This window comes from Bufo bufo, chromosome 3, assembly GCF_905171765.1.
Source record: "Bufo bufo chromosome 3, aBufBuf1.1, whole genome shotgun sequence".
Lineage (NCBI taxonomy): Eukaryota > Metazoa > Chordata > Amphibia > Anura > Bufonidae > Bufo > Bufo bufo.
Window position 1 is genome coordinate 231852478 of NC_053391.1, and position 72089 is coordinate 231924566.

The window sequence follows — 72089 nt, forward strand, 5'->3', positions numbered from 1 at the left end:
CAAGGTTTCTCAAGTAGCCCGGGACCTAACACTCTCCTACCTGAGCCGTATGGGCAATACCAGGAGCCAGTGGGCAAATTACAGGAGCATAAGGCCGACTCACAAACAGCTCACCAGTTAGTTACCTCCAGCATGTAGCCATGCTTGCAATGGGAGGAGGGAGGAGTCTGCGAGTCCCACTCAAGACTGGCTGATATGTCCCAGGCCTCACAGGTGCACCTAAATGTGGCCTGTAGATGGAAAACAGGCACATTTAAATTGGAGTTTATACACCTCCAGGAATCTATATATACAAACTAAGAAGACAGGTTGGCATTAGCAGGAGATATCCATCATGCTCTTTAACATTTCCAAAAGCTGCTCAAGGGGCACAGAGTGTTGGTTCAATCGGACAACATTGTTTCCGTTTTTTTATATAAACAAGCAAGGATGAACGAAATCCCCTTAGCTGGCGAGAGAATGCAAGCTGATCACGTCTTGTGCAGAGAAGTGGATTCAGGAGATCAGAGCAGTCCACATCAAAGGGTCATCCAATCAAAAAGCAGATTGGCTCAGCAGGAATCTCCTTCATCCCTCAGAATAGAGTCTACATCAGGATCTGTTCCTGCTATGGCGAATCGCTCAGGGTTCCCAGAAATGGATGCATGGCAACCAGGCGAAACAGGAAGACATCCATGTTCTGTTCCCTATTCAGGGAGGACCATCCGTCCCATCTGGATGGTCTATCCCTGTCATGGAAACAACTGAAGGTCTATGTTTTTTCCACCTCTACCCTTGATAATGAGTTCTGTTAAAAGTAATGGAAGATCAAGCTTCAATCATTGCAATTCTTCCATTCTGGCCACGTAGGTCCTGGTTTCCTCTGACTCTGCGCCTAACGAGAGTAGTCTTCTGGGAGATTCCAGTCCATCCAGACATGCTGGAACAAGAGGGTTTCTTTCACCCGAACCCGGGAATATTCCGTCTGGCAGCCTGGAAGCTGACAGGTGTTCGCTTGAGAGATTAGGCATCTCAGATGATGTGATCCAGATTCTATCAGGTGCTAGAAGACCATCTACTATCAAGGTCTACAATAGAGTGTCCAGGTGCTTCTCCTCTTGGTGTAAAGCTGTTGTTTCTCTCCGGATGTCCCTGATTTACTTACGTTCCTTCAAGAGGGTTTTAAGAAAGGCCTTAGATTTAACACATTGAAGGTCCACTTTTCAGCACTAAATGCCATGTTTCATGGGAAGTTCTCTAATCAGCCTCTAGTAAGAAGATTTTTTAGAGCAATAAAAAAAACTCAGACCTCCAGTTAAGACCATCTTACCTTCGTGGGATTTACCTACTGTCCTGGAGGGGCTTGTCATCTCGCCCTTTGATCAAGTGGATTTAAAGTTTCTGTCTTGGAAAGCTCTATTTCTAGTGGCTATAACCTCTGCAAAAAGGGTTGGAGAGATACAGGCCCTCTGCTGTAAAGAGCCATATTTTAGTTTTTCTCAGGACGGCTTAGTTTTGAGATTAAAGCCGGATATTGTGACAAAAGTCCCATCTGAAGTGTCCTTGAATCAGGAAATATGTTGGCCATCTTTTTTTTCCTAATCCTCAGAATAAGGACCAAATGAAGCTTAATTTCTCCTCTATGTACAGAGAACACAGGGGTTTAGACTATCAGATAACCTGTTTCTTCAGTATCAAGGCTCCAATAAAGGAAGAATGGGGTCCAAAGCATATTTTTCGAGATAGATTAAGAATGCGGTTTCACAGGCTTATACGGCTGTTGGTCTCAACTCTCCCCTGAATATCCGAGCTCATTCCACCCGTGCTGCTTCTACGTCTTGGGCAGAGCTAGCCAACGTTAATTTTGACCAGATTTGCAGAGCAACTACGTGGTTATCGCCAGGAACATTTATCAAGCATTACAAGTTGGACATTTCATTCGGCAGACGGGTAACTTGAACAGGCGATGTTATAATTCCCTCCCTTTATTTTCTATTGCCTGCCAGTTCCCTTTAGTGTTCTGCTGAGGGACGATTTGGAAAGTTTAAATTTAGGCTACTTTCACACTAGCGGCACAGACCTCCGGCAGGCTGTTCCGTCGGATGAACATCCTGTCGGATCCATCCTGCCGCTAGTGACCGTGTGCCTCCGGACTGCCGCTCCGTCCCCATTGACTATAATGGGGGCGGCGGCAGAGTTCCGGCGAGAGGCTGCCGGAATAAATGTCGGACATGTCGTAGTTTTATTCCCGCAGCCTCTCCGGAACTCCGCCCCTGCCCCCATTATAGTCAATGGGGACAGAGCGGCAGTCCGGAGGCACACGGTCACTAGCGGCAGGACGGATCCGGCAGGCTGTTCACCCGATGGAACAGCCTGCCGGAGGTCTGTGCCGCTGGTGTGAAAGTAGCCTTACTCACCAAAATGTCGTCTTTTCACGAGTCCCGAATCAGCACAACTTTATCCCACCCAGTAAATATTTTCTTTATTCTGCATACTAACACATGTGCAGGTTGTCCTATTGTGGTTCTTATAGTATCCGCCTCAGACAATTCTGTTTAAATTGAATATTGTTGTCTTTTTTTTTCTTCTGTACTAGTAGGGAGAAAGGAGGATTAACCATTTAGTGTGCTGCTTCAGGACTCGGGGAAAGAAGAAATTTCGATAAATTTAAACTTTGTCTCCATACAGCATTAAAATGTATTATTATTCATTTTAACCGAAGTCGCGCAAGACTTCAGTGTAACAAATTTTGCCTCCGTGGCGGCAATACATTTTAATGCTGTACAGAGAATCTATGATCCAAAGCTCAATTCCCTCAACACTAATTATAAAGACTTTTCTATCATAGGACGAGATGGAATCAAGTAAAAGTTCTATTACATGGGCCAATAACAGGCAATTAATGGCTGTTGATCGACGATATACAAGTTGATCTGTGCTTTTTTTAACCCCTTCAAGACCTAGCCAGTTTTCACGTTAACCCCTTCAAGATGAAGCCCATTTTAGTTTTTACCTCCCACATTCCAAGAGCCATAAACTTTTTTAATTTTCCTTTCACATATGCTTATTTTTTGCGGGACAAGTTGTATTTTTTAAAGGCACCATTTAATTTATCATGTCGTCTTGGAAAACGAAAAAAAAAAAAAAAAATTCACTAAGGTTTTTTTGGGGGTTTTGATATTACGGCGTTTACTGTGCACTAAAAATGATATGACGTCCTTATTCTGGTCAGTACGATTATGGTGATACCAGATTTGTATAGTTATTTTGTTTTACTACTTCTTTTAAAAATATAAAATCCTTTTAAAAAATCTAAAGTTTCTTTGCATTGCCATTTTCTGACAGCTATAATTTTTTTTTAATTTCTATCCACAGAGCTGTATGAAGACTTGTTTTTTTGTGGAAGGAATTGTAGTTTTTATTGTACTATTTTTGTGGTACGCATGACTATTTTTTTTAAATCAAAATCATTTTTATTGATTTTAAATAAAATACACATTGTACACAATGACCAAGATCCTGCCTGATGCAATGACATTACAGAGCAATACAAAAATTTTGTTAAATAACAAATTTAACTTTCACCCAACTCCCCCCCTCCCCCCTATTGTCTTGCAGAGAGATGACTACACCACCCTATCCTCACTGTAATTAATTTAAACAGCTTACAAAGGAGGTCATAACCACATAAGTTAACAGAAAATTGAGCACACGATCCTCATTAATATGTAGCATAAACTTAAGATACATGTCCCATTAAGGACAGTTGTCCTCTCAGGCAATCCCTTGTCAGTGCTAGTGAAGACAAGCTCCCAGATTCTAACCAGCCTTGCCATATTGACCAGAATTTTTTGGACATTTTCTCTTGACATAGATCCCTCTTTCAAGACGTAAAATTGTATTCATCCTATTTATGTATTCCTGCTTGTTGGGAGGCCTATCTCTTATCCAATGCTTAGTGATTAAAACCCTCGCCTGGAACAACATTCTGTGGATACATAAGGATAATTTATCATTTAATCCTGTGGAATTCAGTATACGCAACACACAGATTCTGGGACCATTGGGCAATCGTATCTGAGTTGCTGGTAAGCATGACTTTTTGTCACTAATATTCAAAAAAAAATTTTGGGGGGGGCAAGGTGTCGAAAAAATAGCAAATTGTGTTTTTCATTTTTCAGACAGTTAGTTCAGACATTTTCGGAGGTGGTGATACCCGGTATGTTTATTTTTTTATGATTTTTATATGCAAAATTGGGAAAGTAGGTTGATTTTAAAATATTTTTTATGTTCTTTTAAACTTTTTTCCATAAAAACCTTTAACCCCCCCCCCCCCCCCCCAAGTGGGCTAGAACCTGGGATCCTTTTGATCCCTTGTCCCATTCACCCTAATAGAGATCTATGAACAGAGGTCTCGTGAACATCTCAGTAGGCAGATTACTATGACAGCCCTGGGAAGCCTCAGCAGGCTGCCATGGTAACCCGTCAGATCGCTGAAATGGCTGCCTCTCGTTGCCTAACTCTACTGATGCAGAGATTGCTTTTGAATGCGGCATCTGATGGGATAAATGACAGGATTTAGCATGATCGCAGTTCCTTGTCATTGCGGCCAGGTGCCTGCTGTATTATACAGCTGCCACCCGGTCCTCACATGCCCTCACACATTATCATGTATGTGATAATGCATTAAGTGGTTAAGGACCAGGTCGATTTTTGCAAATCTGCCATGTTTCACTTTAGGTGATAATAACTTTTAAATACTTTTATTTATCCAAGCCATTCTGAGAATGTTTTCTTGTAACATATTGTATATCATTTTAGAGATAAATATGAGTCGATATGTTTTACCTTTTATTTATTAAAAAATAAATAAAAAAATTACAAAACATTAGCAATTTCCTAAACTTGAATTTCTCTGCTTTTAAAACTGATAGTGATACGTCATAAAATAGTTATAACCGTATTTTTCACCCTATAAGAGGCACCGGCCCATAAGACGCACCTATGTTTTAGAGGACAATCAAATAAAAATAAAAAATTTCCGTTACACCTCAGGTCAGACCAATCAGACCCCCAATGTTAATCAGACCTCAGCTGACAGCCCCAATCAGACCCTCAATATTAATAAGACCCCAATAAGTCTTCAGTTCAGACCACAAATCAGACCTCAGATAAGAGCCCCATTCCTCTCATCAGCCTCCAAGATCAGTCCCTCTGCCTCTCATCAGCCCCCATAATCATCCCTTATGCCTCTCATCAGTCCCCATAATCAACCCTTATGCCTCTTATCAGCCCCATAATCAGCCCTTATGCCTCTCATCAGCACCCATTATCATCCCTTATGCCTCTCATCAGCCCCCATAATCAGCCCTCACGCATCTCATCAGCCCCAATAATCAGCCTTTACACCTCTCATGAGCCCCCATATTTAGCCCTTATGCCTCTCATCACCTCCATTACCTCAGATCAGCCCCCAGCTTTATGCCAGATAATATAAATAAACCACTTACCTCTCCTGCTCCCGGGCGCCGCCGCTCCTCACCGACCGCACTCTTTCTTCATCCTGCCTCCAGCGCGCTAGGGTGTTTCATTTTGTAAGGCAAAAAATAAAATGTCAAATTTTTGCAGACTTTGCTTACGCCCCGTGTTTCAGTGATGTAAAAGAAATATATGCCAAATTTCAAGAGGATTGGATAATATTTAGAGGTTGCACACTTTGATCAGTTTTGTAAAAGTAGGCAAAAAATATGATTTTTCAATGTTAATTACTTTTATTGGGAAAACTAGAAATCACAAACTTAAAATAATATTAAAACTAGACACTAAGATTAATAGGTAGTATGATAGGCAAAACATATGTTATATTAATCAAATTTGAACGATGCAATCCCTTCTTTTGTTAGCTTGATGACAACTTTTCTGTGATGCTTGACTACCCTCAACAAGAATTGTTGTTCAAACTTTTTTATCAGAGCAATTCCTCTTTCTGCGGTATCATTGCCCACCTTAAAGGGGTTGTCCGGGTTCAGAGCTGAGCCCGGACATACCTCCATTTTCACCCCGGCAACCCCCCTGACTTGAGCATTGGAGCAGTTCATGCTCCGATACTCTACTTTGCCCTGCGCTAAATCGAGCAAGGTAAAGGCATTTTTTGGAGATCCGGTGACGTATCGGGGCTCTCCATGGGGCTGCTAGGAAGCCCGGTGACGTCACTGGCACTGATGGGCGGGATTTAGCGCTGCCCTAGCCAGTAAAACGGCTAGGACAGCGCTAAAGCCCACCCATTAGAGCCTGTGACGTCACCCAACACACTGCCCTGGGAAGCAGGGGTTTCCGCCTGGCAGTGTGTTATTGAAAACAAAAGAGACCTTGCCCTGCGCGATTTAATGCTTCTTAGAGAATCACTGCAGTATTCTGTCACGTCGTGGATTACTTGAACGTAATTTTTTCATTGCTGGAGGTGAAAACTCAGCCTCTTCGTCACTAGGTGCTGATGATGATAGAGAGGAGTCTTCCAGTATAACTGTCTTATTGATTTCAGCGATAGTTTTGTAATGTTTATTCTTATATGAATAATTTTTTTCTTCTTTTGTACACTTAGTTCTTATTTTTGAGGCGAAAACCTTGTCTACTCCACTCCTTGACGAACTCATAAGTTCTTCTCTTTGTGACCTAAGAAATTCTTTATCTTTTTGTGATACGCTAGTCAGGTCCATCACATTTTGCCGGGAAATGTCAAATAACTCAATGAGATCACCTTTCCAAGTCTGCCGTTTCACATTTGCTTTATCCGTATTTCTCGATTTCTCTTTACCCAGATTTTGGTATTCTTTGTACAGCTTCTGTATACCAGCACGGATATTCTCCTCCGTCTTAACAGGGATATTTGCTTTCCTCCACACTTCCTGTAGTTTACTACTGGTAGATTTAGCAGCAGTCGAAAGTGTTTCTTTCATTTCCTTGTGATGGTAAATAAAAACTAACAGTACCTGTTCCTTTGAAGGGAGCCAAGCTCCTAAAAATTCACCACTAGGCACCTTTTCTAGCAGCCAAATTCCGCTTTTGGTTCCCATTTTAAAGTTCAATTACCTGCAAAATATGAAAGAAATATATATATATCTTTTACATCACTGAGATTCGGGACGTAAGCAAAGTCATATGAAAATGACATCTTTGGAAAAATGAAACACCCTACAGTGCACACAGCATGAGGTCACAGAGGGCCCTAACGCTGTGCGCAGCCACTGCTCAGCCGACAGCCGCGGACCAGGAAGCGGTGAGTATAGAGCCTTCACCGCTTCCCAGTCCTCCGGTACTAATGAACGCTTCAATAATGGAAGCGCTCATTAGTATTCACCCCATAAGACACTGGGGCATTTTCCCCCACCGTCTTATGGGGCGAAAAATACAGTATTTAACATTCACCATATGTCTACTTTATGTTTACACCATTTTATAACCAAACATTTCCAAAACCCACTTTCTAAAGGACCAATTCAGTTAAGAAGTCACTTTGCTGAGCTTACATAACAGAAAGCACCAATAAATAACCCCATTTTAGAAACTACACCCCAATTATTCAAAACTGATTTTACAAACTGTGTTAACCCTTTAGATGTTCCACAAGAATTAAAGGAAAATGGAGGTGAACAGAAACAATCTTCAATATTTACTACTCTGATTCTGCAGTTCACAGAAACACAAAAAGGTAGGAGTACCATATTGCTTTTGGAGGGCAGATTTCACTGGAATAATTGTCATGCACCATGTTGCATTTGAAGACACCCAAAGGTACCCTTAAACTGGAAACCCCAAAAAAGTGTCCCCATTTTGGAAATTACACCCCAAGGAATTTTTAAAGGGGTGTAGTGAGCACTTAGGGCAAACAGATGATTCATAGAATTTACAAACACTTGGCTGTGAAAATAAAAAAATACGTATTTTTACAAGAAAATGTTCAGGCCAAATTTTTCATTTTCAGAAGAGGTGACCCCATTTTGGAAACTACAACTCTCAAGGATTTTTTCAAGGGGTGGAGTTAGCATTTTGACTCCACAGTTGTTTTCCAGAAATTAATGTGTAGTGGATGGTGAAAGGTGAATATGTAAGCTTTGATGAGTGTATCAGCGTAATAAGGTGGTAAAATTACAGGGCACGTAAAGGATAAAATTAAGACTCCATGGATGAGTGGTATCCTTTTATGCATAGACCTGGCTTTTCAGGGGAGGTTTCACAGTGAAAAATTGTTCATTTTCATATCCCCTTTTGGAACACGTTCTACATTTTTTTTTGGGCCCTTACCTTCCTTCCTGTTTGAGGAACTTCCCCAGGGTAATGCTGCCCTGGTACAACATAGGCACCCTAACTTACAGAAGTACTGGGGCCCTCCCCTGCCTGAATTTGAAAAATTAAGGATTGATCCCCACCTCTTGAAATTGAAGGAATTTTCCCCGCCTAGCCTGCAGCTCTAAATAACACTTAAGCGTTATACAGTGCCATCTGAACAGCCAGCTTTCTGTACCACACCTTTACACACCTGGCACTCTATGGCTTCAGAACTTGATCTGAAAGGTAAACCCCTCCTACATTGGTAATGTAGTCCAGGATGCAGTCTGGTTTGTGGGTATTGGTACCTCATACAGGGGCAGAGGAGGTGGTGTTTCCATGAATGGTGGTGTCACGCTCTAGTGTGGGAGGGAAACCCCCACACCGAACATAGAAGGGAAAGGGAAAAGGAGATAAGGCCTGAAAACTAGGGAAGGGAGATGGACACCTCCTAGTGAAAACCCTAATCAAAGCCACCAGATATAGGTGAGTTCATACACAGGAATACCTAAAGTCCTATCTAACCCTAAAGGACCCTAGTACTAATGACAGGAATGAGACATCCTATTCCTCCAAAAGGAAGGATGAATGTGAGTCTCCCTAAGGCCTAATGCAAAACAACAAGGAAATGCAACACACAGAAAAGCCAAAATACAAAAGGGAAATGTAACACTTAACTTCCAAGACACTATGGCAGCACCAGGAACTAGCCACAGGTCCAACTGAAGCTATAAACCGAACAGCATTGTGGGAGAGACAACTATAAATAGGGAAAGTTAAATTACCACAATAGCAACACCTGGAGGTTAAAGGGGTTGTCCGAGTTATGAAAAAAATATATATAGCACTGAAAATCTGATGGGCAGCAATATATAAAGAAGCTTAGCAAGTTTTAGGCAAAAAATATCTATTCCCTCATTTCCCTGGTTCTTTTCTGGCCCTTGTTTACATGCAATAACAACAACCTCTGCCCCTCCCCCTGCTCTGCTAAGGGAGTGGCTACAAGTGCTGCCCTGAGTGACATGTCTGCCTGCTGGGAGACTCAGCAGCATGTTGTATGTGTAGGACTACAAGTCCCAGCTGTATAATGACACTGCTAAGTGAGTGGCTACAAGAGCTGCCCTGAGTGACATGTCTGCCTGCTGGGAGACTCAGCAGCATGTTGTATGTGTAGGACTACAGGTTCCAGCTGTATAATGACATTGCTAAGGGAGTGGATACAAGAGCTGCCCTGAGTGCTGGGAGAATCAACAGCAACTTGTAAGTGTAGAACTACAAGTCCCACCTGTATAATGACACTGCTAATACACACAGGATCTTCCCCCTACCTTCTTGTGCAATGCTCTCTCTAGTCTGTCAGCTCCTGTGCCCAGAATTGTCACTGCCTGCAGCTACCCAGTCTGTGCAGCTGAAGGCGTTAAGAATCCTAGGAGAGAGCAGACAGCCCAGCAGTGAAGGGGTCGTGGCCAGCACAGTGACCACTCGTTTACAGGCTTGTAAACGACCTTTATCAGAGCAGGGAGAGAAGCTGACATCACAGGTCATGTGACCCTCAGTCAAATCTGATAAACCAGGCTCTGCAGATAAAGTGAGTTAATTGTAAAGTTGTTATATTTGCCTAGTTAGGAACATAGAAAGAACAAAAAAAATAACTCTGACAACGCCTGCAAGGGTCCATTCACACGTCCGTTGTTTCTTTCCTGATCTGTTCCGTTTTTTGCGGAACAGATCTGGACCAGATCTGGACCCATTCATTTCCAATGGGTCCTGAAAAAAAACGGACAGCTCAATGTCTGATTTTTTTTCAGGACCCATTGAAAATGAATGGGTCCAGATCTGTTAAGCAAAAAACAGAACAGATCAGGAAAGAAACTACGGACGTGTGAATGGACCCTAAGAGTGTGGCCAGTACCAGAAACAACACAGACGCCTATTGATCCACAATGTCAAATCAAACCACGTGTTGCCAGTCTCAAAGATCTCCTGCCACTCACTGTCACAGGGACATTCGTATGTCTCGGTACATCCATGACAGGTGGTCCATACAAGGACAGTAAAGGGGAGTTTACCTATCCATAAGAGTCCTGCTGTCACCTTTTCTGAGTGGTTGCCCAAGTATCTAGCCTCTCTGATTTTTGCATACTGTGCCACAAGCTAAAGTACCTCTGGAATTTAGAGACTTGAATAGCAGTATAATGGTGTAGAAGTTATCCACATAGAGGTGGTAACCCTGATCGAGCAGTGAGTGCCACACTATTTTCCCACAAAGTCCTAGGATGGGAGGGCATTCTGGAGAACCAATCAGGGTGTCCCTCCCTTCATAATCATGGAACCTGTGGCTATTATCTTTTATCAACTGTGTTACTGACTCCCAATACTGTACTACTGTGGGGCAGGTCCAAATCCCATGAGTCAGATCCGAGTTGGCTAAGCTATATTTGGGACAACAGGTCATTTTATCAGTCCTCTTGCTAGTACGTGATTTCTTAAACCCATAGATCGCTCTATGTATTAGGAAAAAGTTTGATTCTCTCCACATCTCATTCCTTACTAAGCTCTGAATTCTGGACCACCCCTCCAAGATCTTGGCTGGTAGGTCATATTGTGGTCAAATGTGACCACGGCATCTGCGAGCAGAAAACCCAAAAGCGATCATCCGCAAAGTGATCAAGGGAGCCATTGGTTATCTCTGAAAGCCCTGTTCTCTCTAAAGAAACCAGAGCTTTTACAGCCGTAGTTCCTATAAAACCCTGCAGGTGGCAGGGCTCCATAACAAGATAGTAAATCTGCAAAGAATTGCATTAGGCTACTTTCACACCTGCGTTTTGAATTCTGTTTGTGAGATCCATTTCAGGGATCTCACAAACGGTTCAAAACGGATCAGTTCAGCCCCAATGCATTCTGAATGGATAAGGATAAGATCCATTCAGAATGCATCAGTTTGGCTGCATTTGGTCTCCGTTCTGCTTTTGAGGCGGACACCAAAACGCTGCTTGCAGCGTTTTGGTGTCCGCCTGATGATGCGGAGCCAAACGGATCCATCCGGACTCACAATTGAAGTCAATAGGGCCAGATCCGTTTGTCCTCTTTAAGTGCATGTAGTCGTGTACAAGAGTCCGAAAGGTGTGGTCCATGATCAAAGCTAAAACCGGACCAACTTTGAATTTCAACAAGATGGCCCTGGAGAAATTAGGAGCATGACAACCCAGGGGATCTGAATACATGAAGAGGGGGAAACCTTTGAGATGCTACTCATTCCAAAACGGATCCGCTAAACGGATGCAAAAACAGAAACAAACGTGACATACGGATCCGCTATACAGACGGATCCGTTTGCACGGATCCGTCTGAATGGCTTCCGCTTGTCTCCTTTTAGACATTTTATTGACGGATCCATTTCAAATGCGTTTCAAAACGGATCCATGAAACGCCAGTGTGAAAGTAGCCTTAGTAGTTCAATCCAAAGCAGAGGTCACGCTACATTTTTTCTGGAAGAGTAAAAATTCTCCTCTTACCATTTTTGAGGAGTATTTTCAGCCGATGAGGAGTAAAAGTTACAGTACTTCAAATAGTTAATACGAAGGCCTACATAACATTAAGGGGTTGCTATTTATGCAGGGAAACCATTACTAGTACTCTAGAACTGTCTTCCATGCATAAATAGCAATTAAAAAATAAATAAATTTGAAACTCGTTTTATTGAAATATAACAAGCGAAGATTGGCATGTTACATACATTATACTGATAAATTACAAGCTCAGTCACAGATTTACATACCGGACCGGTGGTGAGTCACATATAGATCACTTCAGACTACACTATCATTTCACAGTAATGACTAATAGCAATAAAGGAAATTTAACAGCAGGAGGCGCTGCGACGTTATTTTGTGTTGACAACAGGGTGCATACGTTCAGGAAAGGTTTCATTCTAAGGAATGCATATGTACCGAAGATACTGTCAATGGTGATGAACACCATGATCCCCAAACCTTCTCAAATTTCTGAGGACATTTTCTATGAGAGAACATAATTTTTTCCCAGGGAATTATTTGGTTTACTAAGGCTTTCCATTGAGCGACTGTAGGCGGTCTCTCTGCCATCCATCTGAGAGCAACTGCCTTCCTAGCCATGAAGAGAGTCTCCCTCAGAAAGATACAGTTATGGTGTGTTAGCGCCTCGTCATCAATTACTCCCAGGAGGCACTTTTTAGGACACAGCTCAAGGGCCCCTGGAATCATAGAGGATAGTACTGACACTACATCTCTCCAGTAGTTCTGAACATAGGTACATTCCCATATCAGATGCCAAAAGCCCGCACCTGGTTGTGCACCCCTGTGGCACCCGCTATGCGTCAACCTGCCCATCTTATATAGCCTGACCGGAGTGAGGTAGCTCCTGTGAAGTATAAATAACTGAATAAGTCTATTGTTAAGGGAGGGTGATACCCCTGCCAGAGCTTCTAATACCTCATTCCATTCATCTGTAGTGAGGTTTGTGATGCACTCCCTCCATCTTGTCTCCGCCAGCAGAGAGCTTGAGCTCATTTTGATATTCAAGAGGTGTGTATATAAGGCCGATATCATGCCCCTAGGGCCCTGGCTTTTCAAAATGCCTATGAGGGTATTTTGAAATGGATTTCTTCAAGGATCTCAGTTGTGACTGAAGTGTGTGTCGCAGCTGCAAGTATCTAAAAAAGTAAGGGCGCACCACACCCACCTTCGTTTGAAGCTGAGTAAATTATCCCATAGTGTCATCTCATCCGGAAGGTCAGCATACTGTTGGAGCTTTGCAGCCTTCCAGACCTGATGTGCTAACTTATGGATAGACAGTGGATGCCCAGAGATTACTGTTAGGTCTTCAAATACAGGCCACAGACTAGATAGCTGCAGATAATATTGTAGTTAGTACTCTGAGTTAGGGAGCTCTACACGTGAAACCCACGGTGCCAAGTACCTCAATTGCCCAGCTAAAAAGTACAGGAGTAAATCTGGAAGGGCTGCCCCTCCCTGTTGCCAGCTCCTTTGCAGGGTCCCCAGTGCCAGTTTCCTTCTCTCTTTCCCCCACACAAAGGATGCCATTAAAGAGCGTAGTTGACTAAAAAGGTTTTTGGGGACTGGGGTACACGCATGTTCAAGTAGATACAAGGCTTTAGGCAGTAGTATCTTTTTGATCAAATTTAGCCTCCCCATGACGGACAACGGTAAGGTTTTCCAGGACCTAAATTTGTCTACAAAATGAGCCTCTAAGGGAATTATGTTTCGGTCAAGAGAGAGGCATGGGTGCCTTGTAATGATGACCCCCAAGTATTTGAATTGATCAACTACCATGAGGTTGTGGAATACAGAAGGCCATCCTGCAGACCACAAGGGCATAAGGGCCGACTTGGTCCAGTTAATACGGAGACCTGAGTAGAAACCAAAGTGCTAAATAATGTCTATTACCCTTGGCAACGTTGATTCTACCTCATCCATATAAACAATTAGGTCATCTGCATAGAGACCAATCCTCTCTTCCCTATTACCTAAGGAGACCCCTTTAATCAGCGGGTCCCGCCGGACTCTAAGTGCCAGATGTTCTATTGCTACCGCAAATAATAGGGGAGATAATGGGCACCCGTACCTAGTTCCCCTGTTCAATGGAAATGTCGGAGATAAAGACCCATTAACTAAAATATTAGCAGTAGGTTTAGCATATATTACAGAAATCCACCGTATAAATACAGGGCCAAAGCCAAAGCTTTCTAAAGCTTGCAATAAATAGGGCCACTCAACTGAGTCAAACGCTTTGGCTGTATCTAAGGCCGCTAGAGCCCATCTTTTATTGCCTGCGTAGCCTATTTGCGTGACAACCTGCGCTCTCCGTATGTTGCTGGAAGTGGAACGGCCTGGGATGAAGCCCGACTGGTTTTCATGTATTATGGAAGTTATTACCTTATTTAACCTGTCCGCTAAAATTTTTGTTAGTATTTTATAATCCAAATTTAATAAGGATATGGGGCAATACGACCCACACTCCAAAGGGGGTTTATCCGGTTTTAACAGTATAACAATAGAGGCGTCATATAATGAATCAGGGAGGAAACCACTCTCCAGGGATTCAGAATACATACACTCTAACCAACTGAGGAGCAAGTATGTCTATGTATTTCAAATAGACCTCCAGCGGGATCCCATCCGGACCTGGGGATTTGCCTGAGGATAGCCGTTTGACAGCCTCCTCAATCTCTTCAAGTGTAATTTCCTCATCCAGGAGCTCCCTATCTGGGACTGCCAATTGGGGATGTGTCACCTCCTGCATATACTCCCTCAATTCGGCGTCAGTGTACTGAGCCACAGATTTGTACAGATCTCGATAGAACTCTTTAAATCTATCTAAAATCCCTGCTGGCTCATCTATCACATCACCAGTGACGCTAGCAATGCGCAGTACAGGGGGGCCCTATTATTTCTGTTTTCTACCTGCGCTAATACTTTCCCAGTTTTATTACCCTGTTCAAACGACTGCTGCTGCAGGAATAAAAGTTTACGATCCCCTTTCTCTTTAAGATGGTCCATATACGATCTCCCTTTTAAAATCCAATCTACCCTATTAGTGTCACGGGGTTCCGAAGGTGCACTCGGTCCCCCATTGCCCGCAGACCTGTTGCTTAGCTTTTGGAATGAGGTTCTGTGTTTGACCTCATTCCCAGGGCGGCTTTACTAGCTGCGTGGCTCCCTGCTCCTAGTCTGCCTTGAGCGCCGAGCTGATCACTCGGTGCTTGACTGGTTGGTCTGTCGGTCATGTGACGCTGGCCACGTCACATGACCCTCACTCCCCCCTATAAATACAGGCAGCCTGCTGGCTACAGGTTGCCTGTTAATTTCTAGGTTCCTGGCTATTTGTTGGACTGCTGAATACTTACCTGATCCTGTTCCCTGACCATCCTTTTGCCTGCTCCTCCTGTACTGCGCATCCGTCCTGGTATTGTGACCTCGGCTCCCACCTGACTACTCTCTTAGGACTCCTCTTGTACTTCTCTGCTCTCCTGGTATTTATGACCCCGGCTTCTCCTGACAATTCTCTGCTTGCTCCATTTGTACTTTGCAGCTTTCCTGGTATTGACTCGGTCCGTTCACGTCCTGTTGTTTGTCTGTCTGTCATCCCTGCACTTATTCCAAGTTAGGGATTGCCGTCCAGTTGTCCCCTGTCATTAGGACTCGCGAGGCAAGTAGGCAGGGCCAGGGGTAAGGGTGGAGCGCAGTGGTCACTTCCCTCCCCCCTGTGTGCGTGTGTACGCAACCGTTACAATTAGCCTCTGTTGGGTCAGAAATATATGTTCTTTCCGCATTCCTGCAGAGCTCCTCCAATTCCTCTTCTCTACGTTGCGTAGACCTTTTTATATATGAGATAGAGGACTGGAGACAGCCACGCAGAAAGGCCTTCAAGGTATCCCACAGTAGAGAAACGTTATTATCCACTCCATTCATCTTCAAAAACACCCGGAGTTGATTTGGGACACGGTCATTTATACTCATTAACGACAGCCAAAACGGGTGAATGCGCCTTAGTTGTACGCAGATTCATGTCCGACGTAACGGACGGCGCTATAATAGGCGCATGATCAGAAGGACCCTGCGCACCATAATGTATGTCTTGCAACGACATATGAGCATTCACTGTACCAAACATGTAATCAATCCTCGAGAGTGCCCCCTTGGAGGGGGTGAAGCAAGAATATACCAATTGGGCTAGTTTTTTTTCCCTCCACATATCCAGCCATCCTATCTCAGATACAAATCTGGCCAAGATGGTGCCAGACGATCTAACACTAACGTTCTGTGATGGATTATGGAATCTGTCTAAAGATTCCTCCAGCATCATGTTGAAATCGCCCATACATATGACCCTCGCTGCAGGAAACTGGGCTGCAAAACCCGCCGCTGCCTGTAACAATGAAAGGTTATCTGGTGGAGGATTATACAGGTTCAACACAACATAAGGGATACCGATGGCGTGTGCATAGGCAAAAATATATCTCCCCTCCGGGTCAGACACAACCTGGTGTGGTTTCCATCTGACTGTACGATGGATTAACAGTGACACTCCCCTAGAGTATGTAGTTCCATATGCATTCTCCACTCATTGCACCCAGTGCTTATTAACTCTCCCTCCTGTGTCTTTTGTTAAGTGTGTTTCTTGCAGTCCTAGAACCTGAGGAACATACTTTTGTATATGTGCAAATACCGCCATACGTTTCCTAGGGCCTCCTAGCCCCCTCACGTTCCAGGACATTACCTTAATGGTCGCCATTTGGCTCAATTAACAGTATGAGATAATAACTCACTACTAAGTTGTGACCCACCATACAAGTATTGCAAGCTGCAAGCCCCATGATAGTTGCATATTCATACCAATCCTCAATAATAGAACATAACTCATAGCAGTACAAAGGTACCCAGATTCTTAAACATAGAACCGTGAACAAGTAGTTAACTATAGTGGCCATATGCTCGACCTGCCCAGTGTAGATAGATGGAAAACTGAGACAGGTAGTGGAGCATACCCCCCCCCCCCCCTCCAGTAGCATATTAAGTAGTGACAAAATGCAATGCTATATCCCATAAGACAGTGCCTATAAACCATTTAAACATAAGAACAATAAATAATACCATTCAGATTGCATGCCAGTGGCGCTAGGCAGGATACTGCGCCTATAACTATAACAGTCCTGGAGGAAAAACAGGCAAGCATGACCCTTTGGAAACCGCGATGCAGTTCATCTGGGAGGTGATCTTCTTGGCCTCATAGAGAGCCAGTCTTCAGCTTCTCTGGGACTAGAGAAGAAAAGCGATTTCCCGCCGTAGACCACTCTCAGGCGAGCCGGATAGGCAATGGAGTACTGGATGTTACAGTCACGTAGACGTTTCTTAATGCTGACAAAGGTCGCTCTCTTCTTCTGTAGATCTGCCGAAAAATCAGGATATAGGGATATATTTGCAGATCCCAAGGTTATGGTTTGCTTTATCCTGGCTTGTGCAAGTATGAGATCCCTGTCTCTCCAATTAAGCAGGCGAGCCAGCAAGGGTCTAGGAGGCGCACCCGGAGGTTGTGCCCTGATCGGCACCCTGTGAGCTCTCTCCACTGCGTATGCCTTTGAAAAAGATGCCTCAGGGAAAATGGATTTAAACCAACCCTCCAGGAAGGCTGCTGGATCGGCACCCTCCGATCTCTCCGGCATCCCTAGGATTCTCACATTATTGCGCCGTGCACGATTCTCCAAATCGTTGCATTTTTGTTTCAGAGAGTCCACAGCACGTTTGACATCTGTAATCCTATCCGGCAGTATTCTCATGTTGTCCTCCAGCTCAGAGACCCTCTCCTCAGTGAGCCTGGTCCTCTCTCTTAGCTGCTGCACATCATGGTGCAGAAGTCCCAAATCAACCCTTACCTTCTCTATCTTACCAGTAAGGGATGATTGGCAGCCTGTAATCGCCGCCATCAGCCGCTCATGTGATTACTGCAGAGTGACTTCTGGCACTTCTTCAGACTGCTGCGCCGCCTGCCCTCTGGTCTGCGGTGCACGTGCAGGAGAGGAAGGAGCGGCGCCTGTCATGGTTTGACTCTCTCTGTGACAATGGCCACACCCATCTGCCTCCCAGCCAAGCTCTTGAACTAATCTCTGCTTACCTCATTTGCATAGCCAATCAGAGGGGGTTTTACAATTTACCAATTGAAAGAGGTGTTCCAACTGTCATTATAAACATATGTGATGCATTCAATAAAGATTTTGTCAGTTTGAACTCACATACAGCCTGACTGGTGTTAGTTCTGTGAGAATTAAAACGACACGAGCGGTCGTTTGAGGCCGGATCATCAACGGCGGAACCAGCAGATATTGTGGTCACATCAGGGAGTGCCATGAGAGCAGAATAGAGCGAGCAGGGGCTCGTTACATTGGTGGCAGCGGTGGGATTGGCTCTCCAGTTACTGGGACACTCCAAATCACAACTAGGAATGACCAGCTACGCAGCCTGCAGGAGAGACACGCTGAAAGATTTACTTGAGAGCCGAGGAGGGATCGCTGGGACAAAGAACAAGGCTACCTTGATCAGTGAGTTAGCTTAGATGGATCAGAGGGATGGTGATGCTGGACCTCGGTCCGTGGAAGCCTTGTTTCAGCAACGAGTTAGAGAACGGTTGGCATTATATGGTGCCAACCCATCCGAGACCGCCATACAGAATGCCATCAGAGACATCCAGCTGCAGGATGAGCGGCAAGAGAAAGAACTAGAGCGACAAGAGAGAGAATTGGAGCGACAACATAAGTGGAGAATGGCGGAAATACGGCGATCAGAGACAGCACCTAGAGATACAGCACCTGTCCGTAAGTTGCCCTTTCGCGCATTCAAATTATTTAAGGAAGGAGAGGAGGAAATAGAAGAGTTCCTCCAGGACTTTGAGAGACTGTGCCAGATACATAAAGTGCCGTCCCAAGATCGGGTCGCCTTACTGGCAAGTAACCTAACTGGCAAAGCTGCGGATGCGTATCGGGCCATGGAGGATGAGGACGCCATGGATTATGACCGGGTAAAAGAAGCCCTGCTAGCCCGATTTGCCATTACCCCTGAAGCCAGCCGGATTAAGTTTCGAGAATCCCGGAAACAAGGCAACCTAACCTACGTGGAGTGGGCACATCGTCTGCAGCGGAACCTCAAGGGCTGGTTCCAGGGAAGCCATGCTCATACCATAGAGGACATCACCCAGCTAGTTCTCTTAGAGCAGTTCTTTGACCACACCCCTCCGATAGTACGGGATTGGGTGCGAGATAAGCGGCCACAGACGGGACAGCAAGCAGCTACTTTGGCCGATGAATATCTGGACTCTCGGAGATCCATTGGAGGTCAGCGCTATCCACTACCGCGGCCCAGTGTACCGACCTCGAGCCCAACTCCAGTATCTCAGTGGGCTGCCTCTAGACCCTTAGCCCAATCAAAATCTTCTACCGGGCCTAAGTGCTATACATGTAATCAAACGGGTCATCTGCAGCGTTATTGCCCTAACCGATCCCCGAGGTACAAAGAGACTGCCCAGTTATCCAGGTCGGCAAATTATTGCCTCCAGAACGAGGCCAACCCGCTAGATGTTCAGGAAGAGTTTGGTGAGCTGTTCGAGGCGGATCCCGTCCAGGCCGCAGCTGAAGATAATCGGCAGCACCATCGTCAGGCGGTATGAGTTAATGGGCAGTCGGCCCAGGGACTTCATGATTCCGGGGCTACGATTACCCTTATTCAGCCTCACATGGTTCCTCAGTCGGCCCGAACCGGCCAGACTGTGGCAGTCAGGGTAGCAGGGGGCAAGGTGCTGCGCTTATCCACCGCCAGAGTTCACCTGGATTGGGGCTCAGGGAAGCGACAAGTGAGAGTAGGGATACTCTGTGAGTTACCCGCAGAAGTACTTTTGGGGAACGACTTGGGGCATTTGACTTCTTCATTTGCACCAGAGACCGCCATGGCCGTGACCACCCGACAACAAAGCCACCTACAAGGCAACTCCACTCCTATGGGGACCCAGGTAAGACCAAATCCTCCCACGTTACCCCGACTTGACAACCCCATGTCCTGGGATTCTCCTTCCGACGTTAGGCAAGAAACCCGGAGAGACCCTACTTTAGCGTGCTATCGGGACAGGGCGGGCAAGGATCCAGGGGGGTTAGGGGAAGACAGAATAGAGTGGGAGGGAGGGCTTCTTTATCGTTACACTGAAGGGGTGGGCAACAGGAAACGCGAGGGCCCCCACAAACAGCTAGTCGTACCCCAGAAGTACAGACAGGAGCTATTGAGGCTGGCTCACGACATCCCCTTGGCCAGACATTTAGGGATAGCTAAGACCCGGAGTCGGTTGTCTCGTGCTTTCTTCTGGCCTAGGTTACATGCAGAGGTACGAGAATACTGCCGGACCTGTGAGACTTGGCAGAGAGTAGGAAAGGCGGGGGATCATCCAAAAGCCTCTCTGCACCCCATGCCGATAATTAGGGAACCCTTTAGCCGGATAGCAGTAGACATTATTGGCCCACTGGCCCGCCCCAGTGCTACTGGGAAGTATATTCTTACAGTGGTGGATTACGCCACCCGCTACCCGGAAGCTATTCCCCTATCCAATATCCAGGCTGACACGGTAGCTGATGCCTTACTGTGAGTGTTTACTAGGGTAGTATTTCCCCAGGAGATATTGTCTGATCAAGGAAATCAGGGTTTTCACCATTTGAGCTGTTGTATGGGCGAAGGGTTAGGGGACCCTTAGACTTAGTGAGGGCCCAGTGGGAAGGGGGAGAGGATCCTGAAGGCCTCCCCATCCTTAGTTACGTCTTGGAACTCAGGGATCGACTGCGGGAACTTACCGAGCTAGTCCATGAGAATATGCCATCAGCCCAGAGTCAGCAGAAGGTTTGGTATGATCGATCTGCTCGGAATCGCACTTTTTGTGTCGGACAGAAGGTCCTAGTACAAAAACCCTTGAAGCAAAATAAATTACAGGCCTCCTGGCAGGGCTCCTATCAGGTGGTAAAACAGCTGTGCGACACCACCTACGTGGTCGCCAGCTGTGCAGACACAAGAATTAAGAGGACATTCCACATCAATATGATGAAGGCCTATCACGAGAGGGCTGAGGCAGTAGCCGCCATATGTGCTCCTGCCACCGGGGACTCTGAATACCTGCCGATGCTGGAGCTTCCTGCAATCAGTAATCATTCTGGGGGGGGTGGAAGATGTTCAGTTAGGAGATGGGTTAGGACCCCAGGAACAAGAACAGGTCAGGGAATTACTCCAGGACCGGAAAGAGATGTTCTCAACACTCCCTGGATACACTCACTTGGCAGTGCACAAGGTGGAGACCCTCGGGCAGAAGCCCCTGAGACAATCAGCCTATAGGATTCCTGGAGCTGTGCAAGAAGGGATGAGAGCAGAGATTAGGGAGATGCTTGAGTTAGGGGTGATCGAACCATCAGCAAGCCCCTGGGCTTCCCCTGTAGTATTAGTCCCAAAACGGGATGGCACGACCAGATTTTGTGTGGACTATAGGCGACTGAATGACTGTACTGTGACAGATGCCTACCCCATGCCCCGAGTGGACGAATTGTTGGACAAAATAGCTCAGGGACATTATCTGACGACTATTGACCTGTGTAAGGGTTACTGGCAGATTCCCCTGGAGGCGGCCGCCATTCCAAAGTCGGCCTTCATCACCCCGTTTGGCCTTTACCAGTTCCGGGTAATGCCATTCGGGATGAAAAATGCTCCGGCTACCTTCCAACGAATTATAGATCAACTCCTCGGTGGTCTGCAGGATTTTGCATGCGCATATCTTGATGACATCGCAATCTATAGCCAGACATGGGAGGAGCATCTCAGACACCTGGGCATAGTGCTAGACAGAATCAGAGTTGCAGGCCTGACCCTGAAGCCAGACAAATGTAATATCGGGATGTCTGAGGTACAATATTTGGGACATAGAGTGGGATGTGGGAAGCAGAGGCCGGAGCCTGCAAAAATCGAGGCCATCCTAAACTGGCCGGTTCCCAGAACCAAGGCCCAGGTACTTGCATTTTTAGAGACAACCGGGTACTACAGAAAGTTTGTACCTCACTATAGTGACATAGCCAAACCACTGACGGACCTGACCAAAAAGAATCTCCCTAGACAGGTCCTGTGGTCCCCGGAGTGCGAAACAGCATTTCAACAGTTGAAAACCACCCTAACACAAGCTCCCATACTGACGGCACCCGATCCTAACAAACGCTTTGTCGTACATACAGACGCCTCCATGTTCGGACTGGGAGCCGTACTAAGTCAAGTTGGCGACGATGGGAAGGAGCACCCGGTGGCGTATCTCAGCCGCAAGTTGTTACCCCGTGAAGTTGGATATGCTGCCGGGGAAAAAGAATGTTTGGCTTTAGTCTGGGCTTTAAAGAAATTGCAGCCCTACCTCTATGGACGCTCTTTTACCGTCATGACGGACCACAATCCCTTGATATGGCTAAACCGGGTGGCGGGAGAGAATGGCCGATTACTAAGGTGGAGCCTGGCTTTGCAACCCTACAATTTCACCATACAATATCGGCCAGGGCCTCAAAACGGGAATGCGGATGGATTGTCACGGCAAACGGACCTGGAATCTTAAGACTACTTTTCCAACATCCTCGAGTTGACCCGATGAGGGTCCCACTGTGGCTGTTGGACTGTTTCCCGGGACGGGGGGTAATGTTATGGTTTGACTCTCTCTGTGACAATGGCCACACCCATCTGCCTCCCAGCCAAGCTCTTGAACTAATCTCTGCTTACCTCATTTGCATAGCCAATCAGAGGGGGTTTTACAACTTACCAATTGAAAGAGGTGTTCCAACTGTCATTATAAACATATGTGATGCATTCAATAAAGATTTTGTCAGTTTGAACTCACATACAGCCTGACTGGTGTTAGTTCTGTGAGAATTAAAACGACACGAGCGGTCGTTTGAGGCCGGATCATCAACGGCGGAACCAGCAGATATTGTGGTCACATCAGGGGCTCATGGTGCGGTCCTGCTGCCACAGGGTATGTCGGGGCACTATCCGGGGGTGTCAGGTACTACTATAATAGCTAGGATCGCTCAGGATAATCAGCGGGAGTCGGAGCAGCGCTCAAACACGTCCGGCCATGTCGGCAGTTGGCCACACCCCCTAGCAAATTTAGACAATTTAAAATTTAGCTGAGGTCACTGTTGCTCTGAGGGGGTTGGCATCACTGAGGTCACTGTTGCTCTGAGGGGGTTGGCATCACTGAGGTCACTGTTGCTCTGAGGGGGTCGGCACCCCTGAGGTCACTGTTGCGCTGAGGGGTCGGTACCACTGAGGTCACTGTTGCTCTGAGGGCGTCGGCACCACTGAGGTCACTGTTGCGCTGTGAGATCGGTACCACTGAGGTCACTGTTGCTCTGAGGGGGTCGGCACCACTGAGGTCACTGTTGCGCTGTGGGGTCGGCACCACTGAGGTCACTGTTGCGCTGTGAGGTCGGTACCACTGAGGTCACTGTTGCTCTGAGGGGGTCGGCACCACTGAGGTCACTGTTGCGCTGTGGGGTCGGTACCACTGAGGTCACTGTTGCGCTGAGGGGTCGGTACCACTGAGGTCACTGTTGCGCTGAGGGGTCGGTACCACTGAGGTCACTGTTGCAGTGATTTTATGAGGTTTAAAGGGTTTGTCCTAAGATCCATATTTATCACCTGTTGTTAAAGAGGACCCCTCACCTATCCGGATTTGTCTGTTTCGGAAACTACTTGCACCCCCCATGTAATAACAATCCTGGAGCATCTATTCTTATAACTTTATGTTGCACCATTCCTCTTATTTCTGCTATTAGTTATGAATGACTTGCTAGCAGTTTGCAGTGAAGGTCCAGATGGGGGTGTCACTGCACAGCCTGATATTATTCAATCAGTGCTGTCAACTGGTAACCCCCTGCTGGACCTTAATTGCAGACTACTAGCAATTTGTTCATAAGTTCTAGTAGGAATAATAGAGGAATGGTACAATATAGAGTCACAAGAATTGATTCCCCAGAATTGTTATTGCATGGGAAATGCAAGTCGTTACTACAACAGACTTGTCCCCTTCAAGTACATGATCGCTGGGGGCCCCACCTTGGTTACCATGTTCTAGTGTTCTCTGGGTTAAGTATGGATAGGTAAATAGTGTTGCTCTTGGGACAATCCCTTACATTTTTGCTACTGTTTCTGTGCCGCTGGTCACTGGGGTTCGCCATCCATCACATGGGCCAGGCATGTTACCCCCAGGCAGAACAGTACCAGCCATATTAGGCCCTGAAGGCTCATCAAGTAACCATGGGGCAGCAGCCTCCTATAGTGCAGGCAGCGTGCGTCATGAGTACAGTACAGCTGTTACCCATAGCAACCGGAAACAGCCTGTTCTGAAATTAGAGGAAGCAGCCACAGTCTGTTCATAAGTCATAACCCCATCAACCACATTACCCCCAGAACAGTGGCAATCTGCCAGACAGTCTGGGGGTAATGTGGCTGATGGGGTTATGACTTATGAACAGACTGTGGCTGCTTCCTCTAATTTCAGAACAGGCTGTCTCCGGTTGCTATGGGTAACAGCTGTACTGTACTCCTGTCCTCATGACGCACGCTGTTTGCACATTAGGAGCTGTACACTACAGATAAGCGCGGGAAACTGAAACGTTGTCGGTGACACAACACTCACCATGCTGCCGGCCGTCACTTATGGGTAACCTGTGCGAACTGTGGAGTTACCGAACAGTTATTACTAGCTGACAGGGCGCACACCGCGGACGAGCACCGCTATAGCTCACATATCCATATGTGTTCATAGCCGGATTAGCCTCACACAGCATGTGAGGCTGAACAAGTTAAAACAAGGTGCTGCAGCAAGGCCACTTACCCCACCAGTGACGATCGCGTGCGCCTCCTTCCTTACTTCAGACCGGTGTGCCATAAGCTCCGGCAGCCCGCTCAAACTGACCAATCACTAAGCTCCTTACTGTAAGGAGCTTTGTCATTGGCTGTTTCAGGCAGCAGCATCGCTGCGCTGCCCTTGCCGTTCACAGCACTCACTGCGCATTGCGTCTGCGATCAGGGAAAATCGTGCGAGTGCGTACGCAATTTCAGTCAGTTTTGACTGCAATTGCGTTGCTCAGTTTTTTTTCCGCGCGAGTGCAATGCATTTTGAACGCGCGTGAGAAAAAAACTGATTGTGGTACCCAGACCCAAACCCGGTCTTCTTCACTGAAGTTTGGGTTCGGTGTTCTGTAGATTTTATTATTTTCCCTTATAACATGGTTATAAGGGAAAATAAGAGCATTCTTAATGCTTACTAAAATGTGGCATGAGGGGCTAAAAAATAAAAAAATTACCTCACCTCATCCAGTTGTTCGCGCAGCCGGCATCATCTTCTTTCAGGACCTGCCAAAGAACCTTTGATAATCTTCTATCTTCATTCAGCAGGATCTCCGCTGACGTCACCGCGCTCACCACGTGGTGAGCACGATTACGTCATCATAGGTCCTTTGGCAGGTCCTGAAAGAAGAAAGAAGAAGGAAGAAGAAGATGCCGACTACGTGAACGAGTGGATGAGGTGAGTTTATTTTGTTTTATTTTTTACCCCTCGTGCCACACTTTACTAAGCATTCTGTATTAAGAATGCTATTATTTCCCCTCTAACCATGTTATAAGGGAAAAGAATACAGTAAATTGACTTTAATCAATTTACTAACATCATCTCTTAGCAACCATGCATGAAAATCGCATTGCATCCGCACTTGCTTGCGGATGCTTGCAATTTTCATACATGCCCATTCATTTCTATGGGGCCTGCGTTGCGTGAAAACCGCAGAATATAGAGCATGCTGCGATTTTCACACAAAGCACAAGTGATGCGTGAAAATCACCGCCCATCTGCACAGCCCCATTGAACTGAATGGGTCCAGATTCAGTGCGGGTGCGTTGAGGTCACGCATTGCACCCGCGCAGAATTCTCGCCCGTGTGAAAGGGGCCTAGGTGTGGGGCGGGAGGTGGAAGTTAAGCATTCAATGAAGCTGAATGCTGCCAGCCTGCACGTCCATAGTACGCAGCTGCTGCCTGGGTCCACTCCATAGAAGAGGAGGGGAGAGCAGTTCTCCTTCTCCGATGCACTGCTGCCCGCACGTACTGCTGACTTGTGGTGTGCGCCGGCGGGAACTGCCGCCTCCACCAATAAGCTTACCCCCTCCCTTCAGTCCGGCCATGAGCGCCGTTGCCTTGAGCGGAGTTGCCACAGACCACCAATGGAACTGCTGAGAGATAAGAGAGAAGAAGGAGTTGTAGTGGCCTCGGTCACCCTGTTCTATCCCCTGTCACCTAAAGTTCCTGGCAAGTGACAGCTCAGGGGCTGACCTAAAAATGAACTGTTAAATAGGACTATAACCCCCCTCATCCATAAGAATGCACCCATGTACTGCAGTACATGGGTGCATTCTTAAAGGGGTTCTCCGAGAGTATAAAATGTCCCCTTATGTACCGGGCACCCCACATGGAATATACTTACCCCGATCTCTGCGCTGCTCCTGGTCCCCGCACCGCCGCTGCTGCTTCTCCCTGCACACGGATGAAAACATCTGGTGTCTGGGGGGAGCAGCCAATGGCAGGTGGGGACGAGCCTCCGTAGCGTCACCAGCGATGCTAGGGAGGCTCGTCTCCGCCTGCCATTGACTGCTCCCCCCGACACCAGATGTTTTCATCCGTGTGCAGGGAGAAGCAGCAGGTGGTGCGGGGACCAGGAGCGGCGCAGGGAGCGGGGACCCTGTTAAGTACATTCCATGTGGGGTGCCCGGCACATGGGGGGACATTTTATACTCTTGGTGGAGAACCCCTTTAAGTATGAGGGGGGTTATAGTCACATTTAATATAAACACATGTCAATTATATTACAGTCTCTGGACAGTATTAATATTAAATGTGACTATAACCCCCCTCATCCTTAAAGGGTTTCTACCACTTCGTTTTCACCTAATTAGCTTTCAGACACTATCGATCCGCTAGTGTCTGCTCTACCAAACCATCCTAATATAATAGCTTTTGGGGCAGCCGTTTCGCTAAAAATCGAACTTAGATTGATATGCTAATGAGCCTCTAGGTGCTATGGGGGCGTCATTAGCACCTAGATATATATTACACTGATATATACCCTGCACATGTAGAGGCACTTGAATTGGATTTACATTTAGTCATCGACTACTAATTGCCTGCTCTTGACATGTGCATTTATATTGTAATTTTTATTGGTTTAAAATTTAACTTTTATTGATTTGAAAATAATAATGAATATTGAGCAATTTTTATCTAACCTACTAATTTAAAACTATCTCCGGACTCCCAGATGATGTTTCCTGTTATATTATATTAATTTTTTTGCTGTGTTGACAGCATTAGTGAAAGGTTAGCAGTTGCTGTTTACTGGTCAGTCTTTTGATGCATGTGCCTGCTATTCAGGTACCTATCTGTACTTTTATTTATTGTGATATGGACAGTTGTAGCTGGTATGCACTGACTCAGACAGTTAGATACATAGGAACCGACCAGCTTGCTACTGTTGATCCAATGCTGGTTACTGTAGCTTTATTATTGCAACATTGTTGCTTTGGATTGCTGTATAGCTGTTCCTATGATGCTGCTGCTATTCACACTGCTGTCTGCTGATGGTGCTATCGCTATGGTCTAGCTTCTGTTTTGTCTGACTATTTGTGGTAGCCTATCTTCTGTCTGTGCTGTCTATTATCTCACTGCTGGCAGCTTGCTTTGTGAGCTATTGATGCCGGTACCGGCAGAGTACTTTGTGGGCTATCACTATATTAGTTATAGCCCACAAAGTACTCTGCCGGTACCGGCATCAATAGCTCACAAAGCAAGCTGCCAGCAGTGAGATAATAGACAGCACAGACAGAAGATAGGCTACCACAAATAGTCAGACAAAACAGAAGCTAGACCATAGCGATAGCACCATCAGCAGACAGCAGTGTGAATAGCAGCAGCATCATAGGAACAGCTATACAGCAATCCAAAGCAACAATGTTGCAATAATAAAGCTACAGTAACCAGCATTGGATCAACAGTAGCAAGCTGGTCGGTGCCTATGTATCTAACTGTCTGAGTCAGTGCATACCAGCTACAACTGCCCATATCACAATAAATAAAAGTACAGATAGGTACCTGAATAGCAGGCACATGCATCAAAAGACTGACCAGTAAACAGCAACTGCTAACCTTTCACTAATGCTGTCAACACAGCAAAAAAAAAAAATATAATATAACAGGAAACATCATCTGGGAGTCCGGAGATAGTTTTAAATTAGTAGGTTAGATAAAAATTGCTCAATATTCATTATTATTTTCAAATCAATAAAAGTTAAATTTTAAACCAATAAAAATTACAATATAAATGCACATGTCAAGAGCAGGCAATTAGTAGTCGATGACTAAATGTAAATCCAATTAGCACCTAGAGGCTCAGTCTACCTTCACAAACTGCCGCCGCCCAGCGCGTCCCTCAAGCCCGCCCATCTGCTCCGGAATGCGATCCTCCCCGTGCGCGTCTGTATTCGGCGCATGCGCAGTGAATGTCTGACTGCTTCCCTGTTCAGACATCTCCACTGCGCCTGCGCCGATGACGTCATAGTGCTCCGAGGAACAGGCGCAGTGGAGATGTCTGTGCAGAAAGCAGTCAGACATTCACTGCGCATACGCCGAATACATACGCGCACGGCGCATGCGCGAAATTCGTCCGCTGGCTCACAGGGAGGATCGCATTCGGGAGGAGATGGGCGGGCTGGAGGGACGCGCTGGGTGGCGGCAGTTTGTGAAGGTAGACCGAGCCTCTAGGTGCTAATGACGCCCCCATAGCACCTAGAGGCTCATTAGCATATCTATATAAGTTCGTTTTTTAGCGAAACAGTAGGACAATAAACAGTTATATTAGGATGGTTTGGTAGAGCAGACACTAGCGGATCGCTAGTGTCTGACAGCTAAATATGTAAAAACGAAGTGGTAGAAACCCTTTAAAGGAAACCTGTCATGTGGATATTTGATTATAATATAACTCATTATATACAATCATTAACTATTAAAAAGTACCTTAGATTTATTCACTTACTGTCTCATAATATACACACAAAGTATCCACGTGCCGCATGCTAATGAGCTGATTTGAGTCCAGCGTGACGTCTAACTTTGATATGAGTCCAGCGGTTTTTCTATTCAGCGCTGTAGCCACTCCCCTATTCACTTGTTCAGAAGCTCAAAATCCTGCGCATGCGCGCTGTGTGATCCGTGTAATGACACACATGCATAGCTGAAAGTAAACTGGGCATGCGTCGGCTCATCTTGTACAAGCAGGAGTTATTTGGCGGGCAGAGTGTGCTTTCTCCTGCTTGACTTGTACTGTGCGGGCAGCAGCCAGCCTCACTGTTCACAGACTCTCCCTGCTGCCCCACACTTTATTTGGTTTTGCATTTCGAACATTACACTGATCAGACAGCGCGCATGCGCGGGATTTGAGATGGAAATTCGTGGTCAGAAATAAAAAAATAAAAAAGAACTGTAGATGATAAAAGGGCCGTGGTTTACTACGTCATTCATTCATTTTAATAATTGGCGGGAAAATGAATAACAGGGAATGCAAAGGTACTATATTAGGGTACTTTCACACTTGCGGCAGGACGGATCCGACATGCTGTTCACCATGTCGGATCCGTCCTGCGGCTATTTCGCCGGGCCGCCGCTCCGTCCCCATTGACTATAATGGGGACGGGGGCGGAGCTGCGGCGCAGCACGGCGGTGCACGGCGAAAGGCCGCCGGACTAAAATTACTGCATGACAGTTTTTTTAGTCCGGCGGCTTTCGCCGTGCACCGCCATGCTGCGCCGGAGCTCCACCCCCGTCCCCATTATAGTTAATGGGGACGGAGCGGCGGCCCGGGGGCACGGCGAAATAGCCGCAGGACGGATCCGACATGGTGAACAGCATGTCGGATCCGTCCTGCCGCAAGTGTGAAACTAGCCTTACTAAGGTAAAAAAAAGAGGGAGGAATATGCTATTGAAATTAGTAATTTTAATAAGGGCTAGATTGTTCATGGGGTGATAAACACATGACAGGTTCCCTTTAAGAATACACCCATGTACTGCAGTAAATAGATGCATTCTTATGGATAAGGAGAGTTATAGTCATTTTTATATAAACACAGGCCAATTACATTATAGTCTCTGGACAGGGCTGATATTAAATGTGACTATAACCCCCCTCATCTTTAACAATACACCCATGTACTGCAGTACATGGGTGAATTCTGAAGGATGAGGGGAGTTATAGTCACATAACAGTGCGTCATCCAAAGATCTTGCAAATATCCTCATAACAGCGTGTCATCCGTAGATCCCCCATAACAGTGTAAAATAATATTATTTTATTAAATATTTTAGCACATTTTTTGGTTCAAAATGTTTTTTTACTATTTTCCTCCTCTAAAACGTCTTGTCATCAGGTGCGTCTTATAAAATGAAAAATACAGTGTGCAGTGTGTGTATTGAAAATGGTCCCAGCAAGTGGACCGAAACGTTGCACGGGTGAATAAAAGGATCCCACTATTTTCACCTACTGGAAGTGCTGCGGTGTATTTATATATATATATATATTAGGGATCGACCGATTATCGGTTTGGCCGATATTATCGGCCGATATTGAGGATTTTGACCGTTATCGGTATCGGCATCTATTTTGCCGATATACCGATAACGTATTGGGAACACAGAACGCGCTGCTGTCAGCGCTCTCTGTGTTCCCTCCGCAGCACAGGGGAGAAGGAAGCAGTGTCTCCCTCCCCCTGTGCTGCTGCTGCTGCCGCTGCCGCCAATGAGAGGAGAGAACATAGAGGAGGGGCGGGGCTGTGGCCGCTGCGCCACCAATGAAGATAAGCCTTTCATTAATTCATATGCAGGAGGCGGGAGCTGGCTGCAGAATCACATAGCCGGCTCCCGACCTCTATGAACTGTAGCTGCGGTCCGCGGTAGTTAACTCCTCAGGTGCCGCGGATCGCAGCTACCGCTCATAGAGGTCGGGAGCCGGCTATGTGATTCTGCAGCTCCCGCCTCCTGTATATGAATGATTGAGAGACTTATCTTCATTGGTGGCGCAGTGCGGCCCCCCCCCCCCCCAAGCCCCCCAGTATTAATCATTGGTGGCGCAGTGCGCCCCCATCCCAATCCCGGCCAATAGTAAAAACATTGGTGGCGCAGTGCGCCCCCCCCCCCCCACCACCCAGTATTACTCATTGGTGGCAGTGGCCACAGGATCCCCTCTCCCGTGCTCCTCCGATCGGAGCCCCAGCTGTGTAAGCCTGGAGCTCCGATCGGTTACCATGGCAGCCAGGACGCTATTGAAGCCCTGGCTGCCATGGTAAGCTCCATGCTGCTGTGTGCACAAAGCACAGAGCAGCAGGGACAGTGTGAGATCCTATTCACCCTGATAGAGATCTATCAGGGTGAATGGGACAAGGGTTCTAGTCCCTAAGGGGGCTAAAAGTTAGTAAAAAAAAAACACAAAAAATATTAAGTATAAATGAAAAAGATTTATAAAAAAAAAAAAAATACACATTAACAATAAACAAAAAAAATACACATTAACAATAAACATAATAATTTTCAGCAGATTTGTGTAGGAATTTTTTTTTCTCAAAAATGAAAATTCCCAGAATATCGGTATAAATTATCGGCTATCGGCCTGAAAGTTCACAAATTATCGGTATCGGCCCTAAAAAATCAATATCGGTCGATCCCTAATATATATATATATATATATATATATATATATTCAAATTACCCCATTTCCATATAATTAAACTAAACAATAAAAAATACACATCATAGGCATCTCCATGTCCCCAAATGCCTTAACTATTAACACCCTGACTACCTCCACCATACACGTACAGCGAAAGTTGTCACTTTAAAAATACAAACATTCAAATCACCTCCTTTTCCAACAAATTAAAATAGAAATAAACAATAAAAAAAATCACCACATCCGAAAACGCCCAGACAAATAAAATATAAAAATATGGCGAATGACATAACAGAATTTTTTTTAAAAATGGCCAATCAAGTGATCAAAATTATGTCACACACACTGCAAAATGGTATCCCTGAAAACGTACAGATCACCTCACAAAAAAATTAGCCATCCATAGACTTAATTATAAAAAAGTTATAGGGGTTAAAATATGGAAATAAAAAAATATTTTTTAACAGTTTTTATTTTTTTTCAGTATTAAAACACAAGAAAACTATAAAAATGTGGTATCTCTGTAATCGTACTGACCCAGAGAATCAAGATAACAGATCAGTTTTATCTCATAGGGAACGCTGTAAAAACAAAACCAATAAAACTGTGGCGGAATTGCATTATTTTTTTTCCCAATTCCACCACATTTGGAATTTTTTTTCCAGCTCCCCACTACATCATATGCAATATTGAAGGGCATCTGTCAGTAGATTTCTGCTTATGAAACTGACCTGTTACATGTGCATTTGGCAGCTAAGGGCATCTTTGCTGGTCCTATGTTCATATGTGCCCACATTTCTGAGAAAAATGATGTTTTAATATATGCAAATGAGCCTCTAGGAGCAACGAGGGCGTTACTGTTACACCTAGAGGCTCAGCTCTCTACAACTGCCACCCCCTCTCCACTTTGATGGACAGGGCCAGGCAACGTAAAAGTCCTCACACCTGGTCATGTTAATCAAAGTGCAAAAGGCCTGGCTGTTGCAGAGAGAACAGAGCCTCTAGGTGTAATGGCAACGCCCCAGTTGCTCCAAGAGACTCATTTGCACATATTAAAACATAATTTTTCTCAGCAATGTGGACAAATATGAACATGGGACCAACACAGATGTCTTCAGCTGCCAAGTTTCAAAGGTACCAATCTGCTGACAGATGCCCTCTAAATTATGCCATTAGAAAGTACAACTTGTCCCTCAAAAAACAAGCCCTCATACGGCTATGTGAGCGAAAAAATAAAAAAGGTATGGGTCTGGGAAGGCAGGGAGAAAAAATGAAAATGCAAAAATGGAAAATCGGTAGGATCTGTAGGAGTTAAAATATAAACATATTTAGCCCATACGGTGAACGTCGTCATAGAAAAAAAAAAATTGAAACGGGAATTTTTTCGTCGCTTCACCTCCCCTAAATTTTTTTAAAAAAGTTATGAAAATGTCATACACGCTCCAAAATGGTATGAATTAAAACGTTACATCATCCTACGCAGCTCCGTAGACATAACTATAAAAAAGTAAAGGGGTCAGAATATGGCAATGAAAAGAGAAAATGAAAATGTTATTCAAAGTTTTAATTTTTTTTCAGTATTAAAACAGTTTTACAGCATAGAAAACTCTAAAATGTGGCGGAATTGTGTTTTTTTCCCAGGGTGTCACTGTGCAGCGCTGTAACAGTAAGGGGACGAAGCGCTATGCCAGCACAGGGTCCCCTTCATTCTCATGATCAGTTTGGGGTCGCACAGTTTGGACCCCCACCTCTTATAAAGTGACAGTACATCCTATATATATGGTATACTGTCACCTTATAAGATTGGTACACCCCCTAGGCTTCAGTCACTGTAAGGAGCTCCTGCTCTGTACAGTATTACAACAAAGGTTTATGCGAATCGACTTCGGATGTTTCATCCGAAGTTGATTCGCTCATCCCTAATTGCTGCATTTCCTGTCCTATAAGCTTTAAAGCCACAGGCTGCTGATGTATTTTCTCTATTTTTACCTTATAAATGGCGAACTCAAAACATTTGAAGCCTTCTAAATACTAACCGCCTTTCTACTTCAAGTGTCACGGAGCGCGCATGATCTGTGACACCACATGGCGTTCGTGTAGTTGTAACTGCGCGTGCGTAACACAATTTTCCGGGTTGACTTGGAACGCGGTTATTTCGCGCATGCGTACAAGATTTCCTGCGCCCTGTGCTCGGAAAGATTGAGTTACTATACTGCGCATGCTCACTGTTAAGTGCATCCTGAATTAGATAAAACTATTATTTTAGCGAAACTCTTTTTTTTGTGTGTATAAAACTAGACAATTTGTCTAGATAACGAGCGGCGTACGTTTTGTTAACATTTAAAATCGCGTTTGCATTTGACCCTTGAACTCGGCCCCTGAGTCTTTGGCCTGGAAACCCCGCCTCGCGCTCTCTCTTTCCCTCTCGGAGTCGAAGTACAGGAGCGTGCACATCGTTTCGTGTCTTTTACAGACTTAAAGTGAGTGGTTTATGGGGGGTCCTGGTTCGGATCGAAGTGGGGGCCCACATCTGAAGGTTACAGGGATGCTGTGATATTATAGACGTGGTCCAGGAATGTGAATATAGCTTTAATGACACGCGTTAGTGTGCATGGAGGCTAGCAGCTGTCCCCAGCCTGAGCTCCTCCTGTAGCCTCCCATTCCCTGTGTGTGATCCATATACCTGAGCATCTGCTGAGTCTATGAGGTCTTCATTTTCCTGATCTATGAGATTACCATACCAATCACTCCTGTTACTTTAGATGTGATATAGCAGTGCCGGTTAGACAATCCCTAACCATATGCCCATCAGATGCCATGTGAGCGCTCAGTCCTACTTGCAGGTGAATGTATGACTGCAGGCACCCATCATGGTCCTACCAGCTGATCAGTTTAACCATATGGTCAGCTTTCTTCTGGCCAAAAGCGATTATCCCCTTTCTACTAGATAATTGTCTAGATTGGTGGGGCCCTAAAGGGTTACTGTCACTTCAGCAAGTGGCATTTATCATGTAAAGAAGGTTAATACAAGACACTAATGTATTGTATCCATATTGTGGCTTTGTTCATTTTCCCATCACATTATACACTGCTTGTTTCCATGGGTACGACCACCCTGTAATCCAGCAGCAGTGGTCGTGCTTGTACACTATAGGAAAAAGTGCTGGCCTCTCAGGTGGCCGAGACCATGGATGCTGACATAGGCTAGTGTTTTTATCTATGGCTTGCAAGCACGACCACCACTGATGGATTGCCGGGTGGTCATAACCATGGAAACGAGCAGTGTATATTGTGATGGAAAAATGAATCCAGCCAGCAAAGGAGGCAATATGGATGATATTAATACATTAGTAAGTGCTTTGTATTAACTTTCTGTACATGATAAATGCTATTTGCTGAAGTGAGACAACCCCTTTAACTGCTGGTACCACCAATTGCCTATGTCCTAGATGCTAGTGGCAGGAGTTAGAATTGCGCCCTGCCTTTCCATTCCACATTTATGGCCCAGACAAAGATGACCATGTAGCTGGGAAAGTGAGGACCAGGGTACCCTGTTATGGCAATTGGTGGGGCTCCTGGCAGGCAGTCAGTCTTCACCGATTTAGCAGTATCCTTCAAATAGTGGCTGGAATTTCGCTGTAGGTGTATGTACTCACATATTTTTTTTTTTTTTTTTTTAAATTTATTTTTTTAACCCTTTCAGTACCTAGCCACTTCATCTTAAATCCCAGGCCGATTTTTGCAAGTCTGACGTGTCACTTTTTGTAGTATAACTTTGGAACACTTTTTTTTACTTATCCAAACCATTCTGAGATTTTCTCGTGACACATTGTACTTCATGACGGCCGTAAATTTGAGTTAATATGTTTCACCAAAATTTACCAAAAATGTGGGAAAATTCACAATAAACATCGGGCTGCCTTCCCAGCCATCGGGTTCCAGTCACAGCAGCGCGGGGACCTGATAGGGATGCCGCATACCGCTGACCGTGTCATTGTGAGGGTTAATGCGCTGGCATCTGCGTTTTTACTGATGTCAGCGAATACAGCAGGGGTCCAGCTATCGGTGACTGCCGGACCCCTGCCGCTGATTGGGCGGGTGCAGCTGTACGGCGCTGGCATTTAAGACACAGTTCCCAGCGCCTTACCGTTACGGCGCTGGTATCCTACGGGTTAAGTTTTGATTGTGTATGTAGGTGATATTTACTATGCTTGTCACCTTGCAGAATGCGTTACGTGGCCGCTTACCTGCTTGCCACCCTCGGTGGTAACAGCAGTCCATCAGCCAAAGACATTAAGAAGATCTTGTCCAGTGTCGGAATTGATGCTGATGATGAACGCGTCAACAAGGTGAGGCAAGCAATGGTGTATTGGCGGTCTCCAGTGATGGGGTCTTATATAGTAAATGTGTAGGAAGCTATGGGTGCAGAATTATCATACTGTAGAGTTGGCGGTCATTTTGTAATATAATAGTGCTTCTGCAAGGTTTTCCAGTGGGATGGCCCTCTCCAAAACTCTCCGTCTATATTCCTGAACCCCTGCTGGCACTTTGACATGTGGGGTTACAGCATACATGGTTGCTGGAAATGCGGTAGATTTTCTGCACTCTGATCGGCTTCAGAAACCCTCCGCATATGTACCACTTGTGGCCATACCACAAGTTACAGCTTTGTGTGTGAGTTGGGCCTGGTTCACACCTGAGCGTTTTACAGCGCGTGCGAACGCGCTGTAAAACGCCCTACGCCCAAAAAAGTACAGGAGCTTCTTTGGGGCGTATTGTCGCGTGTTTTGTACATAAACACCTCTGTTTTTCATTGGACGCCTGTGTGGTCAATCGCAAGGACGCACGTTTCCCATTTCCAGAACCGCGCCCCGAAAACGTCAGACAAAAACGCGCGTATCAAATACGCTCAAGTGTGAACCAGGCCTTAGAGCCTGCAGCGCACAGTAGGTTTGGTCTAGTCATGGGAAGGAAAACCTATGAGATTACACTGCTGCAAACCTTGAATTCGGGGTTAGGTAGGAGAAGTAGTCATCGTTCTGTGTGGGTTTTTGTGTAACTACATCGCTGTCAGTGAAGAATAATGCACCGGTGGGAGTATTTGATGTAGAGCATTTGTTTCTCTTTTAGGTGGTGGCTGAACTTGGTGGGAAAAACCTTGATGAGCTGATCAATTCAGGTATTATTACTTGTAATAATGTTAAAGGATAGGCATAGGCCATCACTAGCTGATTGGTGGAGGTCTGACACCCCCCAACCCTGCCGACCGGTGCTGGAGCTACTCCTAAACAGCTGAGAGTCGGTGCTGGAACTACACAGCTCCGTCAACTGTACAGTCGGCAGATCTCCTCGCTGCAGTGCTGCACCCATTAAAGGGGTTGTCTCACTTCAGTAAGTGGCATTTGTCATGGAGAGAACATTAATACAAGGCACTTACTAATGTATTATTATCATCCATATTGCTTCCTTTGCTGGCTGGATTAATTTTTCTATCACGTTATACACTGCTTTTTTCCATGTTTACAGACCACCCTGCAATCCATCAGTGGTGGTCGTGCTTGCACACTATAGGAAAAAGAGTCAACCTTTCTGATGGCCGGGACCATGGGAGCGCACATAGGCCGGTGCTTTTTCCTATAGTGTGCAAGCACGACGACCACTGATGGATTGCAGGGTGGTCTGTAACCATGGAAACGAGCATTGTATAATGTGATGGAAAAATGAATCAAACCAGCAAAGGAAGCAATATGGGTAATAACAATACATTAGTAAGTGCCTGGTATTAACTTTCTCTACATGATCAATGCCACTTGCTGAAGTGAGACAACCCCTTTAACTTAAGTGATATCAGCGCTGTAGTAATGAGTTGCACCTGAACAGTTGATCGTCAGAGATTCCCCCCAGCAATCAGCTAGTGATGGCTTATACTGAAGGATAAGACATCACTTAAACAAAAGCTGGATAATCCCTGTAATATGGTTTGGCTTGCTGATGGTTGTCACATTAGGGTCATTGTGCACAGTAGATGCAGATCTGCAATCGACCAGCTGATTAGGTAGGTGAAAGATGAAATGTACATGGTGACCCGCCTCCAGCATCTCCAAATCAAACTGACTGAGTAAATATCTCCTAGTTGTCCATGGCAACCAATCAGCGCTCGGCTTTCATTTTTTCAGAGCCCTGTAGGAACTGAAAGCTGAGCTCTGATTTGTTGCTCTGGGCAACTAAGCTTTATTAACCAATATAGTTATGTTCAGCTGACACTAGCACATCGCTAAGGTCAGCCAGCTTATTAACCATTTTTCAGGTGACAGAAACCCTTTAAAAGAACCAGTTTTCTACAGACACTTTGAAATTCAGATTGTTAGAAGCTGTAAATTGTTGGCCCGCTGCCCCTTTAGGCTGTGTCCAAACGTGATTAGCTGTAGATTTGCCATCACAGACTTTGTTTGGCAGGTCCGCAGTGTTGTACGAAGCAAAGTGGTTGAAATATTAACAAATCTCATCCTTGCGCTCTGTACAAGAACCACAAAAACGGCGTGTAACACATATAGTTTTTGCGCCGGAAAGTCAGCGAAAAAAATCTTGAATACTCATCCAATGTATTTTCCAGCACATGTGGACATGGCCTCAGTCTTAGGGCTCATGCACACGAATGTATTTTCTTTTAGTGTCCCGTTTTTTTTTTGTTTTTTTTGCTTACCGTATACGGAACCATTCATTTCTATGGGTCCCCAAAAAAAAAGTTACTCCGTGTGCATTCAGATTCCGTATTTCCGTTCTGCAAAAAAATAGAACATGTCCTATTATTGTCTGCATTACGGACAAGTATAGTACTGTTCTATTAGGGGACAGCTCTTCCGTTTCGTAAAATACGGAATGCACACGGACGTCATCCGTATTTTTTGCGGATCGCAAAATACATACGGTTGTGTGCGTGAGCCCTTATGTTGGGTTTTTACATCTCCTTCCCGAATTGAAAAGTAATGGACTTCTGTGCTAAAGTTTCTAAAGCTATATTTACATATTAGATTGGTAATGAACAGTGACCGTCGACTGCATACTTGTGTAACCGTTATAACCTTAAGTTAAAAATTATCGATGGCAGATCATGATGTTTAATCACAATCTGCTGCCGGCAAACCACTAAACAGCCTGGGGAGGAGCGATGGCATAGCGGTCACTCCACACCATGCTGTGGAGGCAATTGCTGCATGTAATAGCAGCGGACTCCACCGCTAGCAAGCAGGCGATTGCCGGGAGGGAATGGTTCCTTACTGACAATCGCCTGCCGCATCGGGCTGTGTAATACAGCCTTCAGGATAGTTGTTTACAGCAGTATGACTATCATATGCACCAAGAACCACTTACTGAGTCCTATTAATAATGCTGCAGGGTGGAGTAAGTCTGTATTACTTGCATGTAACTGACTTTTACATATGAACTATTAAAGGGGTTGTGCAGCCTGTTTTATATCGATGACCCGTCCTCAGGATAGGTCGTCAGTATCTGATCAGAGGAGGTCTGACACCCGGGCCGATCAGCTGTTTGAAGAGGAGGCAGCACTCCATGCAAGCGCTGCTTCTTCATTACACTACGCGTCTTCTCCCTCGTAGCGGTGACATAGTGAATGGAGCGCGTACTTATAATTCCACTGCAATTCCCAAGTGACAGGCAGTGTAATGAAGAGGTAGCAGCACTCTCTCATGGATCGCTGCCTCCTCTTCAAACAGCTGATCTGACACCCGCCACCCTACCGATCAGATATTGGTGACCTGTCCTGAGGATAGATCATCAATACAAACAGGCTGCAAAACCCCTTTAATTGATTTGGGAATAATGCACTAGAGTAGCAGCTCACCCGCTCAGATAATTGTGGGTGCACTGCTTACGGCACACCCACTGCCGCACAATTGCCTGCTACTTATTTTATACAACCCCTTTAATGTTCAGCCTTGAGAGGTGATACATTTTAGTCGTGTTGTGCACTTACCCTTATATCTGGAATTGTATGAATTGCTGGAACTGCTTATCTTTTAGAGACAGGATAGGTTGTATAATTGAATTTGTTTTATTTTTATGTAGGCCTCTCCAAGCTTTGTTCAGTGCCATCTGGTGGCGCTGTGGCTGCTGCTCCTGCATCTGCTGCTCCAGCTGCTGGTGGAGCTGCCGCACAAGGTAAAATCTTTATAGTTGAGGTGTAACCTTTCTGGTTCCATCATTTTAAACATCTGGAGTTTTCTGCCAAAGATTAAAAACTTGCTAACGTTTTTTGATTTGATAGGTTGACAGTTTTGTAGTTTGCAACGTGCAGTAAAGGGTTGTCTGATCATTAAATATCTCCGACAGTTACACTGGGTTCAGACCTCAGCGTATTTGATATGCGCGTTTAACGCACGTTTTTGTCGCGCATTTTTGTGCACGTTTTTGTCCATAGTCAACGCGCGTATTACGCGCGTTTGTGTGATTGACAGCAGTGTCCTATGGCCGCAAACACGCGACAAAACGCCCCAAAGAAGCTCAAGAACTTGTTTATGCGTCGGGCGTTTTTCAGCGCGTTCGAACGCGCTGTAAAACGCGAAAATGTGAACCAGTCCCATAGGGAAGCATTGGTTTGCATCGGTTATGCGTTTTACAGCGCGTTCGAACGCGCTGTAAAACGCGAAAATGTGAACCAGTCCCATAGGGAAGCATTGGTTTGCATCGGTTATGCGTTTTACAGCGCATTCGAACGCGCTGTAAAACGCGCAAGTGTGAACTTGGGGGTCATACATTCTTTCTTTCCTCTAGCGCTATTCTCTGCGGCACTCCTCCGATACTCCTGCTGCTGTTTGTTTACAAAAGGCATCGGCGATGTCCTGGAATACGGCATGCGCCTGCTACAGCCAGTTGCTGTCTCAGTGGTCTACAGCTGAGGACAGTGGTTGGCTGCAGCAGTCACGTGTCATATTGTAGGACATCACCACTGCTGTTTGTAAAGAAGCAGCGTCGGGAGAATCAGACCAGCGCCGTAGTGAAAGGGGGTGAGTATGTCATGTTTTTTATTTTAAGCTATTGTGAGAGGTTGTCCTCAATTTTGAGTTATTCAGGACAACCCCTGCAAACGTGTTGATGCACTGTAGCCGTATTAGTAATGGAGCTGGTCCTCCAGCAGCTATAACAGCCCCATTTGGTTTTGCATATAAACTCTGATACCTTTTTGTCCCAACAGAAAAGAAAGAAGAAGAAAAGAAGGAAGAATCTGAAGAGTCTGATGAAGACATGGGATTTGGACTCTTTGATTAAGTACTTGTTAACAATAAAACAATGTTCCATCAGAGTCAACGAGTTGTCATTACTGAATCCAAGTATATAATTGTATCTTATAGTTGGGGTACTTTCACACTAGTGGTTTTCTCTTCCGGCCAAAACAACTGAACACTTGCCTGAATGCTGTATCTGGCATTTTTTTCCATAGGAATGTATTAGTGCCGGATCCGGCATTCAAAATGCTGCAACGCCGGATCCATCCTTGCGCAGACCGGTAAAAATGTGGGACAGACGGATCCGTTCTTGCATTGCATTTGTGAGACTGATCCGTCTACAAATGCTGTCCGCTTGCATGCAGATTGCCTGATCTGGCAAGCAGTCCCGTCGCCAGAACTGCCTGCCGGATCACTCTGCCGCAAGTGTGAAAGTACCTTTAGGCCTCTTTCACACGAGCGTGTCCGGATGCGTCCCGATGCATTGCAGCAAACCCGCGCGAGTAGGTACGCAATTGCAGTCAGTTTTGATTGCGTTCCGATGTTCAGTTTTTATCGCGCGGGTGCAATGTGTTTTTCACGCGCGTGATAAAAATCCGACTGGTACCCAAACCCGAACTTCTTCACTGAAGTTCAGGTTTGGGTTAGGTGTTGTGTAGATTGTATTATTTCCCCTCACCCATGACGGCACCCCATGCGACCAGGGACCTCCCATCCTGGACAGGAAACCTGAGAAGATAAAAGGTTCACACCCCCACCAAGCACCAGTTCAGGTTTCCTGTCCTCCGGATGGGAAGTCTCTGGGAAGCTCATGTTGGTTCACGTTGGTTCTAACCTACAGCCGGGGGGAGGCCCAGGTTCTTATCCGGTGGGTGGCCTCCCCCAGGTGGCGTCAAGCTCTCCGGGGCTGCTGCCTACAGTCTGGGCCTCTTCCCCCACATTCCGGCGCTGGCCTGAGGAAGCCGCTGTGGTCGTGTTCAGGCGGCTTCTCTCCTTGCTCCCGGGTTGCCTGTCTTCCTATCGGCGTCGGAAGGGGCGTCTGCGCATGCGCACGCCCCGACGCGGGGGGGCGGGGCTTGACCCGGAAGTCGGGTTGAACGCCGATGTGTGCCCTGGCGCGTCTTTTAAAATATAAATGGGGCAGAGGGGGGGAACCCAGCCGGCTGATGTGGCACACAGTGTGGTGCTGAAGAGGCTCTTTGCGGTCAGCAAGATGTCGGAGCCTACAGACGGACGCGCCGAACCCCTGGAACCCTCAAGGCCCGCGAGTCCGGTACCAGTCCTGAGGAGTGGGGGCTAAAGAAGGCTGGGGAGATATATCCTTCTTTATTAATGGGGTGTTATCTGCTTGATTTGTGTAGGTGGCAAAGCCCCCCAAAAAAGCGGCCTCAAAGACGAAGCATAAGGAGTGTGCAGGATGTAAGACCCCCCTAGCTTCCTCCTATTCTAAGCCGTTATGCACCCCATGTATTGATAAGTTGGTGGCAGAGGAGTCACGGAGTCTTTCCAGGAATATGCGATCTTTAATAAGATCTGAAGTGAAAGCATCCCTTAAATCCTTAACTACGAATCGCCCGCAGTCTCCGGGAAGATCTCCGGATATGAGGGGTTCGGATATAGACCGCTCTGACGCGGAGGAAAGAGAAGCAGGCCAGTTACTCTCTGATGATAATACTTCGTCAGCAGAAGAAGAAACAGGGGGATCCCTTTTCTCGCCTGAAGATACCCAAAACCTCCTTAAAGCGGTCAGAGCGACGATGCAATTAGAAGAGGTGAAACAGCCTAAATCAACTGCAGACGTTGCCTTTCAGGGGTTAGGTCCCAGAAAGCAGAGAGTTTTTTCCGTTCATGAGAATGTGCAGGCATTAATTAAAAAGGAATGGAAGAATCCTGATAGGAAATTTTTTATTCCAAGCTCTGTCAAAAGGAAATATCCCTTTGATGAAAATGTAGCAGCCTGTTGGGACAAGGCCCCTATTGTTGATGCTCCGGTGGCAAAGATTGCCAAGAAGTCTGCTCTTCCGTTCGATGACCTGGGTAACCTATCCGATCCTCTGGATAAAAAAGCGGATTTTTATTTGAAGAAGGCCTGGGAATCATCCTCTACCTGCTTGAGGCCGGCGGTTGCAGCGTCATGGGTCTCTAGGTCACTACATATCTGGCTGGAACAGCTGGAACAGCATCTCAGTGAGAAGAAACCAAGAGAAGAAGTTCTGGCCTCTCTTCCCACCTTTTTTAAGGCTGTTGATTTTTTGGCCGATGCCTCCACAGATATAGTTAGGTTTTCAGCCAGATCTTCCGCCTTATCCAATGCAGCTAGAAGAGCTATTTGGCTGAAGTCCTGGAAGGCGGATCAGGGTTCTAAGGCTAGGTTATGCGCTATCCCCTGTGAGGGTGACAGGCTCTTTGGGTCTTCCCTTGATGATATACTTGAAAAAGCCTCAGATAAGAAAAAGGGTTTTCCAGCTCCTCAACGCCCCCCCTTTTTTCGTAGATACCAAGGCAAAAGGCAAAGGGGTAGGCAGTATGATAAAAGGGAAAAGGATAGATTTCCTAAGAAATCCGGAGGTTTCCTTTTTAAACCCCAAGATCAAAGGCCCAAAGATAAGCAATGACGCCGAATCCCAGGTAGGGGGAAGGTTATCTCTCTTTCTCCCAGCCTGGAAAAACATAACCAAGAACGGCTGGACCCTGGGGGGAATTGGAGAAGGGTTTCGGCTGGAGCTTCTGACCCGTCCCCGGGACTCGTTCAGGCTAACAGATTACCCCAAGGATCTAGTCAAGAGACAGGCCTTAGAGTCAGAAGTCCTGCTACTTCTGCGGAAAGGGGTGGTTGTCCCGGTTCCGCAGGCAGAGAGGGGCAGGGGTTTTTACTCTCCTCTTTTTTTAGTAAAAAAACCCAATGGATCTTTTCGGGTAATCCTGAACCTGAAGAAATTAAACAAATTCCTCAGCTACAAAAGATTCCGCATGGAGACCATAAGGACGGCCATAGATCTACTATCAAAGAATTGCTGGATGGCGACTCTGGACTTAGAGGACGCGTACTACCACGTGCCAATACATGCGTCCTCCCAAAAATATTTAAGGACAGCAGTCTGGGTTCAGGGGGAATGTCTACACCTGCAATACAGAGCCCTCCCCTTTGGGGTTTCTCAAGCCCCCAGGATCTTCACGAAGGTGATTGCGGAAGTAGCCTCCTTCCTAAGATTGTCAGGGGTTCCGTTGCTGCCATACTTGGACGACTTCCTGTTTATTTCCCAGACCAAAGAGGGCTTGATTCAAAACATCGAGGGTTCCTGCGCCCTGTTAAAGAGCCTGGGCTGGAAAATAAATTGGAAGAAGTCTTGCCTAACTCCATCCCAGAGTTGTGTATTTTTAGGCATCCTTTTAGACTCCCGAGTAGAAAGGTCCTTCCTCCCGTCCGCCAAAATATTCTCCATCAGAGAGCATGTTTTGGATCTTTTCAGATCCTACCTCTGCTCGTTCAGGAGGGCAATGGCAGTGCTGGGCCACCTGACAGCAACCTTTCCAGCGGTCCTATATGCACAGGCTCATACAAGGAAGCTACAGTCATGCATCCTGCGCCAATGGGACGGCTGCAAGCAGTCGTTGGACCGGCTTTTCCACTTATCCGCAGAGGCGAGAATGTCTCTTCTTTGGTGGACTGTGACAGAGAATCTCTCAGCAGGAGTACCATGGGTCTTTCGGGATCCCATTGTAATAACAACGGACGCCAGCCCGTGGGGTTGGGGGGCCCACTCGGAGAACAAGGGTTGGCAAGGGAGGTGGGATTTAAACACCAGGAAAGCCACCTCGAACCTCAAAGAACTGAAAGCAGTAGAGATGGCCTTAAAAGCAATAGCTCCAGACATATCCTTCAGAAACATAGTTCTATACTCAGACAACTTGACTACAGTGGCATACATCAACCATCAAGGCGGAACAAGGGTACCTTCTCTGGCAATACTCTGTCACCAGATCTTTCAGCTGGCGGAGCAGAGACATCTATCTCTGTCGGCAGTCCACATAAAGGGGAAAGAAAACATAGTAGCCGATTTTCTGAGTCGCACCCAGCTAAAGCAGGGGGACTGGTGCCTAAACTCAGAAGTCTTCTCCCAGTTAACACAGAAGTTCAGCCTCCCTACGATCGACTTATTTGCCTCCAGAAAGAACAGGAAAGTGGAAAGGTTCTTCTCCATAAATCGTCTGGACGATCCAACAGCTTTAGACGGTTTAGCACAGGACTGGACTCAGGAGGAGGGTTATGCCTTCCCTCCATTTTCCCTAATTCCGCAGGTCCTGAAAAAAGTCCAGAGGGAGAGAGCAACGATTACCCTAGTGGCCCCAGTGTGGCCGAAAAGGTCTTGGTACTCCTGCCTTCTAGACCTAGCAATAGCCCCCCCTTGGATTCTCCCCCCTCGGGAGGATCTATTATATCAAGGCCCGATCCTGCATCCCAGTCCAGGAATTCTGCATCTGGCAGCATGGAGGCTGAGAGGGAGATTTGGTTAGGTCGGGGTCTGTCCCAATCTGTAGTTTCCACCATTTTGGGAAGTAGGAAGGACACCACGGCCAGAAAATATAATAAAATCTGGGAAGTCTTTTCCTCCTTTTTAGGGATCAGTCCTCACCCCTTTTCTCCTCCAGATGTCTCTAGGGTTCTAGATTTTTTACAAGCTGGCTTGGATAAGGGGCTTAGGGCTTCCACCCTAAGAGTACATGTGGCAGCCTTGAGTTACTTCTTCGATTCCCAGCTGGCCCTGCATCCTTGGGTTAAAAGGTTTCTGTCGGCAGCCTCCAGGATCCGCCCTTCGATAAGACCCTTGTCCCCTCCTTGGGACCTAAACACGGTCTTGACGGCCCTGTCACAGAAACCTTTTGAGCCCCTGTCAGATTTGCCATTGAATATGCTCTCATTTAAGATGTCCTTTTTACTGGCCATTACTTCAGCTAGGAGGATCTCAGAGATTCAGGCTTTCTCGGCTTTTCCTCCTTATACCCAGGTCTTGGATGACAAAGTTATCATTAGGCCTCTCCCGTCCTTCCAGCCAAAGGTGGTTTCGGACTTCCATAGAAGTCAGGATGTTGTCCTTCCATCTTTTTGCCCTAATCCCTCTAATAGTTTAGAAAGGGAGTATCATTGCCTAGATGTCAAAAGATGTCTGCTTGTTTATTTAGAGTCTACCTCGGCCTGGAGGTTGGATGAAAACCTCCTTATTCAGTTTTGGGGTAGAAATAAGGGGCGGAAAGTGTCCACGGCGGTTATTGCCAGATGGGTTAAAAGGGCCATTTCCGAGGCCTATTCAGCGCAGGGTCTCTCGCCCCCTTCAGGGTTTGGAGCCCACTCCACTCGAGCGGTAGCTACGTCCTGGGCCGAGAAGGCGGATGCCTCCCTGGCCCAAATTTGTAGAGCAGCAACTTGGAGCTCTCAACATACCTTTTTAAAACATTACAGGCTCCATCTTCATGCGGATTCCGCCTTTGGTAGGAAGGTGCTTCAGGCGGTTGTCCCCCCCCTAATTTCTCATTAATAGTCTATCTCGCATGGGGTGCCGTCATGGGTGAGGGGAAAACAACATTGCTTACCGGTAATTGTTTTTCTCGATACCCATGACGGCACCCCCGAAATTTTCCCTTCCCTATTATAGAAGTATATTAAAAAAAAAAAAAACTAAAAAGCCTTTAGTTGTCCTTTATTAGGTTATATGCGGAGTAGCCCGCTACTTCCTTATTGGTTTCTGAGAGTTCTCTCTCTTTAGTATTGAAGAGATATAATGTACCGTATTGGATCTCTCTCTCTCTATTTTTCTTACGTGTATTCACCTCCGGAGTACTGTTTATTACTATCACTGGTGCTTGGTGGGGGTGTGAACCTTTTATCTTCTCAGGTTTCCTGTCCCGGATGGGAGGTCCCTGGTCGCATGGGGTGCCGTCATGGGTATCGAGAAAAACAATTACCGGTAAGCAATGTTGTTTTCTCCTTATAACATGGTTATAAGGGAAAATAGCATTCTTGAATGCATAGTACAATAGGGCTGGAGGGGTAAAAAAAAGAAAATAATTTAACTCACCTTAATCCACTTGTTCGCGCAGCCGGCATCTCTTCTGTCTTCTTTTGTGAGGAATAGGACCTTTTGACGTCACTGCGTTCATCACATGGTCCATCACATGATCTTTTAACGTGGTTTTGGATCATGTGATGAACTTGGTGACGTCATCAAAGGCCCTATTCCTCACAAAAGAAGACAAGAGATGCCGGCTGCGCGAACAAGTGGATTAAGGTGAGTTAAATTTTTATTTATTTTAACCCATATTGTACTATGCATTCTGCATTCAGAATGCTATTATTTTCCCTTATAACCGTGTTATAAGGGGAAATAATAAAGATCGGGTCCCCATCCCGATCGTCTCCTAGCAACCGTGCGTGAAAATCGCACCGCAACCGCACTTGCTTGCGATTTTCACGCAACCCCATTCACTTCTATGGGGCCTGCGTTGCATGAAAAACGCACAAAATAGAGCATGCTGCGATTTTCACGCAACGCACAAGTGATGCGTGGAAATCACCGCTCATGTGCACAGCCCCATAGAAATGAATGGGTCCAGATTCAGTGCGGGTGCAATGCGTTCACTTCACGCATTGCACCCGCGCGGAAAACTCGCCTGTGTGAAAGGGGCCTTAGAGAGGTCTTTTGTTTTTTTAATGAGTCACATTTTGAGCTTTGACAGTAGGGGCTGTGACGTTTGCTGTCAGTGTTTTCGGCAGACAGCTCATGTATCTATTGATTTTAATGTTTACACATCAGTGACTTTCACTACTTGGACAAAAACCAGGGTTGCCACCGTCCAGAAACTTCTGTACAGTCTGTAAAAATAGACTACTTTTTTTTCCTGTGTTCGTGAAAAAAAGATATGCCTGTGACCCTGGACCAAACATGGCCATTAAAGTCTGAGTCTGTAAAAACCACTGACAACATGGATGGCAGTGATTTTCACTGACCATTCGTAGTAGATGCTCTGGAAATTGATTTTCAGCTGAGCAGTGTCTGGAGTACAGAAGACACACAGCCACTTTTCAGCGATGTTTTTTTTTTCTGGCATTTTTGGTTTTTTATTTTATTTTTTGCACATAGTGGCCCAGATTTACGAACGTGTCTGCACCAAAAAGTGCCGCAATTTGACGCATCTAGAGTTTCTATAATTCTTTCCGACATGCTCGTGAGGTGGTTGGGGCTTTGCAAGTAAAGGTGCGGAGCCAAAAATGCACCATTTTGTAACAAAATTGTTCCACAGTTCTGGTGTAAAAATCTGTCTCAAAGTAAGCCACCCAATACTTGGTATGAAGTCAGAGAAGCCTCTATCCCTGAGGCACACTCATCACCCAGCCGGAGCCCCGAGATGAACCTAGTGCAGGGTCAGACACCACTTGGCAAAAAAGCTTGTGTCCTGGGTTTCAGGTTTCCCACAGACCTTCAGCTGATATCTGGAGCTGGTGTTTTTACTACCAAAAACGCTACAGAAAATTGCAAGAGTGCAGAAAAACCGTGTGAGGTTTCAGCAAATTTATGAAATGGCATACAGTAATATATTTGGCGCAAGTGCAATCTGGGGGATATTGCTTCCTTTGCTGGCTTGATTCATTTTTATATCACATTATATACTGCTTGTTTCCATGGTTACAACCACCCTGCAATCTGGCAGCAGTGGTCGTGCTTGCACACTATAGGTAAAAGCGCCGGCCTGTCTGGTGGCTGGAGAGTGCACATAGGCTGGTGCTTTTTCCTATATTGTGTAAGCTTGCCCACCACTTATGTATTGCAAGGTGTGTGTATCCATGGAAACGAGCAGTGTATAATGTGATAGAAAAATAAATCCAGGTAGTTTTTTTTTCTATAGCTTGCAAGCACGACCACCACTGATGGATTGCAGGGGGGTCGTAACCACGGATACAAGCAGTGTATAATGTGATGGAAAAATTAATCCAGCCAGCAAATGAAGCAATATGGATGATAATACATTAGTAAGTGGCTTGTATTAATATTCTCTACATGATAAAGGCCACTTGCAGAAGTGAGACAACCCCTTTAACATCATTCTACTGTACAAAATCTGTTTTTCACACTATTAAAGGGGTTGGTTACTGTTGATCAATGTGTTTGGCAGATGATTATATGGCACTTACTAAGGGTACTTTCACACTTGCGGCAGGACGGATCTGACATGCGGTTCACCATGTCGGATCCGTCCAGCCGCTATTTCGCTGTGCCGCCGGACCCAGGGCCGGATTAAGAGCATCATGGGCCTGGTGCTGAGGATTTTGCTGGGCCTTTTTATGGAACTGCACTCAGTGTCTTAATTACATATATATTTTATCGATACCATTAAAGTATTTTGTTCCTGCAACTACCCCTTCATTTGGCGTCTATCTTGGCAACATGGAGGGGGACCACGGGAGGGGGACCCTGAGGGTGGGGGCACCCTCAGGGCACTATAGTGTCAGGAAAACCGCTTTGTTTTCCTGACACTATAGTGATCATTTAACATGACTATGAAGATTACTGTTTTCTAGCTGCTGTGGACTGTGGACAACAGCAGCTAGAAACAGTAATTTTCATAGAGCTGTGTTATGATTTATGGACACAGCACTCAGCATGCTTAGCCAGTCAGATAGAAGGCTGGCTAAGCATGCTGAGAGCTGTGTCTAAATAACATAACACATTAAAGGGATTCTGTCACCAGGTTTCACCCCCTGTCAGCTAAACATATGCTGATGTTCAGGGCGTCTTCGCGATTCCTAATGTGGGCTTATAAATGTCATCTGTGGGCTTATTTAGCTAAAAAACAGCTTTTACTAACCTGTCAGTCAAACAAATAAGGTGCCCAAGGGGATGTTAATGAATGCAAGGTGTCAGCCGCACCCGCCGCCGTTCGTGCCCAGCGCCGCCTTTCCGGACTTCTGCGCCGCCTCCTAATCCTCTGTGCCGCCTCTCGCTCTCCCTCCCTCCCTCCCCCCTCCTCCTGCTGTAAGATCTCGCGCATACAGGGGTTGAGCGAAGTGCCGGCGCATGCGCACTTCGCTGTAAGAAGCCAAATGGAGAAGTCTGCACGGGCGCATCAGGCAGAGCCCTGTGCGCAAGCGCGAGATCTTACAGCAGAAGGAGGGGGGAGGGAGGAAGAGCGAGAGGCGGCACAGAGGATTAGGAGGCGGTGCAGAAGTCCGGAAAGGCGGCGCTGGGCACGAACGGCGGTGGGTGCGGCGGGCATCTTGCACCCATTAACATCCCCTTGGGCACCTTATTTGTTTGACTGACAGGTTAGTAATAGCTGTTTTTTAGCTAAATAAGCCCACAGATGACATTTATAAGCCCACAATAGGAATCGTGATGAGGCCCTGAACATCAGCATATTTTTAGCTGACAGGGGTCAAACCTGGTGACAGAATCCCTTTAAAGAAATTACTGTTTCTAGCTGCTGTGGACTAGCAGCTAGAAACAGTAATTTCTTTAATGTGTTATGTTATTTAGACTGAGCTCTCAGCATGCTTAGCCAGTCAGTAATTTTCATAGTGCTGTTATGATTTATGGACACAGCTCTCAGCATGCTTAGCCAGCCTTCTATCTGGCTGTGCTTCTTGAGAGTCACAGTCCACAGGCTCAGAAACAGCCAGATAGAAGGCTGGCTAAGCATGCTGAGAGCTGTGTCCATAAATCATAACAGCACTATGATTGCCCTCCCTTCCAACTGGATGAGCTTATCTGATACCTGCCCTGCTCCAGAAGCTCCTGCTGTCTCATGGGCTGGTGTGGCTGAGCGCTGTGGGCCGTGTGCTGGTCGAAACTGCTGAGTAGGTTGTACACAGCGCAGCGTGCAGGAGGGATAACCGCAGGCGCACTGAGGTCATATCCGGCGGGCCGGCATTACAGGAACCGCACCAGCTGCTCTGACGTCCTGCCGCTGGATATCCTGTGACGTATATCCGGCGGCAGGACGTCAGAGCAGCTGGTGCTGTTCCTGTAATGCCGCGGCCCGCCGGATATGACCTCAGTAGTGATGGGAAGTTTGGATCTTTCAGATGAATCGGTTCATGAATCGGATCTTCGGTTCACTTGCTGAGTCACTGACTGCTGAGCTGACTCGCAAGTGAACCGAAGACTCTAGGTGCCGGTGCGCATGCGCAGATGCTATCCATTCGATTCACTTGCTGCTGCTGACTCAGTCGGCTCTTCAGCTCTCTAATGAGTGAGTCCGGATCAGGAAGAGTGATTGATTATAGTGATAGTGAAGGGAAGCTGAGGCTGACGCCGGACAGGAGGACTCAGGAGCTGTCACTGTGGTGTGCATTGTTGTCTGCTGTGCATTGTTACCCACAGTGACAACAGTCTGACACTGACAGTAGTACAACGAACCAAGTGAAGTGAAATGTGAATGCACAGGGAAAACTATGTGCTGAATTAATAACAGTATTACAGTAACAGTCACTGGCTGATAATAAAATAGTCCCCACTTAACGGAATCCATAAAGGAGATGTGAACCCACCCTTAGTTATATAGCTACTGAATGAGATGCCTTTAACATATATATCTCCTGAGAAGCCAATTTGATCCTAAAGGGTTAATTCAACCTGTAATCTAAACTCTGTGTCATCTGTCACTTCTCTTATCTCTCTGCTCCTGTCAAAGGCGTACATAGAAATCAATGGGCCCCATAGCAAGAATCTAAATTGGGCCCCCATTCCCCTTTTATAGCCCCTCCCACTACCCATTCCAGGCCTCTCTCTTTGTTCCATGAACTATGTTCGCTGCTGTTTTATAATTTATGCCATCAGGGCCGGATTGGGATTACAAAACAGGCCTGGCACACAAAAGAGCTATAATAGATACAGTGTGTTCAGGTATATAGTATATACAGCAGTGTACTGATATATGAGGTATAAATTACAGCTCGTACCTCACATATCAATCCAATACTGTATATACAATATACCTGTACACACCATCTATTATACCTCGTACCTAACATATCAGTACACTGCTGTATATACAATATATCTATACACACTGCATATATTATACCTTGTACCTCACATATCAGTACACTGCAATATAATATATCTGTACATATTGCATCTATAAAACTGTTTAATATATGCAGTGTGTGTGTGTATATGTATATATATATATATATATATAGATGTGAGGCATACAAGGTATAATACTGTAGATGCAGTGTTTATAGAAATATGTGGTCAGTTATGCATTATAGTCACTGTGTGTGTGAATTACATGAGGTTGTGGTCACTGTACCTGTCTGAAGTATTATACATGAGTGAGCAATGAGTAAAAACAGGGCATGGAGGGGGGGGGGGGGGAAATGATGAAAAGTGGAGGACCTCCTCTTACCACTCCATTCCAGTCTGTATGGATCAATGCAGAGCTGATTGTGAACTTCTAATACTTGTTGAAGGACCTGTGATGATGTTATCACAGGTCCTGGCAGATGTACCTTTCAAACCTAGGAACTACACCATTTTTGGTGCAGTTCCTTTGCTAGATTCTGCAGGACCTGTGATGTTGAAGATGATGTCATCACAGGTCCTGGCAGATGCACTGTTCTAACCTGGGAACTACACTTTACACTGTGCAGTTCCCTTACAGGACCTGTGAAGACTCCCTGTACTACTCAGACGACTCAGAGCTGCTAGTGCTTGCCTTGCCTCAGCTCTGATTGGTTGGTCGGCGGGGAGGGGAGGGGCTGGCAGAAGCAGCTTCCACTCTAGGATCATATTACGCTCCTCCCGAGTCCCTCCCTCAGGCTCCTCCCTGCTGCCAGCGTGAGGTGAGCGTCTCTGCATTGTCTGTGTGCTATGTGACGCTGCGCTGTGTACAACAGAGGACTTTTAACCATCCCGACGGCCTTTTGGCTGGCAGATGGGCCTATTTTATGGTAGGGGCCTGGAGCTGCAGCTCCATCAGCCCCTACGTTAATCCGGCCCTGGCCGGACCGCTGCTCCATCCCTATTGACTATAATGGGGACGGGGCGGAGCTCCGGTGCAGCACGGCGAAAGCCGCCGGACTAAAAAGTCCTGCATGTCCGACTTTTTAGTCCGGCGGCTTTCGCCGTGCTGTGCTGGAGCTCTGCCCCGTCCCCATTATAGTCAATGGGGACGGCACGGCGAAATAGCGGAAGGACGGATCCGACATGCTGTCCACAAGTGTGAAAGTACCCTAATATAAACTTTGTAATTCTGCACTATTTTCTAAGGTATGCTCCGTTGTTTACAGTATTTTCTGCTGTCCATAAAATGGCTGCTGATGGAGGGTCATGTGACCAGGCAAATCACTCAGTCGCTCCATTCAAATATACTGCCCCTGCCATCTGCACTTACTGTTGGGAGTTTAGGGCAGGTGCAGTGTGTTTGAATGGAGGAGACCTCACATGGAGGTGATTTGCTGGATCACATGACCCTCCAACAGCCATTTTATGGACAAAACCTCCTGGTGGACAGCGCGAAGACCTGGCAAACAAGGGGGCATCACTTATGAAATATAGAAAACGGTGCAGAATTGCAACAAAGACTATATTAGTAAGTGTCATATAATCCTCTTACAAACACATTGGTCAACAGTAACCAGAAAGTGTCCAACCCCTTTAAGTCAGCTGTGTCACAAGGTTTGATTTCTGCATGAGAGGAGACATGCTATTTAGTACAGACACCGCCGGTTAGATCTAATTAAAAAAAATGTGACCGCACTCCAAAGTCAGTGAAATGTATTCTCCCATGTATCCTAGTGAACGGAGCTGAGCCGTGCTCAGGCCAGTGAAATAGTCGTGATGTCACTGACCTGCCGGAAACGGTGAGAAGGCCGGCTGCCTTCTCAAACAGCTCATTGGCCGGAGTCCTGGGTGTTGGACCCCTGCTGATCAAATGTTGATGATCTATCCCAGGGATGGCCAACATGAGGCTCTCCAGCTGTTGCAAAACTACAACTCCCAGCATGCCCAGACTGCCTACAGCTATCAGTTTACAGCAGGGCATGGTGGGAGTTGTAGTTTTACAACAGCTGGAGAGTTGAGATTGGCCTTGCCTGATCTATCCAAAGGATAGATCATCACAAGAAAAAACTGTTGAACCCCTTTAAGCCACAAGTGTGGGGCTGCTGGCCAGGTTCACAATATGGGTGTATTCATGCGGCTATGTCCGTTTCGCGAACCACAAAACACGGCCATGTGAACTAGGGCTGCAGCTAACGATTAGTTGTCGATAATTTAATCGATTAATCGGGGAAAAACACAAATTACAAAACAAAGAGGTTTATATGATTTTACTTGAAAAATTATGTTCAAAGGCCATATTAAAACAAATTGTGGATGGCACTGTTATGGGGGGGGAATCTGTGGATGACGCTGTTATGGGGGGGGGGGGATCTGTGGATGATGCTGTTATGGGGGGGGAATCTGTGGATGATGCTGTTATGGGGGGGATCTGTGGATGACGCTGTTATGGGGGGGGTATCTGTGGATGACGCTGTTATGGGGGGGTATCTGTGGATGACGCTGTTATGGGGGGGTATCTGTGGATGACGCTGTTATGGGGGGGATCTGTGGATGACGCTGTTATGGGGGGGGGGTCTGTGGATGACGCTGTTATGGGGGGGGAATCTGTGGATGGCACTGTTAAGGGGAGGGGGATCTGTGGGTGGCACTGTTATGGGGAGGGGGATCTGTGGGTGCAGAGGCGGCTCTTCCATTAGGCCACTTAGGCCGCCGCCTAAGGCCTCGCGCTGGGGGGGCCTTGCTCTGGCTCCCACCCGCACCTGACACCGCCGCAAACGCAAATTTATTGGCTTTCGGGTGGTCTGCAGACCAGTGTGCAGAGTGTTAAGCGGACTAATAAGATAAGAAGAGCCGCCGCGGCCCGGCCGCTCTGAGCCCCTCTGCTCTCTGCCTCTTTAAGAGAGCAGTGGCTGCTGGGGCTCGGAGCGTGCCGCCGCACAGGCACGTCTCTGACTGAACGCAACGCCAGCCCCGCCCTCAGATCGCTATGCAGCCAGGGAGAAGGAGCCAGGGCCCTGCCTCACCTCACCTCACTCAGTGTCTGTGTCCGTGTCTGGCTGCCGCCAGCACCGCCCCAAAGACAGTGGACTGTGGAATGGTGCCTGAATAAGAATCCCAAGGTCAGGTCATCTGGCTCAGGTGTGTGTCCTTCTGGCCACTGTGCCCCCCCCCCCCCCCCCCCCCCCCCCCCCCCCCCCCCGGCTGGCCTGATGATAATAACTTACTGACTGGTGCCAGTAATGTGCCCATGGAGGGGGAGAAATGTGCCATGGGGGGGGTAAGATGTGCTATTGCCAGCCTGCCAGGCCCATGGAGGGGGTGAAATGTGCCATTGGGGGGGGGTAATATATGCCGCTGCCAGGCCCATGGAGGGGGAGAAATGTGCCTTTGGGGGGGTAAGATGTGCCATTGCCAGCCTGCCAGGCCCATGGAGGGGGTGAAATGTGCCTTTGGGGGGGGTAAGATGTGCCGCTGCCAGGCCCATGGAGGGGGAGAAATGTGCCATTGGGGGTGGGGTAAGATGTGCTGCTGCACTGCCATGAGGCCCATGGAGGGGGAGAAATGTGCCATTGGGGGGGTAAGATGTGCTGCTGCCAGCCTGCCAGGCCCGTGGAGGGGAAGAAATGTGCCATTTGGGGGGGCGGGTAAGATGTGCCGCTGCCAGCCTGCCAGGCCCATGGAGGGGGTGAAATGTGCCATTTGGGGGGCGGGTAAGATGTGCCGCTGCCAGGCCCATGGAGGGGGAGAAATGTGCCATTGGGGGGAGGGGTAAGATGTGCTGCTGCGCTGCCAGGCCCATGGAGGGGGAGAAATGTGCTATTGGGGGAAGGGAAGAAATGTGGCACGAAGGGGGTGATGTAAAAAGGAGGGGGTGATGTGACATGGAGGGGGAGAAATGTGACATGGATGGAGGGGGAGTAATATGACATTAAGGCCGGGGGGCATCATTGGGGGCACTTTTTACTGGCACATTATTAGGTGGCACTATAGGGGCATCTACTGAGGCCACAAAGAAGTGGTATGTTATATGGAGGGCTCTGTACAGTGGCATTTTATACTGGGACACATTATGGTGGGTACTATGGGAAGGGGGAGAGGAATACTACGGGGTCATCTCCGGGGGGCACTAAGAAGGGCTATTTTATACTGGTACATTATGGGGGCACTAGGAGGAAGGGGAGAGAGGAGCACTATGGGGCATTTACTGGGGGTACTTTATAGGGGTATTTTATACTGGCACATTATGGGGGACACTATGGGAACATTAGCTCAACTGGGGGCATTACAAGGTGGTATTTTTTGCACTGTCACATTTTATGTAGAATTATTACTACAGGGGGGAGATTATGGTGGGCTTTATTACTCCCCCATGGTATGACCCCCTAGTAGCAGCACCAGCCTCTCCCTGCCCTGCGACCCCACTGCCCCTTCTCCAAATCCTTATTATGAAATCTTTCTCATTAGGATAAAACATAACATCCGCTCTGCCGAGCCCCCGGCCAAAGTGTGGAAGTGGTGCCCGAGATCCCCAAGGGCCAAGCCAAGTAACTGTAGGTTTTCATGTGAAATATGTTTATGTTATACACATATAGCCTACACTATTGCCACACAATATACAGTATACCGCTACACTGTGCCCCACAAATATACAGTATACCTCTACACTGTGCCACACAATATACAGTATACCGCTACACTGTGCCACACAATATACAGTATACTTCTACACTGTGTAGTCTGTTCTATAAGCACCACATTATTTTCTGTCCGCCACCACAAAACAATCTGGAAGTGTCCCTTCATGTGGCATCATGTATGTGGGCAGACAGTATTGCATCATGTATGTGGGCAGTCATTTTTTTAAATTATGACAAGTGCTCTTTTTTTTTTTTTTTTTATACTTAAGCCCCTGCCCTTCAAAATGTCTGTGCACGTCCCTGCATTGTACTATGTGCAGCTGCTTAACCCTGACTGTGACATCACTGTGTATACCCTGTACTGTGATGTCACTCACTGTGCATGTTAACCCTGTACTTTTAGTCACAGTACAGGGTTAATATGCACAGTGATGTCACATACAGTACAGCCAGGGTTAATCTTTATTATCGCTTGCATATCTTGTGTTTGTGGGGGCCTCATGTTCGAGTGTCGCCTAAGGCCTCACAAAGTCTAGAGCCGCCTCTGTGTGGGTGGCACTGTTATGGGGAGGGGGATCTGTGGGTGGCACTGTTATGGGGAGGGGGATCTGTGGGTGGCACTGTTATGGGGAGGGGGATCTGTGGGTGGCACTGTTATGGCACTGTTATGGGGAGGGGGATCTGTGGGTGGCACTGTTATGGGGAGGGGGATCTGTGCACTGTTATGGGGAAGGGGGGAATCTGTGGCTGACACTATATAGCATCTTATGCTATATGTGTCATCCACAGATCCCCTTCCCAATAACAGTGCCATCCACAGATCCCCCTCCCCATAGCAGTGCCATCCACAGATCCCCCTCCCCATAGCAGTGCCATCCACAGATCCCCCTCCCCATAACAGCCCCGGCCCCGCTGCTCACAGCAGACTATTCTGGCAGTAACTTTTACTCAGCGCATCTTTATTACCTTACAATGAAGCTCAGGTAACAGGCAGAGCGGGCGGCGGCGTAACGTCACTCACTCACGTGACGCACCTGCTCCGCCCACTTTATGAATGAAGGAGGCGGAGCAGGCGCGTCACGTGAGTAAGTGACGTTACGCCGCAGTCCGCTCTGCCTATTACTGGAGCTTCATTGTAAGGAAAAATAAAGATGCAGTGATTTAAAGTAAACCGCCCGCCCGCATAGCAACGAATCAGCGATTATTCGATAACTGAATTCGTCGACAACTAATCCCGTTATCGAATATTATCGATAAAGTCGATTAATCGTTGCAGCCCTAATGTGAACCCCTATTGCTGTGTGTACACATGGATTTTAATGGATCCACAAGAAGCGGCCAAAGATAGTTATTGTCCTGCCTTGCGTGGCCACACAGACCAGGAGAAAATGGGTGATCTGCATTCGTTGTGTGGCCTACCCTGGCATGGCACAGCTGCAAAGCTCTATGTTGCTCCTAGTTAGGAGTAAGTAGATGGGCAGGTATGGACGAAGTAATGCTTCCTTATGAGAATAAGGCTCTTCTACTTTGGGAACAGCATAGTTATGAGGTATTTGCATCCTAGGTGTACAGGAATATGCGTGTTTTTCTGTAATTGACTTCCTTTATAATGGAGACTGGATTCTCCAATTTTAGATGGAGTTCTATTAATTACTCCTTGTAGCCCAGTGGACTGGGTACGTTCCTGACCATGCGATTCAACAGGGAGTGTTTTTGGAAGTATGGGGCATATTGTCCCAATGCCCAGTGTGGTTTACAGTCTCTTTACTTCCGAGAACCTGGAAAGGAAATTGTAGCTCATACAGGGTTTTCACTGTTATTTCTGGTATGAGGTCTATTTAGCAGTTCCTTAAAGGTTAATACTGTATCTCAGCCCATAGGTGCTTTGGTTTAATCATACACTTCGACTGGTGATACTCTTTTTAAATCTAACCTCTCATTGGTTTTCCTCTTATTTACTTTTCGTGTGACTTGCAATCTTTTTTTCAGGAGGATGTACTTACAAGCAGTTGTCCCTCCCTATGGTTAAACTCCTCTTCTATGTCTGTTCATGGGTGAAGCGAAAAATGGTTATTACACTTAAAATAATTAGATTTTCCAGAACTTATGCCCGGACCCCTTATTTCCTCCCTCTCGCTTGTAGTTATGAAAATTCTGACTCTTTGCCTTCACTTGAGTGATTCTGAAAAAGAAAAATGCATCTGTACGTTTTCTACTGATTAACTTTTCAATCCACTGAAAAAGTAAGTAAATCACACACATAACAAAATACAGTGATTAATAATCCCCTTTACGCTCTCACTCAGTGACTTACAGTTGATGTCTCCTCCTGGAGTCGTTCTCTCTCCTTTTTTCTCAGTCCTGCACAGCTCACTCTGAAGACATCTCATGACCACAACTACTTCTTGCGTAATTAAAAACACCTATTTAGTATTAATGCCTCCTTTTATGCCTCTACTTAGTAATCACCCTCATTTAGGCCTCAGTAGCTATAATGCCCCCACCCAGAGTCCTCTTCACATAAAATGCACCCCAGTAGTGCCCTCTTCACATATGTCCCCAGTAATTCCCTCTTTACATATAGTGCTCCCAATACAGGCCTTTTCACATATAATACCCCCAGTAGTGCCCTCTTTACATATAATCGCCCCCCAGTAGTGCCCTCTTTACATATAATGCCCCCAGTAGTTCCCTCATTACATATAATGCCCCCAGTAGAGGCCTCTTTACATAAAGTGCCCCCCCTTGTGGCCTCTTTAAATATAGTGGCCCTTAAATGTAGCGCCCCCCAGTAGTGGTCTCTTTAACCACCTCAGCCCCCATGGCTTAAACACCCTGAAAGACCAGGCCACTTTTTACACTTCTGACCTACACTACTTTCACCGTTTATTGCTCGGTCATGCAACTTACCACCCAAATGAATTTTACCTCCTTTTCTTCTCACTAATAGAGCTTTCATTTGGTGGTATTTCATTGCTGCTGACATTTTTACTTTTTTTGTTATTAATCGAAATTTAACGATTTTTTTGCAAAAAAATGACATTTTTCACTTTCAGTTGTAAAATTTTGCAAAAAAAACGACATCCATATATAAATTTTGCTCTAAATTTATTGTTCTACGTGTCTTTGATAAAAATAAAATGTTTGGGTAAAGAAAAAATGGTTTGGGTAAAAGTTATAGCGTTTACAAACTATGGTACAAAAATGTGAATTTCCGCTTTTTGAAGCAGCTCTGACTTTCTGAGCACCTGTCATGTTTCCTGAGGTTCTACAATGGCCAGACAGTACAAACACCCCACAAATGACCCCATTTTGGAAAGTAGACACCCTAAGGTATTCGCTGATGGGCATAGTGAGTTCATAGAACTTTTTATTTTTTGTCACAAGTTAGCGGAAAATGATGATTTTTTTTATTTTTATTTTTTTCTTACAAAGTCTCATATTCCACTAACTTGTGACAAAAAATAAAAACTTCCATGAACTCACTATGCCCATCAGCGAATACCTTGGGATGTCTTCTTTCCAAAATGGGGTCACTTGTGGGGTAGTTATACTGCCCTGGCATTCTAGGGGCCCAAATGTGTGGTAAGGAGTTTGAAATCAAATTCTGTAAAAAATGGCCAGTGAAATCCGAAAGGTGCTCTTTGGAATATGGGCCCCTTTGCCCACCTAGGCTGCAAAAAAGTGTCACACATGTGGTATCTCCGTACTCAGGAGAAGTAGGGGAATGTGTTTTGGGGTGTCATTTTACATATACCCATGCTGGGTGAGAGAAATATCTTGGCAAAAGACAACTTTGTATAAAAAAATGGTAAAAGTTGTCTTTTACCAAGATATTTCTCTCACCCAGCATGGGTATATGTAAAATGACACCCCAAAACACGTTCCCCAACTTCTCCTGAGTACGTCGATACCAGATGTGTGACACTTTTTTGCAGCCTAGGTGGGCAAAGGGGCCCACATTCCAAAGAGCACCTTTCGGATTTCACTGGTCATTTTTTACAGAATTTGATTTCAAACTCCATACCACACATTTGGGCCCCTAGAATGCCAGGGCAGTATAACTACCCCACAAGTGACCCCATTTTGGAAAGAAGACACCCCAAGGTATTCGCTGATGGGCATAGTGAGTTCATGGAAGTTTTTATTTTTTGTCACAAGTTAGTGGAATATGAGACTTTGTAAGAAAAAATAAAAATAAAACTGCCCTGGCATTTTCCAGGGGCCCTAATGTGTGGTAAGTAGGTAAATGACCTGTGAAATCCTAAAGGTGCTCTTTGGAATGTGGGCCCCTTTGCCCACCTAGGCTGCAAAAAAGTGTCACACATGTGGTATCGCTGTATTCAGGAGAAGTTGGGTGAGAGAAATATCTTGGCAAAAGACAACTTTTCCCATTTTTTTATACAAAGTTGGCATTTGACCAAGATATTTCTCTCACCCAGCATGGGTATATGTAAAATGACACCCCAAAACACATTCCCCAACTTCTCCTGAGTACGTCGATACCAGATGTGTGACACTTTTTTGCAGCCTAGATGCGCAAAGGTGCCCAAATTCCTTTTAGGAGGGCATTTTTAGACATTTGGATACCAGACTTCTTCTCACGCTTTGGGGCCCCTAGAATGCCAGGGCAGTATAAATACCCCACATGTGACCCCATTTTGGAAAGAAGACACCCCAAGGTATTCAATGAGGGGCATGGCGAGTTCATAGAAATTTTTTTTTTTTTGGCACAAGTTAGCGGAAATTGATATTTTTTATTTTTTTCTCACAAAGTCTCCCTTTCCGCTAACTTGGGACAAAAATTTCAATCTTTCATGGACTCAATATGCCCCTCACGGAATACCTGGGGGTGTCTTCTTTCCGAAATGGGGTCACATGTGGGGTATTTATACTGCCCTGGCATTCTAGGGGCCCTAAAGCGTGAGAAGAAGTCTGGAATATAAATGTCTAAAAAATTTTACGCATTTGGATTCCGTGAGGGGTATGGTGAGTTCATGTGAGATTTAATTTTTTGACACAAGTTAGTGGAATACGAGACTTTGTAAGAAAAAATAAATAAATTCCGCTAACTTGGGCCAAAAAAATGTCTGAATGGAGCCTTACAGAGGGTGATCAATGACAGGGGGGTGATCAATGACAGGGGGGGGTGATCAATGACAGGGGTGGTGATCAATGACAGGGGGGTGATCAGAGAGTCTATATGGGGTGATCACCCCCCTGTCATTGATCACCCCCCTGTAAGGCTCCATTCAGATGTCCGTATGTGTTTTGCGGATCCGATCCATGTATCCGTGGATCCGTAAAAATCATACGGACATCTGAATGCAGCATGACAGGGGGGTGTGATCAATGACAGGGCGGGGTAATCAATGACAGGGGGGTGATCAGGGAGTCTATATGGGGTGATCACCCCCCCTGGAAGGCTCCAGGGAGACGCCTGTATGTGTTTTGCGGATCCGATCCATCTATCAGTGGATCCGTAAAAATCATGCGGACATCTGAATGGAGCTTTACAGGGGGTTGATCAATGACAGGGGTGTAATCAATGACAGGGGGGTGATCAGGGAGTCTATATGGGGTGATAACCACAGTCATTGATCACGCCCCTGTAAGGCTTCATTCAGACGTCCGTATGCGTTTTGCGGATCCGATCCATCTATCAGTGGATCCGTAAAAATCATGCGGACATCTGAATGGAGCTTTACAGGGGGTTGATCAATGACAGGGGTGTAATCAATGACAGGGGTGTGATCAGGGAGTCTATATGAGGTGATAACCACAGTCATTGATCACGCCCCTGTAAGGCTTCATTCAGACGTCCGTATGCGTTTTGCGGATCCGATCCATCTATCAGTGGATCCGTAAAAACCATGCGGACATCTGAATGGAGCTTTACAGGGGGTTGATCAATGACAGGGGGGTGATCAGGGAGTCTATATGGGGTGATCAGGGGTGATCAAGGGTGAATAAGGGGTTAATAAGTGACGGGGGGGGGGGTGTAGTGTAGTGGTGCTTGGTGCAACATATTACTGAGCTACCTGTGTCCTCTGGTGGTCGATCCAAACAAAAGGGACCACCAGAGGACCAGGTAGCAGGTATATTAGACGCTGTTATCAAAACAGCGTCTAATATACCTGTTAGGGGTTAAAAAAAACCACATCTCCAGCCTGCCAGCGAACGATCGCCGCTGGCAGGCTGGAGATCAACTCTCTTACCTTCCGTTCCTGTGAGCGCGCGCGCCTGTGTGCGCGCGTTCACAGGAAATCTTGCGAGATGACGCACGGATGCGTCCAGGAGGAATGAATCAACCACCTTCAGGACGCATCCGTGCGTTAGGCGGTCGGGAGGTGGTTAAAGGGAACCTGTCACCGGGATTTTGGGTATAGAGCTGAGAACATGGGTTGCTAGATGGCCACTAGCACATCCGTAATACCTAGTCCCTATAGCTCTCTGTGCTTTTATTGTGTAAAAAAAAACGATTTGATACATATGCAAATTAACATAAAAGAGTCATATCTTACTTGTGTGACCAGAGAAGAGTCATATTTTCAAGCTCTGACTCATCTCAGGTTAATTTGCATATGTATCAAATCGGTTTTTATACACAATAAAAGCACACAGAGCTATGGGGACTGGGTATTGCTGATGTGCTAGCCGCCATCTAGCAACCCATGTCCTCAGCTCTATACCCAAAATCCCGGTGACAGGTTCCCTTTAAATATGCCCCCCAATAGAGCCTCTTTACATATAGTGCCACAAAGTAAATATTGCATCAAACCATTCTCCGTACTGTACCCAGTAGCGTTCACAAAGCAAAATAAAATACTTACCTCCCTCTGGCTGTCTGTGATGCAGGCCTTTTCCAGGCTGCCTGCGGTTATGGTACAGGTAGTCGCGAGCGTCATTGTGGCCTCCTGCGCTCGGTCTTTGGTGGCGTGATGATGTCATGCTGCCTGTGACCCAGTGCAGGAGGTCGCGATGGTGTCATCATGACCATCCTGCACCTTAGCACTGTCTCATAGCCCTCAGCCCCAGTGGCCTTCAGCCCTCAGTACCAGTGGCCTTGAGGCTAAACGGCGGGGCACGAGAGCCGGTGCTCCCAGCAGACCAGTTCCAGATGATCAATAGCCCGGTGTTTGGGGACTTCTGCACTATGTGACTCAGACCTTTAGACCTTTAGACCCCACTCTATAACTTTACGTAGTCTACACTTTATGAGTTGCTGTGGTTCCCAAATGCTTCCACTTTACAATAATACCTCTTACAGTTTTTTTTTTATTTATTTTTTTTATTTAACTTTATTTTTATTTTATAGTCATAAAATTAGTACATAGACCAATATTAAACACATCAGTGTATATAATATAACAATCATAGAATTAGTACATAGACCAATATTGAACACATCAGTGTATATAATATAACAATCATACATATCCTTATACCCCCCCCCCCATTGGCTGTCGTTCCCCTCGGTTCATTCAAGTGCAACAGTGCAACATACAATAAGTACATTAGACATATCAAGATATGTCTACATGGCTCTGCGTGCAACTCTCCGATTCCTTCCAATATCCTCATAAATTTTTATTTGTTGAAGGTATAGACCCCACTCCCTTGAAGAGGGCTGGGAGACAGAACCCCAGTACTTGACCAGTATAGCTTTCGCTACCATCAATCCTCTCATCCAGATCCGTCTAACCCGGGGGGGACTTCCGTTTCTGAACCATAGTCTCCAAAGATCACTATCAAGATCCCCGGGTTATAGTTCATTGAGGATTCCTTTTGTAGGGCAGAGAAAACCTCATCCCAATATTTTCTTATTTTACTGCAACTCCATAACAAATGGACATAGTTCGCGTTTAGGGCAGCAACAGTCCCGGTCCCTATTTTGGGGAAATTTTCCTTGGATTTTGGGCGTATAGTACAGTCTATGGAGGATCTTAAATTGAATTAATCTATGTGCACTGGAAACTGTCGCCCTTCTCATGTTCCTATAGATAGTGGGCCACTGTAAAGGAGGGCAATTCAACTCTTGCTCCCATTTACTTGGGCTTTTAAAAGGCGTTACAGTTGCCAGTGCCATTCGGAGTTTAGCATATAATCTAGATATTTTCACCTTCTCATCCTTCTGGGCGTCACAGTAATCGAAAAATATATTCTCTCGTGGAAAAATACGACCCCTATTCCTAGAGGCTTCAAAAACATGTTTCAAACGTGCATACATAAATACCTCTAATGGTGAACTATCATTGAAACCAAATTCCGAAAGTGTTTTAAAACGACCTAAATGAAAGAGGTGAGACACCATATAGATGCCATTTCGTGACCAATAACCAAAATCTGTAATTTTGAAGAATTCCTCCAGCCCCCCGTTCCTCCACAGAGGGGTGAAAACAAACGGACCGGGGACTTTAAGGATCTCCTTCAGCCTGTTCCACACCCTCTGTAGTGAGCAAGGGATCAGCAAGGACTTCCTCATTCCCATAGACCCAGTTTCCAAACATGCAAAAATATTCTCTATTGGACTATCGATAACTTTATTCAAATACCATGAAAGTAAACTCTCTTTCCAATAACAACACCGCTGAATCTGTGCACATAAATAATAACCTTGAAAAAAGGGTAGTGACAGCCCACCATCTGCCTCCGACAACCATAGATATCTCTGCTTTATACGCACCCTCTTCCTTCCCCAAATTAGGTCGTTAATCAAGGTCTCCAATCTATGAAAGAAGATATCATCTATCCAAATGGGGGAAGCACACACCGGGAACAAGACTATAGGCAAAATAATCATCTTGATCAATGCAATTCGATCTGTCTGTGCTAGTATCAATTTCCGCCAAGCGCCAACTTTGGTCCTAACTTTATTCAAAACTGGGGCCAAATTAAGCTCATAAAACCTACTTATAGGAACCCCGATCTTAACCCCCAAATAATCCAAGGAATCATTAGGAGCCAAGACGCGGACTCGGCTCCCCACATCTACAGCTTTCCAGTTCAGCGGGAGGAGCGATGACTTTGTCCAGTTAATCATATAACCTGATAATTTACCATAGTGTTCTATTACTTCTATGACATACGGAAGGATTTTCCACCCCTGATCCAGAAACAGAATCACATCGTCTGCATACAAACTTATTTTATCGCTCACTCCCGCCACTCCGAAGCCTGCTATACGATTCTCCAAACGAATCCGACAAGCCAACGGTTCAATAAAAAGAGAGGAGAGGAGACAGGGGACAACCCTGTCTCATCCCTCTCCGCATCATAACAGGAGAAGAACTCATGCCATTGATATTGATATATGCAACTGGCTGTTCATATAGCATTTGGGTCATTTCCAAAAATAGGTTCCCAAGGCCAAAATAGGACATCGTAGCCCAGAGAAAAGGCCACTCCATCCTGTCAAACGCCTTTGCGGCGTCTAATGACAGGATGCAGTGGTCCACACTGCCCCCAACTGACAAATTCAGATAGACCCTATATATACTCGCCTGTATTTGGCGGCCCGGGATAAAGCCCGTCTGGTCAGGATGTACCAGATCAGCTATAACTCTCTTCAAGCGGTTAGCCAGAATTTTTGCAAAAATCTTATAGTCCGTATTTAGGAGCGATATAGGTCTATATGACCCCACATCGCATGGGTCCTTCTCCTTTTTCAAGACCAGGATAATTACTGCCTCTCTAAATGATGGTGGTAAAGAGCCGAATGCGCAGGATTCATTAAAAACTTGTAGAAGAATCGGCAAGAGAGATTTGGCATGGTACCTATAGATTTCAAACGGCAATCCATCTGGGCCGGGAAATGAACTATACTTTAGGAATGGGAGAGTCGCTTGGAGTTCCTCCAAAAGGATGGGGGAGTCCAACATCTCTCTATCTTGGGTAGGTAACTGAGGGAGCGCCAATTGTTGATGGTATTGATCCATGTCAGTATGACTAAATATAGACTCAGATTTATAGAGGGTAGAATAGTATTTCACAAATTCCTCTCTAACCTCTTCTGCGGATCTCACCCCAATTCCTTGTGGATTCCTAATTTCTTTTATAGTGGTATCCTCTCTCTGATTGGCCACCAAACGAGCCAAAAACCTGTCCGTTTTACCAGATTCGCAAAAACGGTTCTGGCCTTGAAATAGAAGCTTGTGTTGTGCTTTTTTATATAAAAGTGTCTTAAGCTGAGAATTAGCCTCCTTTAATTGACCGATGAGTTGCTCCTCATGACAGTCAATTAATGCGGCACGCAAACTCCTTATTGAGTCTGTCAGTTGTTTTTCCCTACGTCGTAATTCCATTCTGAATCTATGGATTTTATTAAAGTACAGGCCCCTAATATGGGCCTTCAACGCGTCCCACACAATGAATATGTGTTGAGCCTACGTTGAAGCCCCAAAATTCCTGTATATCCTGATCTACCCGGGATTGCTCCCCTATCACCTCAAACCAATGCGGGTTTAATTTAAAGGTTCTTCCTGAAGTTGGAGCTTCCACAAACACAATCAGAACTGGGGAATGATCCGAGATTCCATGAGGTTCGTACCTCATTCTCAGGACGCGACCGCACAGATCCCAACTTGCAAAGGCCAGATCAATACGGGACATGGACCCGTATGACTGGCTAAAACATGAGAAGATTTTTTTTTTGCCGTAGAGGTGGCGCCAGATATCAACCAGCGCCAGCTCCTTGCACACAGCGGTCAAAGGGGACCCACTGTGACCGCGTCCAGAGAGCGAAGAGAACCAGTCCAGTTCAGGGTCAAGTACTGCATTAAAATCACCTGCCACTAATAACGCACATTGATTTTTTAGTAGCTACAGTGGGATGCGAAAGTTTGGGCAACCTTGTTAATCGTCATGATTTTCCTGTATAAATCGTTGGTTGTTGCGATAAAAAATGTCAGTTAAATATATCATATAGGAGACACACACAGTGATATTTGAGAAGTGAAATGAAGTTTATTGGATTTACAGAAAGTGTGCTATAAATGTTTAAACAAAATTAGGCAGGTGCATAAATTTGGGCACTGTTGTCATTTTATTGATTCCAAAACCTTTAGAACTAATTATTGGAACTCAAATTGGCTTAGTAAGCTCAGTGACCCCTGACCTACATACACAGGTGAATCCAATTATGAGAAAGTGTATTTAAGGGGGTCAATTGTAAGTTTCCCTCCTCTTTTAATTTTCTCTGAAGAGTAGCAACATGGGGGTATCAAAACAACTCTCAAATGAACTGAAGACAAAGATTGTTCACCATCATGGCTTAGGGGAAGGATACAGAAAGCTGTCTCGGAGATTTCAGCTGTCTGTTTCCACAGTTAGGAACATATTGAGGAAATGGAAGACCACAGGCTCAGTTCAAGTTAAGGCTCGAAGTGGCAGACCAAGAAAAATCTCGGATAGACAGAAGCAACGAATAGTGAGAACAGTCAGAGTCAACCCACAGACCAGCACCAAAGACCTACAACATCATCTTGCTGCAGATGGAGTCACTGTGCATCGTTCAACCATTCGGTGCACTTTACACAAGGAGATGCTGTATGTGAGAGTGATGCAGAGGAAGCCTTTTCTCCGCCCCCAGCACAAAAAGTGCCACTTGAGGTGGGCTAAAGCACATTTGGACAAGCCAGCTTCATTTTGGAATAAGGTGCTGTGGACTGATGAAACTAAAATTGAGTTATTTGGCCATAACAAGGGGCGTTATGCATGGAGGAAAAAGAACACAGCATTCCAAGAAAACCACCTGCTACCTACAGTAAAATATGGTGGTGGTTCCATCATGCTGTGGGGCTGTGTGGCCCGTGCAGGGACTGGGAATCTTGTCAAAGTTGAGGGACGCATGGATTCCACTCAGTATCAGCAGATTCTGGAGACCAATGTCCAGGAATCAGTGATGAAGCTGCGCCGGGGCTGGATCTTTCGACAACACAACGACCCTAAACACTGCTCAAAATCCACTAAGGCATTTATGCAGAGGAACAAGTACAACATTCTGGAATGGCCATCTCAGTCCCCAGACCTGAATATAATTGAAAATCTGTGGTGTGACTTAAAGAGAGCTGTCCATGCTCGGAAGCCATCAAACCTGAATGAACTAAAGATGTTTTGTAAAGAGGAATGGTCCAAAATACCTTCAACCAGAATCCAGACTCTCATTGGAACCTACAGGAAGCGTTTAGAGGGTGTAATTTCTGCAAAAGGAGGATCTACTAAATATTGATTTCATTTCTTTTTTGTGGTGCCCAAATTTATGCACCTGCCTAATTTTGTTTAAACAATTATAGCACACTTTCTGTAAATCCAATAAACTTCATTTCACTTCTCAAATATCACTGTGTGTGTCTCCTATATGATATATTTAACTGACATTTTTTATCGTAACAACCAACGATTTATACAGGAAAATCATGCCGATTAACAAGGTTGCCCAAACTTTCGCATCCCACTGTATATATTGGGCTAAATGGGAAAAAACCATTGATTTAAATGGAGGGGGGATATAAATAAAAGCCAATATCACCTCCTGCCCTTTCCAATACCCATGAAGAAATACATATCTCCCTTCTTTATCAATGGCACTGTCTAACGGTTGGAACTCCATCCCTCGGTGAATATATATACTAACCCCTCTTGCATAAGAGGAGAAACAAGCATGATACTCTAGAGAGGCCCATTTCCTTTTCAATGTATAAATCCTATCTGCAGTTGCATGGGTCTCTAATAGTACCACAATCGCAGGCAGATGTCGGACCACAAGGTCAAATACCACCATCCTCTTCACTCTGTCTCCCAAGCCTCTTACATTCCAACATAAAATGTTACACGGCAAATCCTGTAAGTAGAGGTATCCCCGATCTCAGCGGAGAGGCACGCACAGCCACGAAACAAAGAACGGCAGCCAATCCCTCCCTTAACCCCACCCCCAAAAAAAAAACCTGCATGGTTGATAAGGCATGTCGCAATACCCATCAACCTCTCTCCTTCCACCTAACCTCCCCCCTGCACCTCCCCTCATTATCCTCCCTCCTCACCACCTCTTCATACTATGTCATAAACCCCTAGAATCCAGCCATTGCGCCGCCTCCGCCTGTGTGGAAAAGAAGCGGACAGAGTCATTGTATACCACTCTTAATTTAGTGGGATATAACATTGAGTACTTAATCTTAGCTGCAATCAGTCTTTTTTTAACCTCAAAAAAGGATCTTCTTTTACTTTGAGTCTCTCGGGAGAAGTCAGGGAATATTGCTATCAGGTTGCTGTCAAAATATATTTCTGATACTTTTTTTTTGCGTCTAAGAACCCAGTCCCGGTCCTTTGAGCAAACAAATTTTGCTAATATTGCCCTGGGGGGGCACCTGGGGGAGGTTTTTTAAAGGGGATTCTGTGGGCCTTTTCCACACAGAAAGAAGATGCATCGTAGTCTGGCCCCAAACTTTCTACCAACCACTTATGGATAAATTTCGACGGATTATCCTGTTCTACCCCTTCTGGAAAGCCTACTAAACGCAGATTGTGTCTATGTGATCTATCCTCCAGCTCTACCACTTTCCTTCTTAACCAATTTCGATCTTCGTCTACTTCTTCTAATCTGTTCTTTAATACACCCTTCTCTACAGTGACAGAGTTAACTGCAGTTTCCAATTCCTTCACCTTTAGTCTCAGCTTCGTCATTTCGTCTCTTATTATGCTAACATCCCCTTGTACTACTGAAAGGGAAGAGGCCAACTCTGCAACCGAGGTACTAGTAGCATTTACCACTCCCAGTATATCCTGCAGTTTATTATTAATGCTCTCAAAGCCTTCACTATGGGAAGAGCTGGACTTTAATAAACCCTGTTCTAACCGGTCCGTGTTATCTAAACCTGACTCAACCTGAGGGACAGATCTCTGTACCCCTCCTCTAGTTTTGGGCGGTGGTGACTTCAAAAATTTATCTAATCGAGCCTGTGGGCTCCCCCCTGATCCACCTTTTGGAGAGGTCAAACCACCTGATTTACGGTATTTTGGCTGCATTTTTATATATATATAAGTCAATATATTGCATCTATGTACACAGTTCCCACACAGCAACATCTCATATATCTATATATATACAGAGCACCACCCATCAATATTAACAGGTACACATAGGAAAGAGATACAGATACTGGTTAGATATAGACAACGGAGAGAGAGGTAAACACTGAGTCGATGTAAATACCAGAGACCCAGGGTAAATGCGAACTAACTGGTTACTTCCCCCAGATAATAGGGTAAAATAGAGTTGCCAGCAGTTATATATCGGCCGTATAGATGTAAATGGAGCAATCCCAATTAGACTCTAAACAAAATGTTGAGGCTCAGCTTTAAGGTATATGTTCCAAAAGTAAAGTGCAGGAGCAGGATACCCAGTGGGCGCACCTTCTTAAGTTCAATCTGCGGACACCAAGATTTGGCTTTTCAGCCGCACAGATGCGATATCGGAGTGCCCCACAAAAGCTGAGATTATCAGAAGGCCAGTCCATCCAAAAAAGAAGGAGGCAGGGTCCAGAGAGCTGTAACATGAAGAGGGCCTTTATGGGACTAACTGTTCATCTGTACTTTACACAGAGAAGGGAGGTTCACCTGAAATTGCAACCCCAGACTCCAGTGACCACCGCAAATCACACAGCCCCAGAGCCGCAAACAGCCGAGCTCTCCAACAGGAACCGAAGATGACACAGCAGGCCGGGGGCACCGCACCACTACCGTCTCCCAACTGCGGCAGGGGTCAGAACATTCGGCATCAGAAACACCCAATTCACCCGCAAGGCATCCGGCACCGGACCCCTATTTCACCCACAGAAGCTACAGCCCGATTTATCTGATGGCTTACCAGCTCCAACACCCAGCACCTCACAGGCAACAAGACAGCATGCAGCGGGTCACGCCAGGGAGCGGGCGTCGGGTAACGGGACAGAGCAGGCAGTATACAGGTGGCCAATAGCAGCAGCAGGCAGCAGGCGGCAGGATAAAGCAGGAGCCAGTGTAACAGGTAGCTTACCAGCTCCAGCACCCAACCCCTCAAAGGCAGCGAAGCACCCTTCAGCTGGTCACAGCAGGCAGCCGGCAGTAGGCAGTGGGTCAGAGCAGTCAGCTTACGAAGGATCACAGCAGGCGGCAGGATAAGGTAGATCAAAGTCCCATCTAGGCTCGACTAGCCAGGCCTGGCCAGGGGACGGCGTTCCTTAGGATCCACATCAAAGAGCGAGGCGAGGCGGATAGGGAGAGGAGAGAGCAGCCGGAGGAGGAGCGCGGCACACCTACGTCATACCTCTTACAGTTAATTATTGAATATCTTGGAGGGAAGAAATGTCACTAACTGCCTAGCTACAACAGTGGCGTCCTATCACAGTACCGTGCTAGAATTCAGTGAGCTCTTTAGAATGACCTATTCTTTCACAAATGTGTGTAAAGGCAGACTGCAAGGCTAGGTGTGCAGTGACCAGGACCC

General features: G+C 46.0%; 1 protein-coding gene across 1 annotated transcript; it reads left to right on the top strand.

Annotated features, from left to right (window-relative positions):
- Positions 1-33997: 33997 nt before the first annotated feature.
- LOC120995055 (60S acidic ribosomal protein P2-like) lies at positions 33998-40990 on the top strand. The gene is made up of 5 exons (XM_040424028.1): positions 33998-34149; positions 35895-36018; positions 36800-36848; positions 39755-39847; positions 40881-40990. The coding sequence occupies exons 2-5, from the start codon at positions 35896-35898 to the stop codon at positions 40952-40954; spliced, it is 339 nt and encodes a 112-aa protein (XP_040279962.1). The 5' UTR covers positions 33998-34149; position 35895; the 3' UTR covers positions 40955-40990.
- Positions 40991-72089: the final 31099 nt, after the last annotated feature.

Coding starts and splice junctions, on each gene's coding strand:
- LOC120995055 (XM_040424028.1), top strand. CDS start 35,896: ATGCGTTACGTGGCCGCTTACCTGCTTGCCACCCTCGGTGGTAACAGC. Junction 36,849..39,754: donor TGATGAGCTGATCAATTCAG/GTATTATTACTT, acceptor ATTTTTATGTAG/GCCTCTCCAAGCTTTGTTCA. Junction 39,848..40,880: donor TGGTGGAGCTGCCGCACAAG/GTAAAATCTTTA, acceptor TTGTCCCAACAG/AAAAGAAAGAAGAAGAAAAG.